This window comes from Ornithorhynchus anatinus, chromosome 1, assembly GCF_004115215.2.
Source record: "Ornithorhynchus anatinus isolate Pmale09 chromosome 1, mOrnAna1.pri.v4, whole genome shotgun sequence".
Taxonomy (NCBI): domain Eukaryota; kingdom Metazoa; phylum Chordata; class Mammalia; order Monotremata; family Ornithorhynchidae; genus Ornithorhynchus; species Ornithorhynchus anatinus.
Genome location: NC_041728.1, coordinates 71,177,640 through 71,238,587, shown reverse-complemented (window position 1 = coordinate 71,238,587; position 60,948 = coordinate 71,177,640). Strand labels below are relative to the sequence as shown.

Below are 60,948 nucleotides of genomic sequence, written 5' to 3'. Positions count from 1 at the left end.
TTCATTCTTCAGAATTTTAAACTCGGCTCTGTCCATTTATTCTAATGAACTCCTTCAGAAAAACAAAGAGTGGCCTAATGGAAATAGCACAAGCCTGGGGATAAGAGGACCTAGGTTCTAATTCCTGCCATGCCAATTGCTTGCTGTGTGACCTTGGGCAAGTCACTTAACTTCTCTCTGTCTCAGTTGCCTCAACTGTAAAATGGGTACTAAACCCTACTTAGACTTTGAGCCCCTTGTGGGACAGGGACTGTGTCCAATCTGATAAACTTGTATCTACCCCAGCACCTAGAACACATGGCAAGTGCTTAACAAAAATGAAAAGGGCCAAGGGATTCGAACTCAAGAACACTGTCCTCCACTGGATCATCTAGTCCAGAACTGATCATTTTCCACCAAATTTCTACATCCACATTTTTCCAGTGTTTCCAGGACAATATTATTCATAAGGTTTTTTAAGGACCTGGTGAGAAACCAAGACAAGTCCAATTGGCTGTAGTTGCTTCCGGGAGAATAGAATTTGTATTAACATGTCATCCTCCAAACTTGACTCAGGGTAGTCTAATCCAGCAGTACAGGAGAGGGTACAACCAGGAGACAACAAGAGCAGCTGAATGACAGTGCTTAGTACAGTGCTCTAGTGCTTAATACATACTATACTTGATACATAGTGCTTAACAAATACTATAATTATTATTATTCTCCAGTTCATGGAAAGTGAAACTCAGGGAGAGACTGAGGCATCATTTCTCATCTCTAATTTATATATTGAGTTATTTGTGTAGAAAATGAAACTCAGCTTACCAGGAAGCTTGCCAGTTTTTAATCTCCCACCATAGCCCCACTGTGCCTCTAATAGTAATAATAATAATTATGGGATTTGTTAAGCACTTCTTATTTGCCAGGCACTGTACTAAGCACTGGGGTGGATACTAGCAAATCAGGTTGGACACAGTCCCTGTCCCGGATGGGGCTCACAGTCTCAAATTCCCATTTTACAGATGAGATTACTGAGGCCCAGAGAAGTGAAGTGACTTGCCCAAGAACACAGCAGACAAGTGGCAGAATCAGGATTAGAACCTATGACCTTCTGACTACATTTTAGAGTATGACCATCATCATCACCTCTCTCAGGGTCACATCTGGAGTGTTCCCAGTACTCTACCAGTTTCAACCAGAGGAGGGAGAGTCAGGCAGGGGCATATCCATTCCATTCCTAGCTTGGGCAGTGGCTAGCAAGTAGAAGGCAATCTGCTACAAGTCAAAACCCACCTATGCTGGGCAACAGTGGCATGGGAGAGAATCAAGGGTGAAGACTCAAGGTTACTGCGTGGAAGGAGGCAATGGTAAACCACTTCCGTATTTTTACCAAGAAAACTCTCTAAATACACTACCAGAACGATTGAAGATGGAGGTGGGGTGTTCTGGTAGAGAGTGTTCTGCACACAATAAGCACTCAATAAATACAATTGAATGAATGAATGAATGTGTCTATGGCGTCACTAGGGGTCAAAGACGACTTGCCAGCATAAGACAGTGCAATCATCAGCCGCAACATAGACATTCACTTTACAATGGGTTTTTCCCCTCTCTTTCCAACATGCTTATTATGTCTCCGCTATCCTAAAAATAACCCTCCCTTGACCCAGAGCTCCCTCCAGTTATCGTCCCATCTCTCTCCTCTTATTCTTCTCTAAGTTCCTTATGTGAGTTGTCCTCACCCACTGACTCCACTTCCTTGCCTCCATTTCCCTCCTTGACACCCCTGCAATCTGGCTTCCACCACCTCCACTCCATGGAAATGGTCCTCTCTGAGGTTACTAATGACCATCTCCTTCCCAAATCCAGTGGCCACTACTCCATCTTAATCCTCCTTGCTTTTTCTGCTACCTTCAACACTGGACCAACCCACTCTCCAAGAATCATTACCTTACCATGGCTTTACTGACACTGTCCTCTCCTGGTTCTCCTCTCCATCTCTACCTGCTCCTTCTCAATCTTTTAGGGAGTGCCTCAGTGGGAGACTCGGTGGGAGTCACTCAAGGTTCAGTTTTGAGTCCCCTTCTATTCTCCATCTACACCCATTCCTCAGAGAACTCATTCACTCCTACAGCTTCAACTGCCATGTTTATGAGGATAATTCTTAAATCTACTGCTCCAGCCCTGACCTTTCTCCTTCTCTGCCATCTCACATTTCCTCCTGCCTTCAGGACATTTCTACTTGGATATCCTATGATATGTCAAACTTAGCATGTCCAAAATAGAACTCTTCATCTTCCCACCCAAATCCTATCCTCCATCTGCCTTTCCAATATTCCCTGTCTCACAAGCCCGTAACCCCAGCATTATCCTCGACTCATCCCTCTCATTCAATCTACACAATCAATTTGTCGTGAAATCTTGTCTGACCTACCTTCACAGCACATCTGGAATCTGTCCTTTCCTTTCCATCCAAACTGATACTATACTGATCCAAACACTTCATATCCCTCCTTAACTACTGGATCAGCTTCCTGCCTATTGTCTCTTCCCACTCCAGTCCATTCTTTGCTCTACTGCCCAGATCATTTTCCTAGAAAAACACTCACTTCTTGGCTCCCTTTCTGAGCAGGGAATATGCCCATTTATTGTTATATTGTATTCTCCCACACGCTTAGTATAGTGTTCTGCACACTCTAAGTTCTTGGGAAATTTGATAGTATGACTTGAATGGTTAGCTGTCCACCACATCATCAAAAAGAAACTCCTTACCGTCAGTTTTAAAGCACTCAATCAATTTACCCCTTCCTACAATTCCGTAGACACACTTCATTCTTCTAATACCAACATACTCGCTGTACCTCAGTCCCGTCTATCTCACCACCAACTCCTTGCCCATATCCCCCATCTGGCCTGGAATCCCCTCCCCCATACATATCGAACTGACCCCCACTTTCCCCACCTTAAGAGCCTTACTAAAATTACATCTCCCCCAAGAGGCCTTACCCAACTAAAACCCCATTTTTCCCCTACTTCCTTCCCTTTGGTATTGCCTACGCACTTTTCACTCAATCGTATTTATTGAGCACTTACAGTATGCACAGCATTATACTAAGCACTTGGGAGAGTACAATTCAACAATAAACAGACATTCCCTGCCCACTACCAGTTTAAGTACTTGATATTTACCCTACTTTCATCCCCACACTGCTACATACATATCTGTACTTTATGTCTGTCCCCCACCAAGAGTGTGAGCTCCTAGTAGGCAGGGAGCATGTCTACCAACTCTGTTGAACTGTACTACCCCAAACGCTTAGTCGTGTGATCTGCACACAGTAAGTGTTCAGCAAATACCGCTGAAATTGCCTAACCTAATTATCTTGTATCTAACTCAGGCTTAGTAAAGTGTCTGGCAGAAGTACTACAGAAACATACCATAAAAAAGAAATCTTGATCATTCAGGTTCTGGAAGTATTTTGGCCTAGAGGAAGGAGATGAGTAATGGACTCTTATCCTGGGTTTTAATCCTGGTTCTGCCCCTTGCCTGCTATGTGACGTAAGGCATTCAACATCTCTATGCCTCATCTTCCTCATCTGTGAAAGAGAGATTCAATTCCTGTTCTCCCTACTACTTAGACTGTGAGTGAGACTAAAGAAGGTCAGAGACTGGGTCGAACCTGATTATAATAATGTTGGCATTTGTTAAGCGCTTACTATGTGCAGAGAACTGTTCTAAGCGCTGGGGTAAACACAGGAGAATCAGGTTGTCCCACTTGGGGCTCACAGTCTTCATCCCCATTTTACAGATGAGGGAACTGAGGCACAGAGAAGTTAAGTGACTTGCCCACAGTCACACAGCTGACAAGTGGCAGAGCTGGGATTGGAACTCATGACCTCTGACTCCAAAGCCCATGCTCTTTTCACTGAGCCACGCTGCTTATCTGGTATCTATCCCAGTACAGTGCTTTTCTTAATGGTATTTGTTAAGTGCCTCATTCAATCGTACTTATTGAGAGTTTTCTGTGTGCAGAGCACCGTCCTAAGTGCTTACTATGTGCAAGGCACTGTACTAAACTGTGAGGTGGATACAAGCAAATCAGGTTGGAAATAGTCCATGACCCACATGGGGCTCATAGTCTTAATCCCCATTTTGCAGATCAGGTAACTAAAGCACAGAGAAGTTAAGTGACTTGCCCAAGGTGACAAAGCAGACAAGTGGTGGAGCTGGAATTAGAACTCAGGTCCTTCTGACTCCCAATCCTGTACTCTATCCACAAGGCCAAGCTACTTCTCTTGACACATAGTTAACACTTAATAAATGCCACCACCATTATATTATTATCATTATTTTTATAATTATGATTATTATTCCTTGCCTTAGTAGTAAGAGCATGAGCTTGGGAGTCAGAGGTTGTGGGTTCTAATCCCGGCTCTGTCCCTTGTCTGCTGTGTGACCTTGGGCAAGCCCCTTATTCCTCTGGGCCTCAGTTACCTCAGATACCTTACCTCAGTTATCTCTAAAATGGGGATTAAGACTATGAGCTCCATGTGGGACAACCTGCTTACCTACCCCAGAGCTTAGAACAGTGCTTGGCACTTAGTAAGCACTTAAGAAATACCATTATTATTATTATTATTGACTAATTGCCTCAAGAGTCACAGATTCCAAAAACTTGTCTCAGTAATTACCAAGTAAGTAGGATGAGCTCATGCACTAGAAGCAGCATATAGAAACAGAAGCAGTATGGGACAGGGACTTTGATTGTAACCATCACAGTGCTTAGTACAGTGTCTGGTACATAGTAAGCATTTAACATATGCCACAATTATTGATATTATTAGCAGTAGTAGTAATACTAATGCCACAATTATTAATATTATTGTTAGTAGTAATACTAATAATAATAATAATTACTAGGTTTGAAGTGACCCAGATTCCTTTGGAGTTTGGTGTTTTACAAACCTCCACCACTCCAGGTCATATCACCGGCCAGTTACCAGGCTGTTGTTCTCTGCTTCTGAGGCACGATGAAGACCATATCCCATCTCTGTATGAATGTTATTTTCCTCAATCGGCCTTCCCTCCCTTATCAGGTTCTGTGCTTTTTCTCTCAGAAGGATCTATCTGCATCTGTTTAGAAGGAATCAGAGCTCTCAGAGCCTAAATTACTTCATAAATCCCCAGGCCAATAACCTTTGTTTCTCTGGACCTCAGCTGCTGCAAGTAGGCTTTCTCACATATCTTCCACCTTGATCTTAATCCGGAGCAAAACCTTTCCTGTTTTAGATCTGGTCAATAGGGGAGAACTGTGTGGGGTTGGAATTGGAAGGTGGGGACATCTGAAATCTTTTTTTGCTGTTCCTTTAACCACTGAAGCTCAAATCCTTATTAATAGGTATGTGATCTTTGTCAGTTCTACTGGTTTTGGTAAGAACAGAAATAAACATTCACCTGTTAATCTTAGTGCATTTATTCATTCATTCATTCAATAGTATTTATTGAGCGCTTACTATGTGCAGAGCACTGTACTAAGCGCTTGGGATGAACAAGTCGGCAACAGATAGAGACAGTCCCTGCCGTTTGACGGGCTTACAGTCTAATCGGGGGAGACGATTTATAAGTGTGCATTGTGAAGATTTTTTTTCCTAAATGACTAGAAAATATATTTAATCAAAACAACAACTCCCTAAAGAAGACATCACTTCCTCTAATGTCTTCCTAGGCCACTAAGGGTATGTGTGGATTTTTTCGTTTGTGGGCATGAACCTGCTAAATAATCCTCCATTTGTTTGTTATATGTTCTGCCAGGATTACTTGGCTCTACAGCATCAAGTCTATCTATCCAACCTCCTTGGCCTCTCCTTTTCCATCCCAGCTGCCTTCTGGCTTCTTTCAACTTTCACCCCTTGGGGGACTCATGACTTTGACATTTGTTTCCTTATTTCTCCCTAGCTCCAGCGCACTCTGTGAGCTCTGTAGAGTTCAGAGATCATAAACTCCTTGAGAGCAGGGATCGGTTCTACAAACTTTTATTGTATTGTATTCTCCCAAGCACTTAGTACAGTGCTCTCCCCACAGAAAGCACACAATAATACCATCATTTGACTGATAAGATGATCCCAGGGAAGAAGAATATGGGTTAGAAATCAAAGGGGGAACCTGTGGTCACCTCCCAAATTGAGGTTGTCCTAGACAGAAGCCAGGTAGGCAACTAAGTGAAGGCGCAGATTGTTCTGACTTGTAGTCAATCATATTTACTGACCACTACTGTGTGCAGAGCACTGTTCTAAGCTCTTGGGAGAGTTCAAACTAACATATTCCCTGCTCACAATGAGACATTGTATTTCATTGACTCTTTGAGTCAATCAAAGAGAATCCTTCTTGGCCTGTGCCTCCCTAGCTAACATCCCCAAAGGCCCTCTGGCCCATAAAGCTGGGAATGCCTCTGAACCCAATCCCATTTTGCTCTTTCCCATAGACACAGATCATTCTACATGTTCATGTCAGGAAGTAGCACTCCTACAACAAGATCCCAGCAGCTTCCAGGTTAGTCTCACCTCCCACTATTCACCTCTGCCTGTCAATCATTTGAACTCTGCCTTCATTCCCTATCAGCTGCCAGAAATCCAGCTCTGTTAGGCTGCCAACAGCTGAGGTTGTAGATGGGGCTTATGTTAGCCAGCTGAGGTAAGAGATGGGGCTTATGTTAGTCAGAAATGGCCATCAGCTGTTGGATTATTGTCTGGAGCAGCTATCTTGGTGTGGCACCCAGATCCCGAGTGTATTGCCTTATAAGGAGGCAAACCAAGAGGTAAACTGATTCAAAGGACCATTAGTCCCTTAAAGAGCATATCTCTTTCTCTTCCCTTTACTCTATGCCCCTTCTCTGATGAACCTGCACCACCCTCCTTTGCCTTTCAGAAGTCAGTTTTTACTGACTGATGGGTCAAATGAGAAAGAAAAAATGCCTTACCCATTCAGCTACAGTGAGCCTTATGGAGCTGCCATCTTGGAAGCAGATGGTTTTTGAACTCACGGGTCGAGGCACTGGGGAGGTGATAACTCCCTTGGCTCTTTTGGTTGTTCAACATGCTAGGACTCATAATTCCTGTGTCTTTTTCTGAAGAAACAGTCCACTGAACAACTTCCAGCAGGAACACCAAATTGGGCTTTAAGGTATAAGGTCATGTTGGCCATCATCCTCCATATCATTAGCAGGATCATCATCTTCATCATCCATCACCATCTGTGGACTTTCCTGCCAGAGACAAGGGAAGGCAGTCAACCCCAGAGCCAACATGATGGTGGAATGTGGCCTGAGGAGACCATTATTACAGAATCCCTGGCCACAGACTTAGCTCTGGGTGGCCCTCTCCATGGGAGCCCTGTCGCCATCATACCTTGATTAATTCAATAGTATTTATTGACAGCTTACTGTGTGCAGAGTACTGTACTATACTAAGTGCTTGCGAAATAGAACAATAAACAGAAACATTCCCTGCCCACAACAAGTTGTTCTCCTCCTGCCCTGGGTGACATTAAACACTTTTAGAATGCCTTGATTACATTTTTATTTTTCAAATGAAAAGACCCAGTGACCATGATTGACTGTAATTCTATGATCCCTGGTGTTCTTACAAACAGTCACTTCCCAGGACATAGAAAGGATCCCCATTCTCTCTCTGGCCTTCCTCAGAAATGAAGGGATTATTCAAGAACTTGGCCATTCCTTGCCCCCAGAAGATAAACTTGCTTATATTTTACCTCCCTAGTATAACTGCGATGTAACACTGATTCTTTAGGAAAAGTGAATAATTACTCTAAATGTTAGCTCTGGCATAATAATACAAAGCCAAAACCCACAGAACAAACACGGTCTCCGCAATACCCAGTCTATGATACAAATTGCAGTCTTTTCTCTGCGGGAAACTTAACATTCACTTATCGGTTTACCAAATGCCAAGACTTAGCTTGTCCCCAGGAATGTCAGCTGGAGCTCCAGTGGGATCCCCACTCCCTCCCAACACCCCCAGCCCTCCAGCACTGTTTAGTGGGGCCCCCAAATGCAATCCCATTGGATTTTGCTCTGAGTAGCCCAGCCGCACCTGTCGGAGTTGGCAGGTTTGCAGTTCAACTCACTGCAAAATGGTGGATAGCTTGTTGTTAGTGTCCCGAGTTAAATGCAGGAAGGGGACCAGCTACTCCTGTCAGTCAACAACTCAAGCCTACTGAGAAGAGGTAGAGGGCGAGGTTCAGCAGAACTTCAGTGTAGGGCAGGCTTGTCTCGCTGTTACTAACCAGTGTATTTACATGTCTCTGTAGATACAATGGGCACGTAATAGCAGGTTCTAGGTTCATTTATTCATTAATTCATTCAGTCATTTTTATTGAGTGCTTATTGTGTGCACAGCACTGTACTAAGCACTTGGTAGAGTACAATACAACAATAAACAGACACGTTCCCTTTCCACAGTGGGCTTACAGTCTTAAATGCTGTGGGGCTGGGAGGGGGGATGAACAAAGGAGCAAGTCAGGGCCAAGTAGAAGGGAGTGGGAGGAGAGGAAAGGGGGGCTTAGCCTGGGAAGGCCTCTGGGAGATGTGCTCTTAATGAGGCTATGAAAGCAGGGAGAGTAATTGTCTGTTAAATTGGAGGAGGGCACTCTAGGCCAGAGGCAGGACATGGCGAGGGGTCGGAGGTGAAAATAGATGAGATTGAGGCAAAGTGAGAAGGTAAGCACAAGAGGTAAGAAGTGTATGGGGTGGATTGTAGAAGGAGAGAAGTGAGGTGAGGTAGAAGGGAGCAAGGTGATGGAGAGCTTTAAAGCCAATGGTGAGGAGTGTTTGTTTGATACAGAGGTGCATAGGCAAACAGTGGAGTTTCTTGAGAAGTGGGAAAACATGTCCTGAGTATTTTTGTAGAAAAATGATCTGGGCAGTGAAGTAGAGTATGGACTGGAGTGGGTAAAGAAAGGAGGCTGGGAGGTCAGCAAGGTGGCTGATGCAGTAATCCAGACTACTCCAAAGAACATTTTGGCATTTTCTCAGTGATCCATGGAGTAAGATGCCTTTATCGCCATTTTTTTGGGGGGGGGGGGGCTGGGCGGGGAGGAGCTTGGAGGGGAGGGGGAGCGCCCAGGGGAACAACAGCAGACCCTCCAGGTATCCTCTAACTCTGCTAAGTCATCCAGGACCACTCTTCAGAAACCCTGACCCTGGAGGCTTTGTCAACAGTGGCCTGGCATCAAGGGAATTTATTCAGATCTCTGGGCAGAGGTAGTCCAACCTCAATGGCAACCTTTCCCATCCACTGGAAATAATAATAGTAGTAATAATAATCATAATAATAACTGTGGTATTTGTTAAGTGCTTAGTATGTGCCTGACACTGTACTAAAAACTGGGGTGCCTACAAGCAAACTGGGTTTGACAGAGACTGTGGGACAGGGACCACATGTTCCACATGGGGCTTACAGTTTTAAACGCCATTTTACAGATAACTGAGGCACAGAGAAGTGAAGGGACTTGCCCAAGGTCACAGAGCAGACAAATTGTGGAACTGGGATTAAAATCCAGATCCTTCTGACCCTCAGGCCTGTGCTTTATGTATTAGGCCACCCTGCTTCTCTGAAACATCCACCTATCTCAGTAGAAGCTTAGTTTTTTTATGGTATTTGTTAAATGCTTACTAAACGCCTGGCACTGTATTAAGCTCTGGGGTAGATGCAAGTTAGCCTTGGGCAAGCCACTTCATTTCTCTGTGCCTCATTTGCATCATCTGTAAAATAAAGTTTGCAACTGTGAACCCCATTTGGGACAGGGACTAAGTCCAACCCAATTTCTTTGTATCCACCCCAGTACTTGGTACAGTGTCTGCCACATAGTAAATTATTAGGAAATACCAAAATTATTATAATTATTAGGTTGGACAAAATCCATGTCCCACAAGGGGCTCACAGTCTTAATCTCCGTTTTACAGAAGAGGTAACTGAGGCACAGAGAAGTTAAGTGACTTTCCCAAGGCCACACAGCAGACAAGTGGAAGAGACTGAATTAGAACCCAGGTCCTGCTGACTTTCATTTATTCAATCATATTTATTAAGTGCTTACGGGGTGCAGAGCACTGTACTAAACGCTTGGAAAGTACAATTCGGCAACAGATAGAGACAATTCCTACACAACAATGGGCTCACAGTCTAGACTTGCAGGCCTTTCTGTGTGTAACGTACTAAGCCCTGGGAAAAAAAATACGGAAATGAGAATTAGACTTGGTCCCTGGCTCTCACAGGGCTCACACTCTAAAGATGTAGGGGTTAGGGGGATTGACTACAGTCACATAAGGAAACACAAAACAGTAAGAAACACAAACATATAAAAGGCAAGGTTGACAATAAAAGCAAGAGCAGCAACAGGGCACTTTGGCTACAGACGCAGAAGCCCAGCTCCTCACAGACGGCTACCTTACTGTTACGGGCTCTCGTTATATCCCGGCTAGACTACTGTGTCAGCCTTCTCTCTGACCTCCCTTCCTCCTCTCTTGCCCCGCTCCAGTCTATTCTTCACTCCGCTGCCCGGCTCATCTTCCTGCAGAAACGATCTGGGCATGTCACTCCCCTTCTTAAACAACTCCATTGGTTGCCTATCAACCTCCGCTCCAAACAAAAACTCCTCACTCTAGGCTTCAAGGCTCTCCATCTCCTTGCCCCTTCCTACCTCTCCTCCCTTCTCTCTTTCTACCGCCCACCCCGCACGCTCCGCTCCTCCGCCGCCCACCTCCTCACCGTCCCTCGGTCTCGCCTATCCCGCCGTCGACCCCTGGGTCACGTCCTCCCGCGGTCCTGGAACGCTCTCCCTCCTCACCTCTGCCAAACTGATTCTCTTTCCCTCTTCAAAACCCTACTTAAAACTCACCTCCTCCAAGAGGCATTCCCAGACTGAGCTCCTCTTCTCCCTCTACTCCCTCTGCCATCCCCCTTTACCTCTCCGCAGCTAAACCCTCATTTTCCCCTTTTCCCTCTGCTCCTCCACCTCTCCCTTCCCATCCCCACAGCACTGTACTCGTCCGCTCAACTGTATATATTTTCCTTACCCTATTTATTTTGTTAATGAATTGTACATCGCCTCGATTCTATTTAGTTGCCATTGTTTTTACGAGATGTTCTTCCCCTTGACTCTGTTTATTGCCATTGTTCTTGTCTGTCCGTCTCCCCCGATTAGACTGTAAGCCCGTCAAACGGCAGGGACTGTCTCTATCTGTTGCCGACTTGTTCATCCCAAGTGCTTAGTACAGTGCTCTGCACATAGTAAGCGCTCAATAAATACTATTGAATGAATGAACGCAACAGTCCGAGCAGGGAGAGCCACAGGCACAACTTTTCTACTTTCTGAAAGTTGAGAAAGCCTCACATGAAGTTTCTCTTCTGGTGGTGACACAAGAACTTTGTTTACCTGCTCCTTGGAAACTCTGATTAAAAACAGAAGTAATGAGAAAAGATGAATTGGGAAATCTGAACGTCATCCGTTGATGGCATAGTGGGTAGAGCATAGCCCTGGAAGTCAGAAGGTCATGATTTCTAATCCCAGATCCACCATTTTGTCTGCTGTATGACCTTGGGCAAGTGACTCCACTTCTCTGAGCCTTAGTTACCTAATCTGGAAAATGGAGATTGAGCATGTGAACTGAGATTGAGCATGTGAACCCCACTTGGGACTGGGATTGTGTCTAACTTGATTTGCTTGTATCCACCTCAGTACCTTATACAGAGCCTGGTAGATAATAAGTGCTTAACAAATATTGCAATTATTATTCATTACGTGTTTTGCTTATAAGCTACCTTCCTCTACAAAGGGTAAAGTTGTTTGCAGTCATTCATTTTCCCGGACTCCTTCTGAAGAAAGGTCTTCAAGGGAGGTGGGGAAGTAGCGTCTCCACCACATACACAGAAAATAAGGGGCCAGAGTAGGAATGGAATTTCTAAGAGTCTTGATACTAATCAGTGGAACTCTGTCTCCTTTTTTTTTCTTTTTGTTAAGTGCTTACTATGTGCCATGCACTGTACTAAGCACTGGGATAGATACGAACTAATCAAGTTAGTCAGACTTGGCTTTGAAAGTGGGGAGAGTAATTGTCTGCTGGATTTGAGGAGAGAGGGCTTACCAGGCCAGAGGCAGGACCTGGGTGAAGGATTGGAGGCGAAATAAATGAGATGGATGCACAGTGAGAAGGTTAGCACTAGAGGATGAAGTATGCTGGGTGGGTTGTAGTAGGAGAGAAGTGAGGTGAGGCAGGAGAGGGCAAGGTGATGATGTGCTTTAAAGCCAATGGTGAGGAGTTTTTGCTTGATACAGAGGTGCATAGATGACCACTGGAGATTTTTGAGGAGAGGGATGACATGTCCTGAGAGTTTCTGAAGAAAGATGATTCGGGCAATGGAGAGAAGTATGGACCGGAGTGGGGAGAGGCAGGAGGCTGGGATGTCAGCAAGAACGATGATGCAGTAATCTAGGTGGGATTGGATGAGTGACTGTATTAACATGGTAGCAGTTTGGATGGAGAGGAAAGGGAGGATTTTAGGAATGTTCTGAAGGTGAGACCGACAGGATTTGGTGACCGATATACTTAAGTATTGTGAGACTCTCCTCTCAGGACCACACCTGGAGAGTTTGCAGTACTCTACCAGTCTCAACTACAGGAGGGAGAGTCAAGCAGAGGCATATCCATTCCATTCCTAGCTTGGGCAGTGGCTAACAAATGGAAGGCAATCTGCTACAAATCAAAACTCACCTGTGCTGGGCAGCAGTGGCATGGGAAAGAGTCGAGGGTGGAGACAAGTTTACTGTGCAGAAGGAGGCAGTGGTAAATCGCTTCTATATTTTTACCAAGAAAATTCTGTGGATACACTACCAGAACAATTGCAAATGGAAGTGGGGCGTTCTGGGAGTGACGTGTCCATGGAGTTGCTATGGGTAAGAGATTACTTGACAGCATAAAACAAGACAACTGTTGGGGTTGGGGAGAGTATCAGAGTGCTTAAGGGCTGCACAGCCAAGTTCAGATGCAGAGGGGAAGCCAGATAGGAAAAAAAAAAGGGCTCAGTCTGGGAAGGCCTCTTAGAGGAGATGTGATTTTAAGAGGGTTTTGAAGGTGGGGAGAGTGGTGAACGGACATATATGAAGGGAGAGGGAGATCCAGAACAGAAGGAGAATGTGGGCAAGGAGTTGGGGGCGGGATAGATGAGATCAAAATACAGAGAGTAGGTTGGTGTTTAGAGGAGTGGAGTGGACAGACTGAGCATAGTAGGAGATCATCAAGGTAAGAAGAGGGAGAAAGCTGATTGAGTGACTAAAAGTCTTTCTGTTTGGTGCAGAGGTGAATAGACAACCATTTTGATAGCATGGGATATGTGGAGGGAGTCCAGAGGACAGGAAAGTTTGGGAAGCAGGAATCTGTGGGAGAGAAAGCAGGTGAGGAGGTTGTGGTTTGAGGGTGGGATTTCAGAGTTCAAGCTAGGGAAGCAGCGTAGCCTAGTGAAAAAAGCATAGGCCTGGGAGTTGGAGAACCTGACTTCTAATCTTGGTTCTGCTAAACGCTTGCTGTGTTTCCTTGGGCAAATCAATTAACTTCTCTGTGCCTCAGTTTCCTCAATTGTAAAATGGGGTTAAACATCTGTTCTCCCTCCTGTTTGGACTGTAAGCCCTATATGAGATAGGGACTTTGTCTGACCTACTTAACTAGTACATTCCCCAGCACTTAGAACAGTGTTTGACACATAGTAAGTACTTAAAAAATAATATTAAAACAAACAAAAAAAACTTTCAAGGGACAGTATAAAATTCAAATCTTTAACCCACTTACTAAAAGGGCAAAATCTAATGAGGCTTTCTAATGTACATGTTATGACATGCTAATGGGGAACTTGCCCCCATACTTTTCTACCACCACATTGGAAACCTTAGTTAATTTGGCGCTATGTCTTTAACTCAGTAAAACAAAAATTTGTTCCGCATGAGTATATAATGATTCACCATTTTAACTTTTCAAATAGAGAGAGAGGAGTAAAAGATAATGCCAAGGTTGAGGACTTGAAAGACCTGGGTGGGGTTAGCAGGGGTGTTGTAAAATGTGATGGAAAAGTCAAGAGGAGGAGAGGGTTTGAAAGGGAAAAAACTAGACAGCAAGGAACCTTAAGAAAAGAGTTATCTACTCATCTCACCCACAGAGCACTTATATACATGTCCTTATTATGTACTTTTTCCCCCCATCTGTAATTTTTTAATGGCATTTGTTAAGTGCTTACTATGTGCCAGGCACTGCACTAAGTGCTGAGGTAGAAATGAGCTAATCAGATTGGACACAGTCAACCTCCCACATGGGGCTCACCATCTTAATCCCCATTTTACAGTTGAGATAACTGAAGCACAGAGAAGTGAAATGACTTTCCCAAGGTCACAAAGCAGACAAGTGTCAGAAATGGGACTAAAAAACAGATCCTTCCAACTCCTAGGCCCATGCTCTATCCACAAAGCCACATTGTTTATCTTTTTATGCCTGTCTCCTCCACAGATTGTAAACTCCTCATTGGCAGGGTTTGCGTCTATCAACTCTGTTGCACTGCACTCTCCAAAGCACTTAGTACAGTGCTCTACACACAGTAAGCATATTCAATAAATAATATCGACTAACTGACTGGGATTGCTTTGTGGAGAGAACATTAGGGTTGTTGCTCATGGGGTTTAGCTTACTCTTTGAAGGACCCCATTGTCTGCCCCGAAAGTTCTGCCCTTATATCACCCTTCTTTATCTGCTCCTCTACAGCTACACCTTCTCCCTCCAGACCAGACAGTTTCACCCTGGGCCCTGTTCCCTAGGGAGCCCTGCCCCTCCACACTAAGAAGATCCCACATAATTTCCCCTGAGCTAAGCAAGGGACCATTTGGACTCCTCACTCCCCAACTGTGCTGTCCCAAGTGCAAGTGGTTCTAGAGGATTTTTCTTGCAGGAAAATATGAGACTCCCTAAAGTCACAGAACCTGAGGCAACTGCTCCAGTCGGTTCCCTGATAGAGCCAATTCAGTATGGAGAAGCAGCGTGGCGCAGTGGAAAGAGCACGGGCTTTGGAGTCAGGGCTCATGAGTTCAAATCCCAGCTCTGCCACTTGTCGGCTGTGTGACTGTGGGCAAGTCACTTAACTTCTCTGTGCCTCAGTTCCCTCGTCTGTAAAATGGGGATTAAGACTGTGAGCCCCACGTGGGACAACCTGATTCCCCTGTGTATACCCCAGCGCTTAGAACAGTGCTCAGCACATAGTAAGCGCTTAACAAATACCAACATTATTAGGGTACATAAACAGGTTTTACACTTTTCTCCCAAGAGCTGCTTGATGCCACTATCAGATAGAGTTGTGTCTATATTTTTGTTCTTGCTCCTACTATACATACACATATTATTCTTGTCTTATGCTGTCGAGTCATGTCCTACCCAAAGCAACCCCATGGATACATCTCTCCCAGAAAAGCCCACATCCATCTGGAATCGTTCTGCTAGTGTATCCTTAGAGTTTTCTTGGTAAAACTATGGAAGCACTTTACCATTGCCTCCTTCTGCACAGTAAACCTGAGTCTCCACCCTCAACTATCCCATACCACTACATACACATACACATGTACATATATACTTCTCTTCCTGATTAAATCGTAAGCTTCTTGAGGGCAGAGACGAACTCTTTTGCTCCTGGTTGTCTAGAAAAGTGAGGAAGGGTCTTTTCAGCCACCCTCGCACCATGTGGCTAAGATCTCAACACTTGTAGCATCATCTTTGAAAATAGGGACAGCAAAAGGTATAAATATAGGTATATAGAACAATGCTCTGTACACAGGAGGTGTGCAATAAATATTGTTGCTGTTGCCGCTGCTGTAACTGATGTTGTTGAAGAAAAACATCTGGACCGAATGGACACAGCTTGACTATACCCCAACATAAAGGGAAATACTCCAGGGAACGTGGCCTAGTGGAAAGAGCAAGGGCTTGGGAATCAGAGGTCCTAATCCCTGCTCTACCATATACCTGCTTTATGACCTCGGGCCAGTCACTTAACTGCTCGTGCCTCACTACCTTCATCTGCAAAATGGAGATTCAGTATCTGGTCTCGCTCCTATACTGTGAGCCCTATAAGGGACCTGATTATCTTGTATCTAATGCAGTGCTTGGAACATGAATGGAATATTTAGCACTTAAATATTATCATAATAATAATAATAATAATAATAATAAGACTTAAAAGTAGGAGTGGGAGCCAGGGAGGAGTCTGTGTCCTGTGAATTCCTCTATTTCCTTTGCCCACCATTCATGCTATCTCCTCACTGCCGCCCAGATGTTTCCCAGACTGGCTTTTTTTTTCTTTTTTTATGGTATTTGTTAAGCACCTGCCATGTGCCAAGCACTGAACTAAGCACTGAGATAGATACAAGATAATCAGGTTGGACAGAGTCCATGTCTCATGTGGGACTCACAGTATTAATCTCTATTTTGCAAATGAGGTAACTGAGGCCCAGAGAAGTTAAGTAATAATGATGATAATAATAATAATGGCATTTGTTAAGCACTTACTATGTGCCAAGCACTGTTCTAAGCCCTGGGGTAGGGGGGAATACAAGGTAATCAGGTTGTCCCACGTGGGGCTCACAGTCCTAATCCCCATTTTACAGATGAGGTAACTGAGTCACAGAGAAGAGAAGGGACTTGCCCAAAGTCACACAGTTGACAAGTGGCAGAGCTGGGATTAGAACCCTTGACCTCTGACTCCCAAGCCCGTGTTCTTTCCACTGAGCCCTACTGCTTCTCAAGTGATTTGCCCAAGGTCACACAGCAGGCAACTGGAGGAGTCAGGATTAGAACCCATGTTCTTCTGACTCCCAGGCCCATGCTCTGTTCACTAGGTCATGGACTCCCAGGGTTACTCCTGCCCTCTGGAGGACCATTCAGTCCCAGAAGGGAAATTTTCACATTCAATGAGCCCAGAGATGTAACTGGAATCACAAGGGAAAATTGGTTCAGAACTGAACTGATGTCACAATCGCTAGGGCAAGATGCTGAATCCAAGCGACAGACGCAAGCCAACACGGTCCTCTCGCAAGAGAGAAAGAGCCTGTCACAGTGACTCAGCACCATGCCGAAGCCTTTACACTATCTCATGTTTCCTTCCTGATATTACATTACTCGGCCATGTGATCCCAGCACTAATTAGATCTCACTACACACTGCCCTTGCATTCCAAGCTAGGAATACATTGCCCTGCTGTATCAGGACTTGAGCCTTCAGAGCAGGCATTGTACTGTGGGACTCCCCTCCCCCACAGGCCAGGGTCTAATCAAGGGGATAACAGTTCCACTACTGAAATTAAGTGGGGGCCTCCAGAAACAAGAAGAATTCAGAATGACCAGAAAGTATCCTGTGATCTTGTTCATGATTTCATATTCCACTTAAGAAAACACTTCAGATTCTTAAAGGCAAAAATTCCCATCTCAGTTTCAGAGCCTGCTCCACCTCTCCTGGGCTCCCAATGTACTTCTAAAAGAGTCACATAAGAGACGTTTAGTTGGCTGACAAAGTTGTCTGAGCATCCAATTAATTTTACCAATCCCAAGGCTATGGAATTGAACTGTGGTCCAACATGGAATGACTATCCCACTTTTAGGCCTTATTATATGATCTGACATCTGCCTGTAGTCCGCCCTCTACGTGCAACCCCACAGAGTTGGGGGTAATGGCCTCAGTGCTCCCCGGTCTAGGAGGTCACCCCAGCCTTGGACCACTGCAAGCTCCTGGGGGATTTTTTTGTTGTTGCTTTCAAATAAAAAGAAAACAAACACAAGTTTTCTTGTTTTGTCTCTCCTGCCCACCCCATGGGGAGCCAGACCTCGGGCAGCATGAACTAGCACCCCAGAGGGAAAGCCCAGCCCGGCTCCCTCCCATCCCACTGTCCTGAGCCCAGCAGCGGCGGAATGGGGGCAGTATTCCCACCTGCTACAAAGTTTAGCCCAGAAAAACGACCTGGCACAGCGGAGGAAAGCACATTTTTCCACCCGCTCCGGAGCCCAGGAAAATGAGCCAAGGCGGCAGAAGAAACCACACGCACCCCCGTAGTCAGCTAAGTTCCTTCCTCCCAGAGTTTCACGGAAATTCCTACTTCCTTCTTCCCCCGCTAAGAAGGTCTGATGACTTTGTAGTTTAGACTATGAGCAAGCCAGCCAGGGGAATATATAAAATGCTGATTTATGGGATCATCTTGAAGGATTTCACTTGATTAACATTTTGCAGAGCAAAATCTGCCAAAACTGTCCCAGAACCTTAGACAATCCTATAAGACAACTCAATAGTAAGTAAGGACAGCTCTGCCTGTCACTATCAATCAATTAATGGTATTTACTGAGTGTTTATGGTATATAGAGCATTATCCTAAAATGGGGATTTTAGCTGTACACAGTAAGCATATTTGCAGTAAAAATAGTCCATTTTGGTCTAGAATCTACATAGAGCACAACAAACCTTTGACCTCCAAGTTAGTCTGTACCAGAAAGAAAAAGTTAATGTTTTTTGAAGTCACCTGTCACTAATGCACAAGAGAAGCAGCGTGGCTCAGTGGAAAGAGCACGGGCTTTGGAGTCAGAGGTCATGAGTTCGAATCCCGGCTCGGCCACTTGTCAGCTGTGTGACTGTGGGCAAGTCACTTAACTTCTCTGGGCCTCAGTTACCTCATCTGTAAAATGGGGATTAAGACTGTGAGCCCCATGTGGGACAACCTGATTCCCCTATGTCTACCCCAGCGCTTAGAACAGTGCTCGGCACATAGTAAGCGCTTAACAAATACCAACATTATTATTATTATTATTATTAATGCCACCCTATCCACCATCACTCCTCTGGTAGAAAGGCTGCATTTCACACGTTTTTGTTCACCCCATCCTCTTGCCCTAATGCCATTCTGATAAGCTCAGAGAAAAGAGAGGGCTCAAAAGAGCATAGAAATAAGGTAGATTAGCTGAAAAAGAAATTAGATAGGAAAGAGCAGATTTTTAAAAATAGATAAGAGGGCCCCTGTGCAGTGGCGACAGTTATGAAGATTCCCAAGCCACTTCTGAGGATACAATTGTACCAGGTAAAAAAGCTACTTTTTAGTATGGCATCTCACAGGACCAGATGACTGCAGAAGTCCACAGGGCTGAAGCCCAGGGGCCCTGGGCTAAACAGTGGGTGTTGGGGGCACAAAAGAAGAAGCATGGTGTAATAAATAGAGCAAGGGCCTGGGAGTCAGAAGGTCATGGGTTCTGCTCAGTGGAAAGAGCCCGGGCTTGGGAGTCAGAGGTCATGGGTTCTAATCCCAGTTCTGCTGCTTGTCAGCTGTGTGACTTTGGGCAAGTCACTTAACTTCTCTGTGCCTCAATTACCTCATCTGTAAAATGGGGATTATAACTGTGAGTCACACATGGAACAACCTGATCACCTTGTATTCCCCCACGGCGCTTAGAACAGTGTTTTGCACATAGTAAGCACTTAACAAATACCACCATTATTATTTATGAGAAACAGCGTGGCTCAGTGGAAACAGCCTGGGTTTGGGAGTCAGAGATTATGGGTTTGAAACCCGGCTCTGCCACTTGTCAGCTGTGTGACTGTGGGCAAGACACTTCACTTCTCTGTTGCTCAGTTACTTCATTTGTAAAATGAGGATTAACTGTAAGCCTCACGTGGGACAACCTGATTACCCTGTATCTACTCCAGCGCTTAGAACAATGCTATGCACATAGTAAGTACTTAACAAATACCAACATTATTACTATTATTATTATTATTATTATTATTATTAATCCCGGCTCAGACACTTGTCTACTATATGACCCTGGGCAAGCCACTTAACTTCTCTGTGCCTCAGTTACCTCATCTGTAAAATGGGGATTAAGACTGTGAGCCCAATGAGGGACAACCTGATTACCTTGTATCTACCCTAGGGTTTGGAACAGTCCTTGGCATAGTAAACGCTTAACAAATACCATTATTGTTGTTATTATTATTATTTTTAGAACGATTGCAGATAGAGGTGGGGCATTCTGGGAGAGATGCATCCATGGCATTGCTATGGGTCAGAGACAACTCCAAAGCACAAGACAATAAGATTCATAGTTGTGGGAACGGCAACCGCCACTCCAACCCCAAGAATTGCCAAAAACTGTCCTCAAGCTCAGCAAAATGGAGCATGCTTTCTCCCCAGTCATTTATCTCTTTGCAGCTCTGGCCTGTAGCTGTGGGCAACATACTGGAGGCCTATGGGCTGCTGCAGCATTGTGGAGAGTTTAAGACGGTCATCCAAACTGAGTCAGAAGACTCCGGCTCAGCTTTGGAAAGTCAGAAAGGGGAGAGAGCCCCCAGAGATGAAGGGAGAGAAGTGGGGCAAAAGATCATCCCCTTATCTGCCCTCTCCTGCCATCTCCATCCCCACGGAGCTGAGCAGCCTGAGTGGCATCTGCTGCAGCCCAGAAAAACTACCTACCCTGGGCCAAAACTCTAGTGTTCATTCATTCATTCAATTGTATTAATTGAGTGCTTACTGTGTGCAAAGTACTGTATTAAGTGCTAGGGAAAGTATGATATAACAATAGCAGATCCTTTCTCTGGCACAAGGAGTTTACAATCTAGAGTCTACAGTCTACATTCGACAATCTATTAGAGAAACTGTGTGGCTTAGTGGAAAGACCAATAGTTTTGGAGTCAGAGGACGTGGGTTCTAATCCCCGCTCAGCCACTTGCCCGCTGTCTGACCTTGGGCAAATCACTTAATTTCTGTCTCAGTTACCTCATCTGTCAAATGGGGATTAAGACTATGAGCCCCACATGGGACATCCTCATTACCTTGTACCTACCCCAGCACTTAAAACTGTGCCTGGCACATATTAAGCATAGTAATAATAGCATTATTAATAATAATAATAACTATGGTATTTGCTAAGTGCTTACTATGTGCCAGGCACTGTTCTAAGCACTGGGGTAGATACAAGATAATTGGGTTGGACATATTCCCTGTCCCACACGGAGCTCACAATCTTAATCCCCTTTACAGATGACGGAAGTAAGGCACAGACAAGTGAAGTAACTTGACCAAGGTCACACAGCAGACAAGTGGTGGAGCAGGAATTAGAACCCGTGACCTTCTGACTCTCAGGCCCGAGATCTATCCACTAGGCCATGCTGCTTTAACACTAGCTAATTGCCCTGTCAATTAGGCTAATTGAAGAAGGATTAGCCAATGTTCATGGCAGAATGCTGGCAACATCTCTGCAACTGATCAGTTCTCTCTGGTCTGAGAGAGTGAGGCTGGCTGAGGGGTGGGGGATCAGTGTAGGTCTGGATTATCCCCTCGCTAGACTCAAATCAGATAAACCCCAGAGACAGCTCCAGTATAATCGTGTGCAGCGTTGCTCATGTACAGTGTCATGTCATGATGTCATATGGGATCATGTGTTCTAATCCCTGCTCTGCCACTTGTCTGTTGTGTGACCTTGGCTAACCCACTTAACTTGTGGCTTTCAGACAATTTGTATAAATGACCTGTTAAGGAACAATTGCCTCTTTTGTTTGATTGGAGATAGGAGGGTCTAATGGCAAGAAGATAGGGCCTTGGAGTTGGTTGTTAGAGACCTGGGTTCTACCCCCAGCTCTGAAACTGGCCAGTTGTGTGGCTTTGGGAGAGTCACTTCACCTCCCTCTCCTCATGTCTGGGTATCCCTAAAATGGGGATAATAATGCCACCTCAAAAAGAAGCTGTAAGCCTTAAATGGGAATAAACTGTGAACAATGAACATTTGCTAATCCCTCTTCAGTGAGCTATTGTTAGAGAAGCAGCATGATCTAGTGGCAAGACCATGGCCTTGGGAGGCAGGGGTGGTGGGTTTTAATCCCTACTCCATCACTTGTCTGCTGTGTGACCTTGCACAAGCCATTTAACTTCTCTGTGCCTCAGTTACCTCATCTGTAAAATGGGGATTGAGACTGTAAGCCCCACATGGGATAACCTGATTACCTTGTATCTATCCTAGCTCTTAGAACAGTGCTTGACACACAAGTGCTTAACAAATGCCATAACTATTATCATTATTAATGTACCAAACTGTAAACTCTAAACTTTAGACTATAGACTCGAGAATGTAAGGTCCTTGAGGGAAGGGAATGTGTCTGTTGTCTTTTAGATAAAAAATGAAGGTTCTATACAGATATAAGCTTTTATATGGTATCATTGAAATTAGACATCTTCCATTTATGCCATTAAGAAACCCATGGGTGTGAAATTCCATGGGTTTCTTAATTCATTCAATCGCATTTGTTGAGCACTTTGTGCAAAGCACTGTACTAAGCACTTAATGGCACAAGTAGAAGATGTAGCTGTTTCTGAAGTTGTAGTTGTGGCTGTGGTTGTTTCTGGCAAGAAGTAGAGAGAATGATGATGATGATAATGATGATGATGATGATGATGATGGTATTTGTTAAGCAGTTTACCGTTTGCCAAGTACTTACAATGTGTACTAAGCACTGGAGTGGATACAAGCAAATCAGGTTGGACACAGTCCCTATCCCGCATGGGGCTCACAGTCTCAGTCCCTATTTTACAAGTGAGGTAAATGAGGCCCAGAGAAGTGAAGTGACTCCCCCAAGGCCACACAGCAGATGAGTGGAGGAGCCGGGATTAGAACCCATGACCTTCTGACTCCCAGGCTCATACTCTATCCACTATGCCAGGGAAGTTAGTGGTCATTATAAAAAGAGACGCTAGAGAAGTATAAGATTGCGGGTGCTCAGGGGGTCATGTGACATAGCAGTAATGTTAATGAAACTCACAACTTTAGACTTCTAGTTCCTTCCTCTCATTAGTTGTTTTGTTTTACTCTGTTCTGTTTTGCTCTGCTGTCTCCCCCATTTAGACTGGTGGCCGTTGTTGGGCAGGGATTGTCTCTATCTGTTGCGAAATTGTACATTCCAAGCACTTAATACAGTGCTCTGCACACAGTAAGCACACAATAAATATGAATGAATTAATTAATTAATTATTAAAGGTCACTTCCTCCCATAATGTTTAGTAAGTATTAGGAAACATGTAGTGATTCCTCAGCTAACATATGTTATTGCCCTCCAGATGGAAAAGCTTGGTAGAGCTTGGTGATTCAGGAGTGTTTCATGACTTTGGTTGTGTTGTTGAACATGAGAAAGTTAATTCAGAAAGAATGACATCTGTTTAGCACTTACTATGTGCCAGACACTGACCTAAGCACTGGGGTAGAGGCAAGCTACTCAGGTTGAACACAGTCCCTGTCCCACATGTGGCTCAGAGTCTTAATCCAACAGAGGCACAGAAAAGTGAAGTGACTTAACCAAAGTCATTTGTTCATTCAATTGGATTTACTGAGCACTTTCTTTGTTCAAAACACTATACTACGCACTTGGGAGAGTACAGTAGGTTACACAGCAGATAGTGGTGGAGGTGGGATTAGAACTCAGATCCTTCTGACTCCCAGGCCCATGCTCTACCTACTAGGCAACACTGCTTTACAAACATCCTAGTGCCTCTTGGCCCTTTAACATATAGACTGGTCCCTATCCCACCACATCTGTCACAGAGAGAGAGAAGAAAAATAAATAAATAATAAAGAAAAATTAATAAAAAGAGTGTGGGTAGAGAAGAGGGAGAAAAAAATGGGTCAAAAGCATCCAGAAAAGGAGAGAGAGGAAATAGAGGAGAAATGAAATATGAATTGCTTTTATAAAAGGAAACTGGAGAGAAAAAGAAGTGGACCTGGGGGATACAGGAAAAAGGTAAGAGGCAAGAAGAGCAGAAGGACAAGATGAAAGAAGGTAGGCAGAATGGCAGGAAAAAGAAGGAAGATGTCAGAACAAAAAGAAAGGAAAAAGTAGGGGATGGCAAAAAGGAGCAGAGGAAGTCAAAGACAAAATAAAAATGAATGTACGGTATATCAAACAGGAGAAAAGTTAAGATGCATGAGAAATGAGGAAATCAAGTAGGAGACTGCTAGAAAGCTAGTCTGTAATACTAGAATACTAGAGTCCTCTAATCTGTAAAATCTGTGTGGTCAGGGTCTTGTCTACCAACTCTTTTGTATTCTCCCAAGAACCTAGTACAGTGCTTTGCACGCAGTAAGGGCTCAATAAATACTAGTGATTAAAAGGCCACATTTGCTGACATAGGAAATTAATTCATATAACATGCTAGAATTTTGAAAGTATTCCCAAAACATCAATATGCTACAAAACATTTAGGTGGCAGGTTGAATTGACTAGAAGGAGAGGCTTAGTTGTCTGAAAAGCTGGATTCTACTTCTGACTTTATTGACTTGCTGGGCGAACTTGGGTAGGTCACAAAACCTCTCTGAGCCTCAGTTGTTGTTATTTCCATCTATCAAGTATGTATAATAAAACCTTTTCTTCCGTACCTGAAGGTTGAATAAGTAAGATATGTAGGCCTTTAGAGGTTCTTATAAGTAAGGCACAATTCACCCACTGTATTATTATCATATACAAAGCACAATCAACACCCAGCTCTATTAAGTCACTTACTCTTCAGACGTTATTGGCCATGCTGGTGTGATCTTGTTCCCTGGAAACCCCTCAGGCAAATGGAAATATGTTTCTTAATATCTATATCCAGCTATTGTAAATTTCTCAACCTACATTCTGCGCTTGAACAAAGCTGCATTTAAAATGCATTTAGTTACTTTTAATCTTCAAAACATGTCATTCAGCATTAAGTGCAGATGAAAAGTGCAATGATCATGGACCCAGGCACCTGGAAAGAAGAGGGAAATCCACTCCCCCTTCTTAGTCACTTGGAAAAAACCAGATATTTTGGAATGTATTGAGCCCCTTAGGGGACAAGGTGATTCAGAGACAAAGCCACCTTGCCAAAAGGAGAACATAATTACCGCGTGGGCGCATACCTCCAAAGATTTGATGTTTTTGCTCTAACACGTAGCTTGATTGTGTCGCCTATGCCAAGACCTTATTAAAAGGTAATTGGGCCCAACCTCGAGAAAGCATGAGTTCTCGGGGGGCATCATTTGAACTCCCAACCCTCAGCAGACAGAGTAAGATGTATCTAGGCCAGAGCCAAATTCTGAGGTTTATTCCTTATAATGAACGTACGAGATGCCAGAAAGAAGACCAAGTAGAAAGAGAAAGAATTCAGTCCAATCAGAGCTGTCAAAACTGTTTTCTCATCCTGAAGATGCAAGATAAGTCCCTGTACTATCCCAATAACTCTGCACACCTAAGTGCTCAATAAATATAAATGACTGATTAATTGAAGAGAAGAGTCCTACCCCAGAAAGGGCCCAAGAGACTAGAGACATATATGCTTGAGACTGAGGTTCTTCAGGCCCCACAAATCAGGGATAATAAATCCAATCAATCAGTCATACTTATTGAGCCCTTACTGTGTGCAGAGCGCTGTGCTAAGCAGTTGGGAGAGTTCATTATGACCGAGTTGGTGGACATGTTCCCTGCCCACAATAAGCTTGCAGTTAAGGGTGGGGAAGAATATTAATATAAATAAATAAATAATAATAATAATTCATAGTAATAAAGAATAAGTCCATAAGTGCTGTGGGGCTGAGGGATGGGTGAATAAAGGGTGCAAATGCAAGTGCAGCAGTGACGTAGAAGGGAATGGGAGAAGTGGAAATGGAGAGTAAGGTAAGCACAGGAAACACTGTGGCTGAAATTAATCTATCATTGGTATTTACTGAGTGTTTACACTATCCAGAAAACTGTTCCTAGGATTTGGAGAGTATAATAGTGTTAGTAGACACGATCCCTGTCCTTGAAGAGCTTACAGTCTACAGATTTTGGTAGGGATCCAAAACCCCACAAGGCATCAGAAGCTTCTTTTGAAAAGAGTCAGACTCTATTTATTTTAAAGTCTGTCTCCCCCATAGATGTGTCTACCTACTTTATTATGTTGTACCATCCCAAGCTCATATTACAGTGCTCTGCACCCAATAAGTATAAATACACTGATTGGTTGATCAGTGTTCGACACAAGGATTTCAGATTTCTGGGGTGGCTGGACTTTATTGTCTAGTTGCTTTAAGCAGAGCAATATGGATGAGTGAAGTTAGAGGGAACATTCCTGTCCACAATTCTCAGCACATCGTGAAAACGAGCCAATAGATAAGGGGTCTGGCTTGAGTAAGAAGGTCACAGACCTGATTAGCAGAGTGGTTCAAAAGAGTGACTCAGTCTCTGATGTTCTCTGTCTCATTTATCATTTGGTTTCATCTTTTGCGAGAATATTTGAACCCAGTTCTATCTGGGCTACTCAGGGAAGTCCCCAGGCTGTATAAATTTGTGGGTTTTGGTGTGTTTTATAGCTTCTCTGAGCTAAACTTGTGGTTGGCAGGAAACATGTCTACCAATTCTGTTATATTGTACTCACCTAAGTGCTTAGTACAGTGCTCTGCAACAGTAAGTGCTCAATAAATACCATTGATTGATTCTGCAGTTTAGAGGAGGCGGAAAAGGGAAGACTTGATGGAGAGAAAAAAATGAAAAAGTAGAGAAGGCAGAACTTTCACTCCATTCTCAAATCAGCTGCCAAAGTGAAGTAACCCTCAACATAACTGCATTTTAAAAAACAACAGAGACTAAAGTCACAAGCTCAAGGGCTTAGGGTCCCCACCTCTATTCTGCCGCTGTCTTGCCATATCCCATTTTGCAAATGTTGTCACTTGCTTCAGGCCTCAGCTGCCCCATCTGTAAATGGGAAGAACTCTAATCCCTGGGGGCAGTCATTAGAGGTGCTAGAGATTTCCAGACACCTCTTTGCAGAAGTCCACACCCACCTATTTTTATTTAAATAAAAAATAAGGATTTAAAATATCAAAAATACAAGTCGGCATGTTTTTACCCTGGGGGAATGATTTGTGTTTGTAGTTCTATTCATTCCTGGCTACATTCATAAACTTTTGGTTTTGAAATTATTTAGAAGAACACAGCTTTTGCATTCATCAATCAATCAGTGGTATTTATTGAGTACTGATGGTGTGCAGAGCACTGTACTAAGCACTTGGAAGAGCGCAATACAATAAAAAATAATAATGATGACAGTGGAATTTGTTAAACACTTACTATGTGCTAGGCACTATACTTAGCCCTGAGTAGATACAAGCAAATCAAGTTACACACCCTCCCTGTCCCCTGGGGCTTGCAGTCTCAAACCCTATTTTATAGATGAGGTAATAGGCCCAGAGAAGTGACTTGCCCAAGGTCACACAGCAGACATGTGCAGAGCCGGGATTAGAACCCATGCCATTCTGATTTCCAGGCCTGTGCTCTATCCACTATACTATGCTGCTTCTCAAAGTAGCAGACACAGGTAGACACGTAGGTAGACATGATCCCTGCCTAAAAGGAATCTACAAATTAGAGTCTTAAAATGTTCTTTGTAGGAATTTTCAGAATCCATGTTGTTGCTGGTCAGAAAATAAAAATTAAAATAAAATTGTCCTGTGTCATTTCAGGGTATCTGAAAACCAGATTGTTGAGTATAAAACAGAATGAATGGTCACCCTACCCGTGACACAATATCAGAAGGGTCTACTAAATATGACCTTGCTCCGACCTTGTCCCCATGAACCCTGAGCTGATGTAGCATTGGACTCCATAGGAAGAATGTCATGAAACACACAGTGCCTTAAACTTCTGACATCCTCCTGAGAAGTTCCAGTCCAGTTCCAAGACCACTGACAAAGTTTGGAAAGCTCAAAGTGACATGGTGCTGCCCCAGGCTAATCTTGGCTGTGACCCTGCCCTTGAAGCCATCCTTAGCTGTGACCTTGGCCCAGTCTTGACTCTGAATTATTATTTGACAAGAGATAACTATGTGCCGAGTACTGTCCCAAATCAAGTTGAGCAGATCCAGGGATTATCCAGGAGGGTCCTGATGGGCCAGACCGAGCCACCCCTCACCCCCCAACTGTGCCTTTCCTGGATAAGCTCCAGAATAAATCCAGTTTCCTAGCTCACACCTGCCACTGCTACTGCAGAAGAGAGAGGTCACTACTGTAGCTTAGCTGAACGACCCATGATCTGTCAATCATAATTATTGAGCACATACTGAGTGCAGAACACTGTACTAAAGTCTTGGGAAAGTACAAGATAACAATAAATATAGACATTCCCTGCCCTCAATGAGTTTACATTCTATAAAGTGAGACAGCACTAATATAAATAAATGACAGATGTGTACATAAGTGCTGTGGGGCTGGGAGGGAGGATGAATAAAGGGAGCAAGTCAGGGTGATGCACAAGGGAGTGGGAGAAGAGGAAAGCAGAGCTTAGTCAGGGAAGGCCTCTTGGAGGAGATGTGTCTTCAGTAAGGTTTTGAAGTGGGAGAAAGTAATTGTCCATAAGCTCTTTGTGAGCAGGGATCATGGGTACCTACTCTTTATACTATACTCTCCCAAGCACTTAGAAGAATGTTCTGCACACAGTAAATCATCAAAAATTCCATTGATTGATGATTGATTCTTGCCAATTTGTTATATAACCCCAGCTAAGGGCTAGGATATAGTCAAGGAGTGCTAGGATATAATCATGGCTTCAAGCATTTAGTACAGTGCTGGGCACAAAAGAAGCACTCAGTAAATATGTTTGATTGATGGGTTTATGCACAATGTTTAGGACCAATGGAACAAACAAACAGAAAAATAAATGAGGGCAGGGGTAGTGTCTCTTACTTTTGGTGCATTCTCCAAATGCTTAAGCACTCAAGAAATGTTATTAACTGACACTGCTTAAATTGGTGTTGGTGCCTGTGAAAGGAAACTATTTCATCCTTATGCAAAAACTGTGTGATTTTGGAGGGGAAAAAACTGAGTTTGGTGCTCTGTCCCATGGCCCAGAGAAGCACAAATAATAATACTCGGGGATTTCCGTTGGCTATCTTGGGATCATGATTCCTTGGAAAATTAAGTAATCTGTGACCTGGCCATCATACAATACTACTCCCGAGATCAGGCATTTGCCTTCAGGTGCAAGATGATGAAGAAGGGAGAGGAAGTAGAGGAAATGAGGGCTTAGTTGGGGTAGGCCTCTTGGAGGAGAAGTGACTTTCATAGACTTTGATATGAGGAGTAGTGGTTTGTTATATATGAGGGGAGAGGAAGTTCCAGGCCAGAGGAAGGATGTGGGCAAGGAGTCAGCAGCAAGACCCCTAATATGCTTTTTGAAACTGTGGTGCATTATGTCAGTGTAAGTAAGGCCTGTCTCGAGCCACCCCAAGACCCATAGTAGGGTGTCCAGTGCAAATCTGTTCCAGTCAGGGGCCAAGCCAGCAGAAAACCAGCTCATTAAATGCCAACCTATTTACTGTACCTTGATCTCGTCTATCTCATAGTTTGAATTGTAGTAGGAAATCAGCAAGTTAAGATAGGAAGGAGAGAGCTGATTGAGTACCTTAAACCCAAAGGTAAGGAGTTTCTGCTGGATGCAGAGGTAGACGAGCAACCACTGGAGGTTCCTGAGGAGAAGGGAGACCAAGACTGAGCAGTTTTTAAGAAAATGATCTGGGCAGAAGCGTGAAATGACTGGATGTGGGGGAAAATGGGAGGCAGAGAAGTGAGCAAGAAGGCTGATGCAGTAATCAAGATTGGATCATTCATTCATTCATTCAATAGTATTTATTGAGCGCTTACTATGTGCAGAGCACTGTACTAAGCGCTTGGGATGAACAAGTCGGCAACAGATAGAGACAGTCCCTGCCGTTTGACGGGCTTACAGTCTAATCGGGGGAGACGGACAGACAAGAACAATGGCAATAAACAGCGTCAAGGGGAAAAACATCTCGTAAAAACAATGGCAACTAAATAGAATCAAGGCGATGTACAATTCATTAACAAAATAAATAGGGTAACGAAAATATATACAGTTGAGCGGACGAGTACAGTGCTGTGGGGATGGGAAGGGAGAGGTGGAGGAGCAGAGGGAAAAGGGGAAAATGAGGCTTTAGCTGCGGAGAAGTAAAGGGGGGATGGCAGAGGGAGTAGAGGGGGAAGAGGAGCTCAGTCTGGGAACGCCTCTTGGAGGAGGTGATTTTTAAGTAGGGTTTTGAAGAGGGAAAGAGGATCAGTGAGGTAGTTCAGATGGGGACGAAAGCGTAGATTTTAGTGATGCTGTGTAGGTAGAACATATAGAACTTGGTGACAGATTGAATATATGAGCTGAATGAAAGAGTTGAATCAAGGATAATGACTAGATTATGGACTTGTTGAGACAGGGAGGACTGTAGTGTTGTCTACTTGTCTACAGTGATGGAAAAGAAAGTGGGAGGACAGGGTTTGGTTGGGAAGATGAGGACTTCTGTTTTGAACATGTTAAATTTGAGTTGTTGACAGGACATCCAAATAGAAATGTCCTGAAGGCTGGAGGAAATTTTAGACTGCAGAGAAGGAGAGAGGTCAGAACTGGAGTGGTAGATCCGAGAATCATCCACATAGAGATGGTAGTTGAAGCCATGGGAGTGAAAGAGTTTTCCAAAAGAATGGGTAAAAGGGCACCCATAATGATGATGATGATGATGATGATGATGATGATGATGATGATGATGATGGTATTTGTTAAGTGCTTACTATGTGCCAAGCACTCTTCTAAGCACTGGTGTAGATTTAAGATAATCAGGTTGTTCCACAAGGGGCTCACAGTCTTAATCCCCATTTTACAGATGAGGCACCTGAGGCCCAGAGAAGTAAAGTGACTTGCCCAATGTCACACAGCTGACAAGTGGCAGAGTCAGGATTAGAACCCATGACCTCTGACTCCCAAGCCAGTGCTCTTTACACTAAGCCATACTATAACTTAGTCTTGAGGGACTCCCACAGTTACAAGGTGGGAGGCAGAGGAGGAGACCGCAAAAGTTTCTGAGAAAGAGGTTCCTGGACAGTGTCAGTGAAGCTAAGGTTAGATAATGGTTCAAGGAGAAGGGGGTGGAACATGCCTGTGGCTAAGAACAAATGCTATTGGCATTCATAAAGGCAGACCTGCACATAGTAAATCCTCAAAAATATCACTAAATGATTCTTGCCATGTGGTTAAATAACCCCAGCTAAGGGCTAGGCTGTAGTCAGGGAGTGCTAGCATATAATCAGGAAGCTGAGAGTCTTCATGGTTTCAAGGACTTAGTACAGTGCTTTGCACATATTAAGTACTCAATAAATACCCAACTGCACTGGGTTCTAGCTCCCTGCTGCCCCTTCTCCCCAAAGTGCCCCCAGGCCAGGGGCATGGAGTCCAGGACAGGAAGCCTGCTATGATTTTTTTTTTAAGAGACCATGATCTGACAACATTCCCTGATCCCTTGGGTCCTGTGATGGAGTCATTCCTCCTTCTTTGCCTCACCCTCCCACACTAAGAATCCCACTCCTATGCCAAGCCAATGTATCAGCATGGACTCATCCTCTTCTACCTCTTTACCACTCAGCATCCTTCCTCTTAACTTAAAGTCCACCTCCACCAGGAAGTTTTCCCAGATTAACCCCACCTTTCTCAAACTATCATCATCATCATCATCACCAGTAATGATATTTACTGAGCAGTTACTGTGTGCAGAGCCACTGAACAAGTATTTGGGAGGGTATGATATAGTAAATACACACAATTCCTACCCTCGGCCCAATCTCTCTCTCAACTCACTCCTGTCATTTATTAAAATGTCCATATTTTGGCAAGTTTGTTCCAATCCCACCAATGGATGAAAACTCCTTTATGCACTATGCTTCTTGTTAATTTCATATTAAAAGCACCCAGTACTCTATCATTTAGTGTTTGCCCAATTAATTTACTTATTTTTTTCACATAAACATTATTCTATCTTTACTCACTGAGACCTGGGAAAAGTGCATAGATTTTATGTGTTTTTCTTGTCTCTCTTTCCCACGCTCAACTCCAGCCCTCTTGCTCTTTTTTTTAAAATGCCTCTTAGACCTCTGTCTTCCCTATTCTTGTTCATCTGACCATCTTCAACCTGGTACGTACTCTCTCCCCGATTAGACTGTAAACCCGTCAAACGGCAGGGAATGTCTCTATCTGTTGCCGACTTGTTCATTCCAAGCGCTTAGTACAGTGCTCTGCACATAGTAAGCGCTCAATAAATACTATTGAATGAATGAATGAATGAACTTCCTCCTCCAAATTCCTGTCCTGACCCACAGCCACTAATCGTGTAGGCTTTTTGTCCCTCCCCTCCTGGCTTTCTACACAAAGCCTTAATCCCTTTGCCATTCTGAGCCCTGACTTCGTCCCCTTCCTTTCCACTCCTGTGCATCTCCCCTCCACCCCCTAGACTGTGAGCTCGTTGCGGGCAGGGATCTCACTGTTTATTGTTGCATTGTTCTTTACCAAGCGTTTAGTTCAGTGTTCTGCACGCAGTAAGCACTTAATAAATATGAATGAATGAATGAATATGTGGTGTTTGGCAGGGTACACGAAAAATAGTACAAATGGAGTGTGTGTGTGTTTGTATGTGTGCTGACCTTCATGTTCTAAAATGGATTTCCAGCAAGATTTTGTGCTTGTGTAACTGAAAAGACCAATGGGTGACTAGCACACCATCACATTTCTGCCCTTATAGATGAAATTTACTCTATAAATAGGTTTGACCTGTACAGGGCCTGTCTCTATATTCACGCTGGCCTCTTTATATCTCGATTTTTGTCAAGAGCAACCTCTTCATGATTGTTGTTCATTCTTTCATTCATTCATTCAATTGTATTTTTTGAGCACTTACTGTGTGCAAAACACTATTAAGCTCTTGGAAGGGTATAATACAAGAACGGACACATTCCCCATCCTCAACAAGCTCATAGTCTAAAGGGGGAGACAGACATTAATATAGATAGATAGATAGATAGATAGATAGATAGATAGATAGATAGATAGATAGATAGATAGATAGATAAATAAGCAAACTGTTCACCAGACTGGTAGGTCCACTGAAGTGGTTTACCAACTGGCCACTTCTCTAGTATGCTGTTTGAAACTGTATTTCATTATGTCATTCATTCATTCATTCAATCATATTTATTGAGTTGTTACTGTGTGGAGAACACTGCACTAAGCGCTGGGAAAGTACAAGTCATTTAGAAAGAGACAATCCCTGCCCACAGCCTAGAAGGGGAGAGACAGTCATCAAAACAAGTAAACAGGCATCAGTGTAAATAAATAGATTTATACACACCATTTATTCTGCCCTCCTGGTTTCTTGTGCTTTCTTTCATTTCTCCATACAAAATCTCCTTGGGTATCCTGCAGTTATCCATTCTGCTCATATCCATTCCACCTCTGCACTTGGGTCTGTACCCCCTAAACACTTTGATAATCACCCCATCACACTCATTTTAACATGCCCCCCCCACTTCTGTAGACTATAAGCTTCTTGTGGGCAGGGATCTTGCCTACTAACTCGATTGTGCAAAACTCTCCCAAGCGCTTGGTACAGGGCTCTGCACACAAAAAGCTTTCAGTAATATCATTGATTGATTGATTGATCAATTGCTCACCTGTCCTGTCCAGCAGAATTCAGTTGTTTTTAGCATTGCTCACTGTTGGTGAATTAACTGTGTCCCATGACCTCTTTGTGGGTAATCTTGTCCTGCCATTTGCTATTGAGCATTAAATAATGCTGCATAACCACTCTAGAGGCTGGATATGACTGCTGTGCATTAATAAGAATAATTATTATTATGGTATTTGTTTAGCACTTACTATGTGTCAGGCACTGTACAAAGCGCAGGGATAGATACCAGCAAATCAGGTTGGACACAGTCTCTGTCCCATGTGGGGCTCAGAGTCTCAATCCCCATTTTACAGATGAGGTAACTGAGGCTGAGAGAAGTAAAGTGACTTGCCCAAGGTCACACAGCAGACAAGAGGAGGAGTCAGGATTAGAACCCATGATCTTCTGACTCCCAGGCCCATGCTCTGTCCACTACACCATATTAAGGCCAGGTGTCGTTAACCACATAGAAGGTTAGACTCCACAGCAGCTTTATATGAAAGTCCATGAATAAGGGCTTAAGCTGTCCTACACTCCTCTTCCTCCCATCTATTAATAACTATAAATAGAGAAGCAGTGTGGCTCAGTGGAAAGAGCATGGGCTTTGGAGTCAGAGGTCATGAGTTCGAATCCCAGCTCTGCCACTTGTCAGCTGTGTGACTGTGGGCAAGTCACTTAACTTCTCTGGGCCTCAGTTACCTCATCTGTAAAATGGGGATGAAGACTGTGAGCCCCACGTGGGACAACCTGCTTCCCCTGTGTTTACCCCAGCGCTTAGAACAGTGCTCTGCACATAGTAAGCGCTTAACAAATACCAACATTATTATTATTATTATTATTAAAATGGGGTTTAAGGCTGTGAGCCCCATGTGGGACAACCTGATTCCCCCGTGTCTCCCCCAGCGCTTATAACAGTGCTCTGCACATAGTAAGTGCTTAACAAATACCAACATTATTAACTATGGTATCTGTAAAGTGCTTACTAAGTGCCGCACATAAAACTAAGATTAGGGTAGATATGAGATAATCAGGTCTGTCACAGTGCCTGTCCATATGGGACTCACGGTCTTAAATAGGAGGGAGAACAGGTGTTGAAACCCCATTTAACAAGTGAAGAAACTGAGGCACTGAGAAGTGACATCCCCCCAGATTCTAGGCTTATTGTGGGCAGAGAACTAGTCTACCAACTCTGTCGTATTGTACTCTCCCAAACACTAGAACAGTGCTCTGCACAGTCATTATAAATAATAACAATAATAATAATAACTGTAGTATTTGTTAAGTGCTTCTATGTGCAAAACACTGAATTAAGCACAGAGGCAGATACAGGTTGACTGAGTCAGACACTGTCTCTGTCCAACATGCAGCTTAGAGTGTAAGTGCTCAATAAATATCACTGATTGACTGTCCAGGGTCCCAGAGCACATAAGTGGCAGAACCGGGATTAGAACCCAGGTCCTCTGACTTCCAGACCTGTGCTCCATCCACTCGACACACTGCTTCCTATATCTAGTTAGGTTTTTCCCATTTCTCCTTTCCATCTTCACTTTTCTCTTCTCTCTTTCTTTCCTCTCCATCTATGCCTAGAATCTTGGGGTCCTGCACCTGGCCTAAGCCCACTTTATGCAGGGAGTGAGTCCAGCTCTGTTATATTGTAACCTTCCAAGTACTTAGTATAGTATACTGCACACCTTAAGCTCTCAATAAACATGACTGACTGATCGAGAATACTTTCTAAAGCGGCTGTCACTAGACAGGAAGGCAGCAGGGACAAAAGAGAACTGAGAAATATACTGTCCCTAGACTTTTCCAAATTCAGAGCCACAGTGAGCCACCTTCTTAGGCTGACTTTACGGCCAAATCATCTTCTTTCATTTGGGCAGAGTTTGTTCTGAATCCCGCCCATAATCACTGCAGCCCATTTTAGCCCCACATGTTTACAATGCCACCGAACATTTGCTTCAGTTCCAAAAGTCAAGGTAAAGAGATAAGGATCGATTCAGATAACAAAAGACAAGCTGTTCATCCATTAGAAATCAGGTGAAAGGACAGACAATTCAGAAGGAAAGATGAAATAATTTCCCCTGAAAACAGCCCAAAATTGTTCAATAATATTCAGCCACAGGACTAATTCAGAAGGTTTATCTTTCATTATAAGTTTTTCCATCTCTGTTTTATTACAATTTCTAGAATTTCTGAGCATGCACATTTTGCTGAGCTCTTGTTTGCCTGAACATGTTTATAGTCTTTAGCTCTGTTAGCTAATAAAAGCAACCTTTTAGGTTTATAGTCATGTTTATGGTAGCTTAGGGCAGCAGTGTTTCATTCTTCTTGAATCTTTAAATGAAAGATCTTTATTCTTCTGTAGTTTTGGAAGACATGGAGGTTCAGTTTTGTGGGTCAAAGGTGCATTACACTAGAGTGATAATTTGTGGGTGTTGCAACTCCTTTGCCTCATAAAGTCATGTCAGGTTGAAGAACAAGCTTTGTAAATGCTGGAGAATCAAGCACAGTTCTGTCTCTCGAATGGCTAATTGCTTCCAAAGATGACTCAAAAGTTAGAAAGTCTTTGGTACCTTTAATTTTTACATCAAACCTTAAGACTCCCTCTCCATACAATCCTCAGCTTCCTACCTCCGGGAAAGATGTCTAAAAGCTCTAACACATAGATTGGCTCACCAAATTATTGTTATTAATCATTATTATCATCATCAGCATCATTGCATTTGTTAAGTACCTACTATGTGCCAATCACAGTAGTAAGCACTGCGGTAGATGCAAGATAATGAGGTTGGGCACAGTCCCTGAAACACATGGGCCCCCAGTATAAATCAGGAGGAGGAGGAGGATTCAATTCCCATTCAAACGACGAGGTAACTGAGGCACAGAGAAATTAAGTGACTTGCCCAAGGTCACACAGCAGACATGTGGCGGAGCCAGGATTAGAAGCCAGGTCCTCTGATTCCTGGGCCTCTGATCTTTCCACTAGGCCACACTGCTGAGAATTCCCAGCACAGAAGAAGCCACTATTGCTGCTAGCATCTCAGCCCTAAGCATTCCTATTTCAGGAGTTCCAGAAAAGTAGCTTCGTCTTAAGAGCATTACTGTGACTGTTACCTACCCAGTATTTCCCTCTCCCATTCCTAATCTCAAACACCAACCCTTATTCTCACAGCGAGGGTCAGCCCACCTCTCACTCCTTCAGTTCCACACATCCTGGAAAAGCTCATGATGTGACAATTTCAGCTCAATTAATCAGTGACATTTATCAAGCACTTACCGTGTGCAGAGCACTGTACTAAGCCCTAGAAAGTACAGTACAATAAAACAGGTGTATGTGATCCCTGCCCACGAGGAGTTTATGGTCTATAGGAGGAGCAGTGAATGTCAGTGACACAGTAACAGCTTGGTTCTCCCTTCTGCTCTAAAAGGGTGCTAATCCACTAGCTTCTTCTCAGAGATTGAAATCTCTGCAACCACGCTCAGGATGGGCCCAAATCCTGCCCTCTGTTGGTGCATAAATCAAACCCTCTGTAACAGCTCAGGAAATATATTGGGTGAATGCACCCACTGACCTAACCGCCCTCCAAGCACCCAGGGCTCTTCCCCTACTTCTGGCCCGGTGGTCAGGTTGGCTCATTAGTGTTTGGGTTTTTTGGGAGTGAGCACCTAAGTGCTGGGAAAGAGTCCAATCCTCCATCACAGGAATGAAACCCCTCCTCCCATCTTGGAAGCAGAGAGTGGGCAGAGGGTCAGAGCTTAAGGTGTGGAGACCCCGGGCCTTCGAGACCCCAGTGTCTCCACAAATATCTATAGACCAAACTTCCAACTCCCATCAACCATCGGGGGGGTCTTTGGCACCTTCTAACAGGAGATGAGCAATAAGTAGCCCCTCCAACTACCGTTAACTTCGATGTTCATGATTTCGGTTTGGAGTGTTGTATTTGCAGCCAATTATTGTTCGTGATTCTCTGCAGTACTATTGTGCTTTGTCTCTATCTTTCCCCACTTAGATTCAGAGCATTTGTGCATTAGAAAAGGTGTTCAACTTGAATATTTTGGACTTATTGCAAGCACTTAATAAATCCATAACTAACTAGCTAGCAAAAGACGCAATCAGAATACTGGTTAACATTCATTCATTCATTCATTCAATAATATTTATTGAACACTCACTATGTGCAGAGCACTGTACTAAGCGCTTGGATTGTACAAATCGGTAACAAATAGAGACAGTCCCTGCCCTTTGACGGGCTTACAGTCTAATCGGGGGAGACAGACAGACAAAAACAATAGCAATAAATAGAATCAAGGGGATGAACATCTCATTAAAACAATAGCAAATAAATAGAATCAAGGTAATGTACATCTCATTAACAAAATAAATAGGGTAATGAAAATATATACAGCTGTGCGGACGAGTACAGTACTGAGGGGAGGGGAAGGGAGAGGGGGAGGAGCAGAGAGAAAGGGGGGAAAAGAGGGCTTAGCTGAGGGGAGGTGAAGGGGGGTAGAGGGGGAGCAGAGGGAGCAGAGTGAAAAGGGGGAGCTCAGTCTGGGAAGGCCTCTTGGAAGAGGTGAGCTCTAAGTAGGGTTTTGAAGAGGGGAAGAGAATTCGTTTGGCGGAGGTGAGGTAGGAGGGCATTCCAGGACTGTGGGAGGACGTGGCCCAGGGGTCGACGGTGGGATAGGCGAGACCGAGGCACGGTGAAGAGGTGGGCGGCAGAGGAGCGGAGCATGCGGGGTGGGCAGTAGAAAGAGAGAAGGGAGGGGAGGTATGAAGGGGTAAGGTGAAGGAGAGCCTTGAAGCCTAGAGTGAGAAGTTTTTGTTTCGTGCGGAGGTCGAGAAGCAACCTCTGGAGGTTTTTAAGAAGGGGAGTGACATGTCCAGAGTGTTTCTGCAGGAAGATGAGCCGGGCAGCGGAGTGAAGAATAGACTGGAGCGGGGCGAGAGAGAAGGAAGGGAGATCAGAGAGAAGGCTGACATATTAATCCAGCTGGGTTATTATGAGAGCCTGAACCAGTAAGATAGCCATTTGGGTGGAGAGAAAAGGGCGGATCTTGGCGATATTATAAAGGTGAGACTGGCAGGTTTTGGTGATGGATCAGATGTGTGGGGTGAATGAGAGAGCCGAGTCAAAGATGACACCGAGGTTGCGGGCCTGAGAGACGGGAAGGATGGTCATACCATCCACAGTGATAAGGAAGTCAGGAAGAGGACAGGACTTGGGTGGGAAGATGAGGAGCTCAGTTTTGGCCATGTTGAGTTTTAGGTGGCGGGCAGACATCCAGGTAGAGACGTCCTGGAGGCAGGAGGAGATACGAGCCTGAAGGGAGGGGGAGAGGACAGGGGAAGAGATGTAACATGTTAACATGGAACATGTTGGTTTGCTCCCTCGGGTGCAACTGGAAATTTTGCCCCAGGATTCTGCTGGAGGAGACCCTTTGGGTTCCTTCGAAAAGCAAAACCCAAAGTAATAATCAAACTAAAGAAACTAAGCACATTCTCCCTTGTGCTAATTAAGGATGAGAAATTCCCTCTTCACTATCATGTTCCCTTTTCTAATTTCCTATTATTGGAAATACAGAGTCTCATTTTAAAACATTATTCCTGTCTAGGTTACCAATTTGTTTTCTGCTTCTCAACTTCAATCTTGGTTTCTTAGAACCAATTTCCTAAATCTCCTTATGCACTTCTAAATGTTCCTCTCTAGGACTAGAAGTTCTATAAATTAGAGTGTAAGTGCTCAATAAATATCACTGATTGACTGTCCAGGGTCCCAGAGCACATAAGTGGCAGAACCGGGATTAGAACCTAGTCTCTCTAGGACTAGAAGTTCTATAAATTCCAGGCCTTCCCTTAAAAGGTAAATTTAAATCTCAAGTACAGATTTTTCCCTTGACCCAGAATTAAATTTTGAGTTTTATTTTGAACTTGCACCCTGGCTAAATAGCAACAACAAAAAGGTCTGTGTGCTATTTTCTGATATAAACTAAATCAAACAATTACTGGCAAACTGTTTCTCCCTAGCAGACATATTTTAACAGAAACATGCACACACTCCACCCTCTTCCCTCTTCTTCCTCTCCTTTTCTCTCTCTCTCCGTCTCATTCCCTTCTCTCTCCTTTTTCTCTGTCTCTGTTTCTCTGTCCCTTTCTCTCTCTCACTCTCTCTCTATTTCTCTTATTCTCTGTCACCCCATCTCCCACTCATACACTCCTTCCCCAGAACCTGATCAAATCCAATGTGATCAAAGTGGAACAATCTAGATTTCCCTTAATTTAAAACTTATACCATTCCTAAGGCTTTTTTAATCCTGTGAAAACTTTAGTGACAAATAGGTTCAAAGTTTCTGGTTTGGAGAGGGGGAGAACACAAAACTAGATGAATGTGCTAGAATTGACCTTGGAATGGCTTTCTCTTCTTTTAACCTTGTTTCCAAATGTTCAAGAGAAAAGCAAAAACCAAAATAAGACAACTCAACAGATAAACTGGAACATACAGGATCAACTTCTACATAAAAAGGAATTCAGGTGTCCTGACAAAGTCTGTTAAGGAAACCTGAAACAGGTGATTGAACTGTCTTCTAAAAGAATGGACTGAATTCAAGTAATGGATAAGAACAAGTACTGGTAGCATGGCCTCATGGAAAAAGAATGGGAGTGTGAATTAGAGGACCTGTGTTTTAATCCTGGCTCTGCCACTTGCCTGCTTTGTAAACTGTTCCTCAGTTTCCTTGTCTTTAAAATGGGGATTAAATACCTGTTCTCCCTCCTACTTAGATTATGAGTCCCATGTGGGACAGGGACTGTATTCAACCTATTAACTTTGTATGGGCTAATTCTTTTCTATTGTACTTTCCCAAGCACTTAGAATGGTACATTGGACATAGTAAGTGCTCAATAAATACCACCGATTGTTCTATCCCAGCACTTAGAACAGTGCCCTAGTGAGACACCTACACTTAGTGAGTGTTTAACTCTCTAGTGAGACACCTAGTGAGAGTTTAACAAATGCCATAATAATGATGATTATTATTAGACTATGAGCCCCATGTGGAACAGGGACTGTCTGACCTGATTAACCTGGAGCTCTCCATTTGCTTAGTAGAGTTATTTGACACCTAGTAAGTCCTTAAAAAATAATGATAGCATTAGACCCTAGGTAATTAGACATATGCCAAAGTAGAAACATTTTTATTACTGAGAAAATAGTATGAGTTTTTCAAATGGTGCCCTGAGTACTTAAAAAGCAACTTTCCCCTCAGACATTAAAATTCTTCACTATCATCAACTCATTAATTCTTGCACAATCCTGATGGCAAAGCTCCAAGCAGCATGACCAAGTAGAAAAAGGATGGGGCTGGGAGTCAAGGAGATCTGGGTTCTAATTCTGACTCTACCACTTGTCTGCTATGTGATCTAGGTCAAGTCACTTAGCTTCTCTGTGCCTCAGTTTCCTCATCTGTGAAATGAAGATTAAATGCCTGTTATCCATTCATTAATTTAATCATTTTTATTAAGCACTTACTGTGTGCAGAGCACTGTACTAAGCTCTTGGGAAAGTACAATAAAGCAATGAATGACAATCCCTGCCCACAACAAGCTCATGGGAGGGGGCGGGAGGGGAGAGGGGGAAACCGACATCAATACAAATAAAAAGACATCAATATAAATAAATAAAATTACAAATGTATACATAAGTGCTGTGGGTTGGGGAGAGAGGGGAAGAGCAAAGGGAGCAAGTCAGGGTGACCCAGAAGGGAGTGGGAGATGAAGAATAGAGGGGCTTAGTCTGGGAAGGCCTCTTGGAGTATCCATCCCCCTTAGACTAAGAGGCCATTGAGGGATAGGACCGTGTCTGACCCAATTCTCCTGTAACTACCTCAGAGCTTAGAACAGCACCTAGCCACATAGTAAGTGCTTAACAATTACCACAACTATTATTATAGCCCCCATTGACCAGAATCACTTCTGGCTAGATCGAGACATCCAGCAGCCTGTAATTTATTTCCATATTTGTAGTTTTTTTCAATATTTGTCTCAGCCTGTAGATTGTAAACTCCTTGTGGGCATGAATGGTGTCTACCAAATCTATTGCATTATACTTTATCAAGTGCTTAGTACAGTGCTCTGCACATTGTAAGCACTCAAAGAATACTATTGATTGATTGCTAATAAGCACTCTGTAAATGCCACTGACTGATTGATTTAGTTTGAACCTAGGTTTCTAGATACCCAATTCAGAAGACAAATCTTAGTCTTCTAGACTGTAAGCTCATTATGGGCAGGGAACATGTCTTCTAATGTTGTACTGTACTCTCCCAAGTGCTTATAACGGATCTCTGTGCATAGTAAGTGCTTAAAAATACCACTGTTTGACTATGATTAATTGATTAATGAATTGACCAACCACTCAAACATACTGAATTGATTTGCAAGTTAAAAGTGAAATGGAGATTTGGCAACTATTCAGTCAGTGGAGAGAGCCAAGCTGAATGATTTAACCGCCCTCCCCCCCTCACCAAAATGGTGCTTTCTCTGAAGCTTGTTTTATTCAGAGTGATTTTCTTTGAAGCCTGTTTCATTCAGTATGACTGTATATTGAACAAATTAACCAGATAATAACTAAGCTTCCACTCCATTAAGCAATTAATCAATGATATTTACTGAGTGCTTACTGAGTGCAGATTACTGTACTAAACTCTTGGGTTAGTAAAATATAGCAGAGACATGTTCCCTGCCCACAAGGGGCTTAAAATCTAGATGGGTAGATAGGCATTAATATAAGTAAATAAATTATAGATGTGTACATAAAGTGCTGTGTGGCTGAGTGTGGGGTGAGTATCAAGTGTTTAAAGGGTTCATATCTAAGAGCACTGGTGACTTGGGAAGGAGAGGGAGTAAGGAAAATGAGGGCTTCATCAGGGAGGGCCTCTTGAAGGAGATGTGATTTTAATAAGGTTGAAGGTGGAGAGGTGGTGGTCTGTCATATATGGATGGGGAAAGAGTTCTAGGTTATTGGAGGATGTGGGAAATGGGTAAGTGGTGAGGTAGATGAGATGGAGGTATAGTGAGCATGCTGCCATTAGAGGAGCAACATATGGGCTTCACTGCAGTAGGAGATCAGTTTGGTAAGATAGGAGGGGGCAAGTCAATTGAGTGCTTTGAAGCCAATGGTAAGGAGTTTCAGTTCAATTCATGGGTGGATGGGCAGCCCCTCTAAGTTCTTGAGGAATGGGGAGACATGAACTGAACTTTTTTTAGAAAAGTGACTGAGGACTGGAATGGGAAGAGACAGGAGGCAGGGCGGTCAGCGAGTAACCTGATGCAGAAGTCAAAACAAAATATGATCAGTGAAGTAGCAGTTTGGATGGAGATTTTAGCAAAGTTGTGAAGGTAGAACCAACAGGACTTGGTAACAGTGAATATGTGGGTTGAATGAGAAAGTTGAGGATAACGTTAAGATTAATGGACTTGTGAGATAGGGAGGATAGTGGTAATGTCTACAGAGTCTACAGTGCACGTTATCTACAAAGATGGCAAAGACAGCTGTTAAACTGTAAAAATCATAGTAACATTTTACTTGACTGAGTGGGAACTCTTTGCTTTAAAAAAAGGACAACTTGCCCATGAAAGGGGTTACCTTTCATGTTGAGGCTAAGGTGAATTTGAAAGACTTTCAAGATACCACACCTTTCAACCCAGGATTCTTTGATCTGAGAATTCCTCTATGGCTTCATGGAGATTTGATGAATGACCCGAATCAGCTCCAGATAAATTACACAATCATGTAAAAGAGGAATTTTTAAACAAAAAATGTCCCTAAAGCCATTTTAAAGGCAATTATAGCTTGGTTGTGAGGTGTTTAAGAAAGTTAATTTTCCAAAACTGAATACCAGCCTCATATAAATATTTATTTATAAATGTTTACATGTATATATAAAATATGATGACAATAACAAAATGAAAACATAAGATCATGAATAATGCCATTGTCAATCAATCCATAATATTTCAATCAGTAAATTAGTCAATGGTATGTATTGAGGACTTACTCTGTGCTAGAGCACTGTCTTCAGCAAGTGGGAAAGGACAATATCATAGGATCCTGACCACAAGGAGCTTATAGTTAATAAAGGGGGAGAGAGACATTAATATAAATTATTTATAGGGGAAATAGTAGGGTAATTATTGAGTGCTTACTCTATGCTTAGCCCTTTATCACTGTAGACAACACCACCACCCTTCCTGTCTCTCAAGCATATAACCTTGGCGTTATCCTTGACACCTCTCAGCGTGCCTCAGTGGAATGAGCCTGGGCTTCGGAGTCAGAGGTTATGGGTTCGACTCCCGGCTCTGCCACTTGTCAGCTGTGTGACTTTGGGCAAGTCACTTAACTTCTCTGTGCCTCAGTTACCTCATCTGTAAAATGGGGATTAACTGTGAGCCTCACGTGGGACAACCTGATTACCCTGTATCACCCCCAGCGCTTAGAACAGTGCTCTGCACATAGTAAGCGCTTAACAAATACCAACATTATTATTATTATTACCTCTCTCTCATTCAACTGACAGATTCAAGCTCTCACTAAATCGTGTCGGCTCAACCTCCATAGCATCACTAAAATCTGCACTTTCCTTTCTATCCAAACTGCTACCATACTAATCCAAGCACTTATTCTATCCCACCTTAATTACTGTATCGGCCTCCTTGCTGACCTCCCTGCCTACTGTCTCTCCCCACTCCAGTTCATACTTCACTCTGCTGCCCAGATCACTTTTCTACAAAAACATTCAGGCCATGTTTCCCCACTCCTCAAGAACTTCCAATGCCTACCCATCCACTTCCACATCAAATAGAAACTCCTTACCATTGGCTTTAAAGCACTCAGTCACCTTGCTCCCCTCCTACCTTACCTCACTGATTTCCTACTATATCACATCCCACACACTTTGCTCCTCTCATGTTAACCTTCTCAGTGTACCTCGATCCGGTCTACCTCATCACTGACTTCTCGCCCATGTCCTCCTGCCTCTGGCCTGGAATGTCCTCCCTCTTCATATATGACAGACGATTACTCTCCCCACCTTTGAAGCCTTATTTCAAGCTCATCTCCTCCAAGAGGGCTTCCCTGATTAACCCCTCATTTCCTCTTTTCCCACCCCCTTTTGCCTGCATCCTGCACCCTGATTTGCATCCTTCATTCACTCCTCCCTCTGCCTCACAGAACTTTTGTGCATGTCTGTAATTTATTTATTTATATTAATGTCTGTCTTCCCCTCTAGACTGTAAGATTGCTGTGGACAGGGAATGTGTATACCGACTCTGCTGTATTGTACTCTCCCAAGCACTTAGAACAATCCTCTTCACATAATAAGCATTCAATAAATATGATTAATTGATTGATTGGTCTCCCCCAACCAGTGACAGTCCTCTCCGAAGTTCTCCAACCTTCCCATCTCATCCCAAGCATTCCAACTCCTTCCTAGTCACCCCAGCCATTCTTAAACTCCCAGTCCCACTGAACATCTCACCTATTGCTTGAGAGCAGGAGGATGTGGGACTAGGCATTGGAGTAAAATGGAAAAGAAATATTACTGAATTAATACCTGTCCTCCTTCCCCCCTTGGACTGTGAGTCCTGTGTGCAATAGGAACTACACAGAAAAGTAACGTGGCTTAGTGGATAGAGCCTGGGCCTGGGAATCTGGGTTCTAATCCTGGTTCCGTCACGTTCGCAGTGTGACCTTGGGAAGGTCACTTAACTTCTCTGGGCCTCACTTACTTCATCTTTAAAATGGGGATTAAGAGTGTGAGCCCCATGTGGGACAGGGACTGTGTCCAACCTGATTAGCTTGTGTCTATTCCAGAGCTTAGAACAGTGCTTGGCACATGGTAAATGCTTAACAAGTACCATAACTATTATTTTTAAAGGAACCATGTCTGACCTGATTCCCTTGAATCTACCACAGTGGTTAGTACATAGTAAGCACTTAATAAACATTATTATTATTATTGCTATTATTACAGGACGCCTGTCATCCATGAATTTATCTGAAATCTGCTATTTCCTACCTAATCAACATCCTGAGGCAACAATTCCATATATTTACCCCCCAGTCTCTTTACCATGCTCTTCCACTGCTGGAGTCCAGTGTGAAAGGTAAAACAGAAAGCCCCGCATTGAGCAGAAAGATTGAGTTATCTGTTCCTCTGCTGGCTCTTCAGAGAAACAGCATGATGCAGTGGATAGAGCCCAAGCCTGGGCATCAGGAGGTCATGTTTTCTAATTCTGGCTCCACCACTTGTCTGATGTGTGACCTTGGTCACTTCACTTCCCTGTGTCTCAGTTACCTCGTCTGCAAAAATGGGGATGAAGACTGTAAGCCCCATATGGGACAGGGACTATGTCCATTCTGATTTGCTTGTATTCCCCCCAGTGCTTGTCTCATAGCAAGCACTTGAGAAATAAAACAATCATTATTATCAACTGACCCCATGTTGCCAAGCCTAACATAGAACAAAATTGACATCCTTTAAAAAAAATAAACAGAATACACACGTTTCTTCATTCAATTCAATCGTATTAATTGAGCGCTTACTGTGTGCAAAGCACTGTCTTGTCTTATTCCGTCAAGTTGTTTCCGACCCACAGCGACAACATGGACACATCTCTCCCAGAATGCCCCACTCTCCATCTGCAATCTAACGAAATTGGTCATATTCATCAGCTGACATTTGGAGGATTTATATTTTTATTGTATTGTTTTGTAGAGCTGAAAATCATTAGCTAGGAGGCATACGAACAAGCAACAAGCATACAAATTCCTTGTGAAATTATGGCCTCCTGTTTCCTGATTGATCACAAAATTGACAGCTGCCACCTGAGGGTTCTGGCAGTTCTGAGATGCTTCCTTCACTACTCTGACAATCTGCCAGGGTTCAAGAGACTGACATGGTGTTCTCTGGGAAGGCAGTGAGGCTCAGAGGCAGGACTAGTATGTGAAAATGCTTGAAAGACTCATCAGTGGGCTGACATGTTGATTGCAGGCAGCCATGAGCTAATGTTTCTCTTATACTGTTATATTGTACTCCCCCAAGTGCTTAGTACAATGCTCTACAAACAGTAAGCCCTCAGTAAATGCTTAACTGACTATTAGCTCACTGTAGTTCCAACCACAACTCTCAAACACAAGGACCCTTAGATGGTCTTTTCGGAAGCTGGCAGAGGCAGAAATTCCAGGGAACAGGAAGCAGCTGTGTTTAGCTGCTGTTCTAACTCACTTCTGCTGCTTTTCTTGGTTCCACCCTGGCGTCTCTCCCACATAGCCACCTAGGACCATTGCTGAAAGTTGGACATTTCTAACTCCAACCTCTATTTTGGCAAATGGTGAGACCAGGGGATGAAATATGTGACAGCTCTCTCCAGTGTGCGATGGTTGATCACATGTGTAAGTATACATAATCAGAAAGAAAGTTTAAATTCTACTTCCTGCGGAGGGAACTTTTATGGAGCTATGTGGATCTCAGCACATTACCCTGGCCGGCAGAAGGCAATCTCAGCTAATGTGAGGTTGGTGTCAGTGGAAAGGTTTGCCCAGGTGATTCAGGTCATAGGAGGCATTTTCCTTTTCAAAAATATGTCTGACCATCTAGTAGCTGTAGACCCACTGGGGGAAATGTACTGTATTACATACTTGGGAAAGTATAACACAAATAAGTGACATGTTCCCAGCCCAGTATTCATTCTTTCATTCATTCAATAGTATTTATTGAGCGCTTACTATGTGCAGAGCACTGTACTAAGCGCTTGGGATGAACAAGTCGGCAACAAATAGAGACAGTCCCTGCCATTTGACGGGCTTACAGTCTAATCGGGGGAGACGGACAGACAAGAACAATGGCAATAAATAGAGTCAAGGGGAAGAACATTACACTCAAAATGGGGAGACATACATAATAATAATAATAGTCATATTTTAAGTACTTACTACATGTCAGACACTACAAGTGACAAACATAATAATAATAATAATAGTGGTATTTGTTAAGCACTTACTACATGCCAGACACTGTACTAAGCACTGAGGTGGATACAAGCAAATCGGGTTGAACACAGTCTCTGTCCCACATCGGAGCTCACAGTCTCAGTCCCTTTTTTACAGATGAGGTAACTATGGCCCAGAGAAGTGAAGTGACTTGCCCAATTTCACACAGCAGACAAGTGGTGGGGTCGGGATTAGAACCCATGATCTTCTGACTCCCAGGCCCTTATTCATCTACAGCCAATAAGACCAGAATATAGAAATGAATGATATATTCTCCTCCACTTGTATTAAAATGAAGGCAGCACATAGCCACAAAAGGGGCCAATTCCGGTTCTGCTGGGTGTCCTTGGGCAAGTCACTTAACTTCTCTGTGCCTCAGTCACCTCAATTGTAAAATGCAGATTAAGACTGTGAGCCCATGGGGAATGTGGACTATGTCCAACCTGATGAGCTTGTGCCTACCCCAGTGCTTAGTCCAGTTTCAGAAGCATAGTAAGCTCTTAGCAAATTCCATTAAAAAAAAAGAGAGAGTGATCTTCAATGTTGGAGATGTATAAGAGCTAACCACTTCTGTTATCTAACTGTAGTTCCAACCTCACCTCTCAAACACAAGGACCCTTAGATGGTCTTTTTGGAAGCTGGTAGAGGCACGAATTCCAGGCAACAGGAAGCAGCTGTGTTTGGCTGCTGTTCTAACTCACTTCTGCTGCATTGCTTGGCTCCACCCTGGCTCCCCAGTATGCCACTTGGGACCATCCCTGAAAGCAGGATATTTTTAATTCCAACTGACATTTTGGCAAATGGTGAGACCAAGGAATGAAATATGTGGCAGCCCTGCCCAATGTGAGATGGTCGATCACATGTGTAAGTATACATATGTCAGAAAGATTGAATCCTATTCCCTCCTACTCAGACTGTGAACCCCAGGTGGGACAAGGACTGCATCCAACCTGATTATCTTGTATCTACGCCACCGCTTAGAGCAGTGCTTGACACATGGTAAACGCCTAACACATATCAAAAAGGGATAAGTTCCATGTGACATAAGGTTCCAGAACATGGGGCTTGGTTGTATCATCTGATATGGCCCTCCCCCTCCCAACAAGAGCCACAATTTCCTTACATTAACAATGTTAAAACAAGCCTCTTTCCTCACTTCGCAACCCTCGGAAATTGAGGAAGACATGAGGACTGGTTCCCATATTCAAATGGATCTGTTTCCCTCTCCTTGTTGTCCATGGGTTTTCTTTTGGGGCCACATCACATGAAATTCTTTTTCATCTGTGGTTGTTTAGCAATTCTGCCTCCCTACTGGGCATTTTCTTGCATCTTAAGTTTTCTATTGCATGTTCAGTTCATCTTACAAAGATTTATTTGGCAATAAGTTCAGGGGGTTTTTTTTACCATTTTTATGACTTTCTGAAGTGAATCAATCAATCACTCATTTTTACTGAGGGCTTACTGTGTTTAGAGCACTGTTCTAAGTGCTTGAGAGAGTATAATAAAACAGAATTGTTAGACACATTCCCTGCCCATCAAGAACTAATAGTCTAGAGGAGGAATTTATAGAGTAGACTCATCAGCCTACTAAAGCTGGCTCTTGTCTACAACAATGCAGAGTAACCCATCTCTAACCGCTGATGACCTTGTCAATAGACATGTGGCCAAAATACATACTATCAGCACTAAACTTCCCTAAGTTCCACTTGGGCCTCTCCCCCTCATACTCCCATAGCCTTTCTCCTCCTCCCCAGCTGCTTCTCAAGAGGAGTATTCCTGCCCCCTCTCAAAATCTACTCCCTCCACCTGTGCCCTAAGCACCATCCCCTCTCAGATAAAAATCTTGCACTCTCTCTCTCCATCTTTCACCACCAACTTCAACCTCTCACTTTGTTGACTTTGCCCTTCCTCCACCTTCACATATACTTCTATATATGTTCAGCCTATACAAACAAGACCTATTTAGATTCCACTGCACCTCTTACCTATCATCCCATCTTCCTGCTCCCATCATCTCCCTTAAATAGTGTGCACAAGTCCATTGCCTTGACTTCCACTCCACAAATCCTCTCTTTGATCCACTAGAATTTTACCCCCTTCACTCCACTGAGACAGCAATCTCTGAGGTCACCAAATACCTCCTGGTAACCAAGCTCAAAATGTTCCTTGATCTTTACTCTTGACCTCATAGCCACCTTCAACATGTTTGAGACACTCCTTCCTCCTGGAAATGCAATTAGATGATGGTGTCACTGATGCCGTACTCTTAATAATAATAATAATAATAATACTTATAGTATTTAAGAACTTACTATTTGGGAAGCACTTCACTAAGCGCTAGGGTGGATACAAGCAAATTGGTTAGGACACAGTCCCTGTCCCACATGGGGTCTCCCAATCTCAATCTCCATTTTACAGATGAGGTAACTGAACCCCAGAGAAGTTAAGTGACTTGCCCAAGGCCACACAGCAGACATGTGGCAGAGCTGGGATTAGAACCCATGACTTTCTGACTCCTGGGCCCATGCTCTCTCCACTAGACCATGCTACTTCTCTCCTCTTGTGGTTCGTGGGTGAGACTGGAGAGTCCGATGAAGGGTGGCTCATGGGGAGGGATAAGAATGCACTTGGTTTTGGAGTGGTCTTTCCTCAGTCGAGCAGTAGCTGATGTGAGTGGTCTCACAACCTGATAATCATGGGATCAGGCCTTCCATATCTCCCCAGTGACCTTGCACTGCTCCCTAAAACAATCGTACTTGCCTGCAAAACCCCTGCTGTTTTCCATTTTAGGTCCTTCTCATTTTATAGGGTTTTTTTTTTTCGGGGGATGGGGTGAAGGGGAACTCTTCTTTTGTTGTTGTTCTTCATTCTGGTTTTGCTTTCTTGTCCTTTGTTTTTGGTTTTCATAAGAAAGCAGAAAAAAAAACCCTAATTCATTCAATCATATTTATTGAGCACTTACTGTGTGCAGAGCACTGTACTAAGTGCTTGGAAAGTACAATTCGACAACAGATAGAGACAATCCCTTCCCGACAATGGGTTCACAGTTTAGAAATCTCTGCTTAGGCACTCTATGAAGGCAGACCAAATGTGTCAAATGACCAAACGGCACAGTGGTGTCTACTGCTGCTGAAGTCTCAGAGATCTGTTTTCTGACCACAGATCTGTTCGCCCTAATGGAGTCTTGCAGTATAAGCCTCAGGACATGGGGGATCAATAATAATAATAATAATGTTGGTATTTGTTAAGGGCTTACTATGTGCAGAGCACTGTTCTAAGTGCTGGGGTAGATTCAGGGTAATCAGGTTGTCCCACGTGCGGCTCACAGTTAATCCCCATTTGACAGATGGGGTGTCTGAGGCACAGAGAAGTTAAGTGACTTGCTCACATCACACAGCTGACAAGTGGCAGAGGCGGGACTCAAACCCATGACCTCTGACTCCCCAGCCCACGCTCTTTCCACTGAGCCACGCTGCTTCTCTAATGATTCCCAGCCTATTCCTCCCCTCCTACATTCTTTATAATCGATCAATCAGTAGTATTTTTTTAATCAAACAGATCACAGCTCTCTCTATATTCAAAGTCCTCCTCTAATTTCACCTCCTCCAGTAAGGTTTCCCTGTTTAACTCCTAGCTCTGGTTCATACCAACCACTTCCACCCATCAGTCAATCATTCAGTGGTATTTATTGAGCACTTACTGTATACAGAGCACTGTAGTAAGTGCTTGGGAGAGTACCATACAAGAGAGTTAGTAGACAGAGTTAGGCATTTATTCTTACCCCTTCCCTGCATTTGAGTATGTACGTAACATGAACTGACTAATCAAAATATTTATTCAGATGACATTGTGTAAATATTTGTGTGTCTGTCTTCCTGTTAGGGTGCAGGCCCTTTGTGGGTAGGGAATGCCTCTCGTGGTGCTGTCATATTTTCCCAAATCCTCAGTTCAGTAATGCACTACATCCATTAGGCATTCAGTAAATATCTTTCCTACCAAGTCCACCACCTCACCAGCTCCATCCTCTCTGTTACTTTACAAGCATTTGCCCCCAGGGTATTTCCACATGGAAATCCCACCACCACTTCAGATTCACATGTCTAAAGCCAAACTCCTCACCTTCCCTACTAAACTGCGCCTCCTGATTTTTCCATTTCTGTTGATGCTACCACTTTCTCTGTAGATGCCATCATTGACTCCTCACCATCTTTTAGCACTCACATTCAGTCTGGTGCTGAATTCAGCCATTTCTTTTTCCACAGTATTCCTCATAATCACCCCTTCCTTTGAGATTAGGCGGGGCTGACTTGAGCAGTTGAAAATTGCACACCCTTTGCTGAATGAGTAACATGTTGATATCTGTCAAAGACACATGGAAACTTGTTGACTTTGCTGCTAACAAAATCAGAAAAGCAAAACCTATGGACCATATCAGGAGATTTTCCCTAATTCCTACCTTCCTGATTAAGCCACCTCTCAGTCAACTAACCATGCATGGATACGTCTGTTCATTTGATTGTTCTCTGTGCATTAATTCTTCCTTTTGTTTTGTATCATTTGTATCTATACTCTTACTATTTTGTCTGTTTTACATCTGGCTATTTACATTCATTTGTCTCCTCCATTCAATTGTTAAGATCCTCAAGGGACAGCACCAGGTCTTTTACTTTTGGTGTATGCTACCAAGCATAATAATAATAATAATGTTGGTATTTGTTAAGCGCTTACTATGTGCCGAGCACTGTTCTAAGCGCTGGGGTAGACATAGGGGAATCAGGTTGTCCCTCGTGGGGCCCACAGTCTTAATCCTCATTTTACAGATGAGGGAACTGAGGCACAGAGAAGTTAAGTGACTTGCCCACAGTCACACAGCCGACAAGTGGCAGAGCTGAGATTCGAACTCATGAGCCCTGACTCCAAAGCCCGTGCTCTTTCCACTGGGCCACACTGCTTTCTACATCTGTTACAGCTGTTACAGCATCTGTTACAGCTTTCACTACCCAGTAATCACTCAGTATGCATTGCAGTACAAAGTACTCTGATCACACTTAGCATGTAGGGCAGTGCTTTTTCTCAATAGAAGCTCAGTGAAGTGCCCTGCACCCAGTAGATGTCCAGTAAAGTGTTTTGCACACAGTAAGTGTTCAGTACAGTTCAGTAGACTGTTAATCCATGCGTGGCTCAGTGGAAAGAGCCCGAGCTTGGGAGTCAGAGGTCATGGGTTTGACTCCAGGCTCTGCCACCTGTCAGCTGTGTGACAGTGGGCAAGTCACTTCACTTCTCTGTGCCTCAGTTACCTCATCTGTAAAATGAGGATTAAGACTTGTGAGCCCCACGTGGGATAACCTGATGACCTTGTATCCTCCCCAGTGCTTAGAACAGTGCTCTGCACATAGTAAGCGCCTAACAAATACGAACATTATTATTATTGTTGTTAATGATGGTGATGATGACAGGGGTGGTGGAAATTTCTAAGAATTTGAACCAGGATTAGTAGGACTGGAGCAGGGAGATGATGAGGAATAAAATATTCTCCATTCCCATTGTTTCTGCTCTTGTTTTATTTCTGCCTGTAACTTTTTTGAATGGTATCTGGTAAGTTCTTACTATGTGCCAGACACTGTACTAAGCACTGGAATAGACAAAAGCTAATCATATTGGATACAGTCCCAGTCCCATATGGGGTTTGCAGTCTTAATCCCCATTTTACAGATGAGGTAACTGAGGCACAGAGAAGTTAAGTGACTTGCCCAAGGTCACACAAAAGACAAGTGGCAGAGAGACTTTTTCCCAGTGTGTCTGTCGTCCTCCCCTCCTTTAGACCAGAAACCCCTGCCAGCCCAGTATCCTATCTGAATTCATCTCCAGTAATTGTTCTCAGAGCTTAGCACAGCACTTTGCACACTGATAGTGCCCTACTTAATGTGAATAATAATAATGATGGTATTTGTTAAGCATTTACTATGTGCAAAGCACAGTTCTAAGCCCTGGGGGGGATACAAGGTAATCACGTTGTCCCACATGGGGTTCACAGTCTTAATCCCCATTTTACAGATGAGGTAACTGAGGCACAGAGAAGTTAAGTGATTTGCCCAAAGTCACACAGCTGACAAGCAGTGGAGCCGGGATTAGAACTCATATGACTCCCAGTATTGTTTGGTGGATGGATGGAATGTGATAGTTTAAAAATAAAACTCGCAGCCATGCTTCAAATTACCTCCTGTGGCAGCCTCCTCAGTCCAACCAGTCAGGCCAGGGACTCCAAACCAGGGCCCCTAAGACCTGAAGTCCCCTAAAGAGTCCCCAGGCAGACCAACCCTCCAGAATCCAACCTGAGAACAGACCAGATGGCGAAGACACTCCTACAAGCTTTTGCACCATATGCTGACAAATCTGGAACTGATCCATTCATTCATTCATTCAATCGTATGCATTGAGTACTTACTGTGTGCAGAGCACTCTACTAAGTGCTTAGAAAGTACATGCAGCAATAAAGAGAGACAATCCCTGCCTATGATAGACTCACAGTCTTGGGCGGGGGGAGGGGGCGGAAGGGAGACAGACCCGGCTCTGCCCCTTGTCAGCTGTGTGACTGTGCGCAAGTCACTTAACTTCTCTGTAGCTCAGTTCCCTCATCTGTAAAATGAAGATTAAGTGTGAGCCTCACGTGGGACAACCTGATTACCCTGTATCTACCCTGGTAGATACCCTGTATCTGATATCTGCATCTGATATATTTTCACTGATAATTGAGTTATATTATAATTGTTACAGGGGTCACCCGGCCCCGTCCTTTGATCAAGTTCTCTGTAGGTCAGAGACCGGCCATTTTTGAATTCATTTTCATGGATTTACCCCAGCCATGGGTGCAGCTCACTCTATTATTACTACCTAGTAATAGTAATAATACAAAGTACAGGTTCACTTTAAAGATTAGGAGAAAAGAGCGGCTTGACAGAGTTTCACTCGCTTTCCCCTGCTGCTGCAGCCACTGTCATCCAGGACTTAAGGGACAAGAATGAGGTAGAGACCTGCACACTCACTTCAGTGAAGGAGGAAGGGGTAAAGGTTTGGTTGTGGGGGGATGGGCATGCCCACTGTGATGGCTACAGAGTGCATTTATTGAGCTCCTAATATGTGCAAGAGCACTGTGCTAAGTACTTGAGAGAGTACAGTACAAAAATAAACAGATATCCCTTGATCACGAGTTTTCCCTCTAGAGTGGCAGAGACAGACATCACTCACTCGGTGCAGAGCCCTGTAGTAAGCGCTTGGGAGAGTATAATGCAACATAGTTGGTAGACACCATCTCTGCCCTCAAGGAGCTTACAGTATCAAGAAGAGGAAGCAAAAATTAAAATAAATTACAGATCTTGAAGGCAGGAAAGCATACAGAGACATCTGAAGCTTGAAATCTGGGGCCGTTCAAAGGAGTGAATCAGGCTCACATATCTGACCTCAAACAGTGCTCCGCACACAGCAAGCGCTCAATACATACAATTGACCAACTGACTGAATGCCACAAGGATCTACCGTGGCAACGTGAGAGGAACCTATCCAGAAAGTGGTCGACTCCTTTCAAAATCCTTTCAAGATCCTGCAAAGACAATAGCATTTCCTGAAACTGTAGAAGATTTTGGAATCTAAATCTTTCTGAGAAACAAAATCAAATGAAAGTCTTTCAGAAGAATTTTTCTTTTTTTGGCCATGAAATTAATTTTTTTTAAATGCAAAAGAATTGGTTCTGTATTTGGTAGGACAACCAGGGCAAGTAAACAAATGTTTCACATTTCTCTTCAAAAGCCCCACACAGAGGAGTTCACTTCCAACATGCCTGCGATTGGTTGTTATTGTAAGACTCTGCCTTTGGCAGTGAATACTCTTCCTCTGACTGGGGCGTGATTCCCCTCCAGCATTTTCCATGACATGAATGCAAGGCTTAGGAAAATATAAACCTTTTCCAGGTGGCATGCAGGAAATTCGTTTATAGAAGTTTATTGGTGTTTATCAAACTATGGCCATGAACCCCATCATATTATGCAACTCCATGGATTCTTTCCCAGTGACCCGATCCTTAAGTAGGAATCAATTAGCTGCTTTTGTGATCGAGACCCCTACACTACAGATCTCCCCTCACCCACTCCTCAAACAATTTTCAAACTAAGAAACTCTAAATCGGGGGTAGAGTGTGCGGTGTAACCTACATCTAGTCACTGAAAGCAAATACACAGATGCTAGGAGAAAATCATTAGTAAGGACCATTAGATCAAAATGCTTAATACATTGCTTTGCATACAGTGAGCATCTTATAAATACTACTACTACTATTCTTGACTCATCTCTCTCATTCAACCACATACTCAATCTGTCACCAGTCCTAGCAGTTCAACCTCCATAATACCATGAAAATCTACCCTTTCTACTCCATCAAAACTGCCACCGCAGTAATCCGAGCACTTATCTTAACCCGCCTTGATTATGGCATCAGCTTCCTTGCTGACTTCCCTGCCTCCTGTCTCTCCCCACTCTCGTCCATACTTCATTTTGCTGCCCAGATCATTTTTCTCCAAAACCGTTAAGTCCATGTTTCCCCACTCTCCAAGAACCTCCAATGGTTGCCCATCCACCTCCGCATCAAACAGAAACACCTTACTATTGACTTTAAAGAACTCAATCACCTTGCCCACTTCTACCTTACCTCCCTGATTTCCTACTTCAACCCAGCCCACAAAGTTCATTCCTCTAGTACCAATTTACTCACTGAACTTCAATCTCATCAATCTCACAGTGGACCTCTCATCTCCTTCCTGCATCTGGCCTGGAACGCCCTCTCTCTTCATATCTGACAGATTATCACCCTCCCCACCTTCCACGTTGCGTTACCTCATCCGTAAAATAGGGATTAAGACTGTGAGCCCTATGCAGAATAGGGACTGTGTCCAACCTGATTAGCTTGTATCTACCCCAGGGCTTAGTACAGTGCCTGGAACAAAGTAGGCACTAATAAATACCACTAAAAATTAAAAAACTACTACCACTATTACTCTCAAATTTAAATTTCAGCATCTCCTAGGGAAAAGAGAGAGCAACACAATTGGAATCCAGAGGCACCGAGGTGTTCATATCAGTTTTTATTTCTCAGGCTCTTAGAACCATTTCTTTTCTAAGATTTCCATGACAGTGCAGTAAAGTTCAAGGGGAGAGGGCTCAACATCAGAATGGGGTTGCCAAAGTCAAGTGGGTTTGGGAGGAAATAAGGAAGGCAGTGAGGCCTAGAGGAAAGAATGTGGGACTAGGAGTCAGTAGACCTGAGTTCTAATCTCATCTCTGCCATTACCATGTTGTGTGACCTTAGGCAAGTCATTAGCCCCTCTGGGACCTCAGTTCCCTCTTATGTAAAATGGAAGTAAGATCCCTGCTCTCCCTCCCTCTTAGACCTTGAGTCCCATGTGACATTGTTCCTGTGTCTGATTGGATTATCTTGTACCTACCCCAACATTCAGCACAGTGCTTGACACATAGTAAGCACTTGACACATGGTAAGCACTTGATAAAGTCCATAATTATTAAATGAAGTTGGTTAAGCTATCCCATCCCCTTTTACATCCTGTGCCCATCAAAGTTCCTATAAAGAAAGTTTCCTTTGATATCCGGAGGGGTCTCGGCCTTTCCAAAACTCTCAAATAGGGCTCGAGATGGCCCTCCCTTTCTTCACTTTGGCCTTTATCCCACATTCACCCATGAAGAATAGTTGATGCTGAAGCTGCTATTCTTTTCCTGCAGGCTGAAGTTCTTTCCCGTGCCCTTGGAGTCCCAAAAACTTCAGGTGACCTCTGGTAAACACCCCATCAAGATCAGTCCAGTCCCTCTGAGGCTCTACAAGCTCACACTGATCCCTGTTGATCCTCTCTAACTAGCGTGGCTATTCATCCAGTTTTCAGCCGTCCATCTGCTACAGATACTTCACCAAATGCCTCTGCAAATAACATTTTTCTTTAAAGTGTTCACTTCCTTCTGCCTCAGCTACAGCAGCTGGGTTTCACAACTAGAAAGTGGCACCCATGTTCACCTGGGAGGGAAACACAAGGGCTCTGGAGCAAGCAGAGAAGCAGCGTTGGCTTAGTGGAAAGAGCACGGGCTTGGAGTCGGACAACGTAGGTTCTAATACCGGCTCCGCCACTTGTCTCCTGTGTGACTTTGGGCAAGTAACTTAACCTCTCTGTGCGTCAGTTACCTCATCTGTAAAATGGGGATTGAGACTGTGAGCCCCATGAGGGACAACCTGATTACCTTGTATCTAACCCAGCACTTAGAACTGTGCTCAGCACAAAGTAAGCACTTAATTGAATGAATGAACAAATACCATTAAAAAGAAAAGTAATGTGGGGGAATAGGGAGAGGAGGGTGACCCTGGAGACCCGTTTTAGCTTTGGGAGGACTCAGGTGAATGTCTAGAAATGGCACACAGGCCGTCCATTGGGTACCCAGCATGCCCAGTTATATATCATGGTCATGTGGCTGTGGGTGTTTGTTAGTGGTTTCCCTATCTCTGACTGAAAGCAGCTGGGAGCACTCTTTCCACTCAGGTTTCCCTCTTACCAGGGCTGAAGGACCCTCCTGGTACCACCATTTGACTTGTTACCAGCAGATTCCTTGGAAAGAGGGAGGGAACAAAAAAAATCCATCAGTCAATCATATTTCTTGAGTGCTCCCTGTCTGCCCAGCTCTGTACTAAACACTTGGGAGAGTACAATGTAACAGGGTTGGTAGACAGATTCCCTAAAAAGGCAAACTATCTTTTCAAGTTTTTTTTAATGTCAGAAAACAAAATTGATTGGGTGAATACTCCTTCTCCCTGTCTCATCTGTCCTTCCTTTTCCCCCTCTTCCTGTCTCCATTTTCTCATCTCTTCTTTCTCACCCTGTGTCTCTTCTCCCTCACCCAGTGTCTCTTCTCCCTCCCTCTGTCTCTTCTCCCTCTTCCTGTCTTTCTCCTCCTCCCTGTCTCTTCTCCCTCTCCCATCTCTCTCTTTCTCCCTGTCTCCCTGTCTCATCTCCTTCACTCTGTCTCATCTCCCTCTCCCTGTCTCTCTCGTCTCCTGTCACTTTCTGTCTCTTCTGCCCCTCCATCTCCCTCTCCCTGTCTCTTCTCCCTCTCCCTTCTCTTACCATCTCCCTATCTCTTCTCCATCTCCCCATCTCTCTCTATCTCTGTCTCTCACCCTCTCCTGTCTCTTTCCCTCTTCTAGTCTTTTCTCCCTTTCCCTGTCATTCCTCTGTCTGTCTCACTCCATCTCCCCATTGCTCCAAAAGGAAATCTGACCACCCAACCTCAGAACGGGATTATAGGGAAATGGCTTGTGAATTTCTGCAGCAGTCAGGGTCTTCTACATGGCCATGTATCCCTAAAATAATCTGCTACGGCATGTCACCAGATTTGGGTAAACAATCCATTCTATCCTGTACTGATATCAAAAGCGGTGATAAGATGGTCTTGTAAATTACACAACACTCACCGAGGTCAAAAATTAACTTCAGTAAGTGCACTGCATGAGAGGGCAGCAACAGGAAGTGTTATGAAAACAATCTAAATATGCCTTGGTAGCCAGAGTCATCCTCTCTCAGGGTCACTCCTGGAGAGCTTCCAGTACTCTACTGTTCTACAGGAGGGCGAATCAATCAGATATCCATTCCATTCCTAGATTGAGCAGTGGCTAGTGAGTGAAAGGCAATCTGCTACAAATCAAAACTCACCCATGCTGGGCAGCAGCGGCATGGGAGACAGTCAAGGGTGGAGACTCAAGTTTACTGCCCAGAAGGAATCAGTGGTAAATGCCTTCTGAATTCTTACCAAGAAAACTCTATGAATACACTACCAGAACAATTGCAGGTGGAGGTGGGGCATTCTGGGAGAGATATGTCCATGGCATCACTATGGGTCGGAGATGACCCGACAGCATAAGACAAGAGCCAGAGTCAGGTTAAGGAAGTTTCCTTATTGCTCTGGACAGGCCTAGCCTGCTGGAATTTTCTGGATAAGTCGGATCCTCAGTCCTGCATTTCCTCAATTACCCATATAAAATGGTGGTCTTATTTTCATGGAGGGAGAGAGTGAGACCACGGACAAAATAATAATAATAATGTTGGTATTTGTTAAGCGCTTACTATTTGCAGAGCACTGTTCTAAGTGCTGGGGTAGACACAGGGGAATCAGGTTGTCCCACGTGGGGCTCACAGTCTTAATCCCCATTTTACAGATGAGGTAACTGAGGCACAGAGAAGTTAAGTGATTTGCCCACAGTCACACAGCAGACAAGTGGCAGAGCTGGGATTTGAACTCATGACCTCTGACTCCAAAGCCCGTGCTCTTTCCACTGAGCCATGCTGCCTCTAGGGAGGGAGAAGGTTGAATGACCTGGATTGACTGAAACAACTGCTGCCTTATGCTTCCCTCTGCACTTTGGGGTTGTTTTCTTGGCCATAAAATGGATCTTTTGTGTGAGAAAGAAAAAAAATGAGTCAAAATGACTAAGGCTTTGACTAATAAACGCTATGGCATACTATGCAGAAAAAAGCAGGGGGAAGCACAGTAACCCCAGTGTCTCTAGGATCCTTCCGGCTCCACTGGAAACCAGAATAGCTGAAGGTTGGGAGCACTGGCCCATTCTTCTCCTGCACTGAGGCTGGGTTTGTGTTTCTTAGGGTCTATCCATGCTTGATTGAGAAGAAAGCAAGTGAAATAATTCCAAGCAGTTCTGCCAATGATATGATCCTGATTCTAGGACACCTTCTCCTCCCTCCCTGCATCCCCACAGGCTGGGGAAGATGGAGGCTGGAGGAGGCAGAAGAAAGGACTGGTGAGAATGACGACAACATGCATTCTTCCTGAACTGCTCCTCCCGCCACATTTTTAAGAACTCTGCCCCAGCTGTGAGAAGCAGCATGGCCTGGTGATAGAGCATGGGCCTGGGAGTCAGAAGGCCCTGGGTTCTAAATCCAGCTCTGCCACTTGTCTGCCGTGTGACCTTGGGCAAGTCACTTCCCTTCTCTGTGCCTCAGTTCCCTCATCTGTAAAATAGGAATTAAGACTGTGAGCCCAATGTGGGACAGAGATTGTGTCCAACTTCATTTGCTTGCATCTACCCCAACACTTAGTAAAGTCCCTGGCACATCATAAGTGCTCAGTGAATACCACAATTATCGTTATTATATTAGGGAGGGGATGCAGGGGGAGAGCGGAGAAGGAGCAGAAGGGGGACGTAGCAGATGGTGTTCTCAGTACAGGAGAGAGAAGCTGGGGCTGATGAGGCCAGTGA

General features: G+C 43.8%; 1 non-coding gene across 1 annotated transcript; it reads left to right on the top strand.

Moving 5' to 3' along the window:
• Positions 1 to 12,616: 12,616 nt before the first annotated feature.
• Positions 12,617 to 12,754, top strand: LOC114815629. The gene has a single exon (XR_003763428.1). It is a non-coding gene; the product is annotated as a small nucleolar RNA SNORA7 (small nucleolar RNA).
• Positions 12,755 to 60,948: the final 48,194 nt, after the last annotated feature.